Consider the following 72,089-nt stretch of genomic DNA (forward strand, 5'->3'; position numbering starts at 1 on the left):
CAGATATGTAAATACGGGGTTTCCATACCATTTCTTGCGCATTACGGTTCGAACACTCGAACACCTATAAGGATTCTCCCACAAAGTGGCAGATATGTAAATACGGGGTTTCCGTACCATTTCTTGCGCATTACGGTTCGAACACTCGAACACCTATACGGATTCTCCTACGCAGTGGCAGATAAGTAAATACGGGGTTTCCGTACCACTTCTGGCGCATTACGGTTCGAACACTCGAACACCTATACGGATTCTCCTGCACAGTGGCAGATATGTAAATACGGGGTTTCCGTACCATTTCTTGCGCATTACGGTTCGAACACTCGAACACCTATACGGATTCTCCTGCACAGTGGCAGATATGTAAATACGGGGTTTCCGTACCATTTCTTGCGCATTACGGTTCGAACACTAGAACACCAATACGGATTCTCTTGCACAGTGGCAGATATGTAAATACGGGGTTTCCGTACCATTTCTTGCGCATTACGGTTCGAACACTCGAACACCTATACGGATTCTCCTGCACAGTAGCAGATATGTAAATACGGGGTTTACATACCATTTCTTGCGCATTACGGTTCGAACACTCGAACACCTATACGGATTCTCCTGCACAGTGGCAGATATGTAAATACGGGGTTTCCGTACCATTTCTTGCGCATTACGGTTCGAACACTCGAACACCTATACGGATTCTCCTGCACAGTGGCAGATATGTAAATACGGGGTTTCCGTACCATTTCTTGCGCATTACGGTTCGAACACTAGAACACCAATACGGATTCTCTTGCACAGTGGCAGATATGTAAATACGGGGTTTCCGTACCATTTCTTGCGCATTACGGTTCGAACACTCGAACACCTATACGGATTCTCCTGCACAGTAGCAGATATGTAAATACGGGGTTTACATACCATTTCTTGCGCATTACGGTTCGAACACTCGAACACCTATACGGATTCTCCTGCACAGTGGCAGATATGTAAATACGGGGTTTCCGTACCATTTCTTGCGCATTACGGTTCGAACACTCGAACACCTTTACGGATTCTCCTGCACAGTGACAGATATGTAAATACGGGGTTTCGGGACCATTTCTTGCACAATACGGTTCGAACACTCGAACACCTATACGGATTCTCCTACACAGTGGCAGATATGTAAATACGGGGTTTACATACCATTTCTTGCGCATTACGGTTCGAACACTCGAAAACCTATACGGATTCTCCTGCACAGTGGCAGATATGTAAATACGGGGTTTCCATACCATTTCTTGCGCATTACGGTTCGAACACTCGAACACCTATAAGGATTCTCCCGCAAAGTGGCAGATATGTAAATACGGGGTTTCCGTACCAATTCTTGCGCATTACGGTTCGAACACTCGAACACCTATACGGATTCTCCTACGTAGTGGCAGATATGTAAATACGGGGTTCCCGTACCACTTCTTGCGCATTACGGTTCGAACACTCGAACACATATACGGATTCTCCTGCACAGTGGCAGATATGTAAATACGGGGTTTCCGTACCATTTCTTGCGCATTACGGTTCGAACACTCGAACACCTATACGGATTCTCCTGCACAGTGACAGATATGTAAATACGGGGTTTCCGTACCATTTCTTGCGCATTACGGTTCGAACACTAGAACACCAATACGGATTCTCTTGCACCGTGGCAGATATGTAAATACGGGGTTTACATACCATTTCTTGCGCATTACGGTTCGAACACTCGAACACCTATACGGATTCTCCTGCACAGTGGCAGATATGTAAATACGGGGTTTCCATACCATTTCTTGCGCATTACGGTTCGAACACTCGAACACCTATAAGGATTCTCCCACAAAGTGGCAGATATGTAAATACGGGGTTTCCGTACCATTTCTTGCGCATTACGGTTCGAACACTCGAACACCTATACGGATTCTCCTACGCAGTGGCAGATAAGTAAATACGGGGTTTCCGTACCACTTCTGGCGCATTACGGTTCGAACACTCGAACACCTATACGGATTCTCCTGCACCGTGGCAGATATGTAAATACGGGGTTTCCGTACCATTTCTTGCGCATTACGGTTCGAACACTCGAACACCTATACGGATTCTCCTGCACAGTGGCAGATATGTAAATACGGGGTTTCCGTACCATTTCTTGCGCATTACGGTTCGAACACTAGAACACCAATACGGATTCTCTTGCACAGTGGCAGATATGTAAATACGGGGTTTCCGTACCATTTCTTGCGCATTACGGTTCGAACACTCGAACACCTATACGGATTCTCCTGCACAGTGGCAGATATGTAAATACGGGGTTTACATACCATTTCTTGCGCATTACGGTTCGAACACTCGAACACCCATACGGATTCTCCTGCACAGTGGCAGATATGTAAATACGGGATTTCGGGACCATTTCTTGCACATTACGGTTCCAACACTCGAACACCTATACGGATTCTCCTACACAGTGGCAGATATGTAAATACGGGGTTTACATACCATTTCTTGCGCATTACGGTTCGAACACTCGAAAACCTATACGGATTCTCCTGCACAGTGGCAGATATGTAAATACGGGGTTTCCATACCATTTCTTGCGCATTACGGTTCGAACACTCGAACACCTATAAGGATTCTCCCGCAAAGTGGCAGATATGTAAATACGGGGTTTCCGTACCATTTCTTGCGCATTACGGTTCGAACACTCGAACACCTGTACGGATTCTCCTGCACAGTGGCAGATGTGTAAATACGGGATTTCGGGACCATTTCTTGCACATTACGGTTCGAACACTCGAACACCTATACGGATTCTCCTACACAGTGGCAGATATGTAAATACGGGGTTTACATACCATTTCTTGCGCATTACGGTTCGAACACTCGAAAACCTATACGGATTCTCCTGCACAGTGGCAGATATGTAAATACGGGGTTTCCGTACCATTTCTTGCGCATTACGGTTCGAACACTCGAACACCTATACGGATTCTCCTGCACAGTGACAGATATGTAAATACGGGGTTTCGGGACCATTTCTTGCACAATACGGTTCGAACACTCGAACACCTATACGGATTCTCCTACACAGTGGCAGATATGTAAATACGGGGTTTACATACCATTTCTTGCGGATTACGGTTCGAACACTCGAAAACCTATACGGATTCTCCTGCACAGTGGCAGATATGTAAATACGGGGTTTCCATACCATTTCTTGCGCATTACGGTTCGAACACTCGAACACCTATAAGGATTCTCCCGCAAAGTGGCAGATATGTAAATACGGGGTTTCCGTACCAATTCTTGCGCATTACGGTTCGAACACTCGAACACCTATACGGATTCTCCTACGTACTGGCAGATATGTAAATACGGGGTTTCCGTACCACTTCTTGCGCATTACGGTTCGAACACTCGAACACATATACGGATTCTCCTGCACAGTGGCAGATATGTAAATACGGGGTTTCCGTACCATTTCTTGCGCATTACGGTTCGAACACTCGAACACCTATACGGATTCTCCTGCACAGTGACAGATATGTAAATACGGGGTTTCCGTACCATTTCTTGCGCATTACGGTTCGAACACTAGAACACCAATACGGATTCTCTTGCACCGTGGCAGATATGTAAATACGGGGTTTACATACCATTTCTTGCGCATTACGGTTCGAACACTCGAACACCTATACGGATTCTCCTGCACAGTGGCAGATATGTAAATACGGGGTTTCCATACCATTTCTTGCGCATTACGGTTCGAACACTCGAACACCTATAAGGATTCTCCCACAAAGTGGCAGATATGTAAATACGGGGTTTCCGTACCATTTCTTGCGCATTACGGTTCGAACACTCGAACACCTATACGGATTCTCCTACGCAGTGGCAGATAAGTAAATACGGGGTTTCCGTACCACTTCTGGCGCATTACGGTTCGAACACTCGAACACCTATACGGATTCTCCTGCACAGTGGCAGATATGTAAATACGGGGTTTCCGTACCATTTCTTGCGCATTACGGTTCGAACACTCGAACACCTATACGGATTCTCCTGCACAGTGGCAGATATGTAAATACGGGGTTTCCGTACCATTTCTTGCGCATTACGGTTCGAACACTAGAACACCAATACGGATTCTCTTGCACAGTGGCAGATATGTAAATACGGGGTTTCCGTACCATTTCTTGCGCATTACGGTTCGAACACTCGAACACCTATACGGATTCTCCTGCACAGTAGCAGATATGTAAATACGGGGTTTACATACCATTTCTTGCGCATTACGGTTCGAACACTCGAACACCTATACGGATTCTCCTGCACAGTGGCAGATATGTAAATACGGGGTTTCCGTACCATTTCTTGCGCATTACGGTTCGAACACTCGAACACCTATACGGATTCTCCTGCACAGTGGCAGATATGTAAATACGGGGTTTCCGTACCATTTCTTGCGCATTACGGTTCGAACACTAGAACACCAATACGGATTCTCTTGCACAGTGGCAGATATGTAAATACGGGGTTTCCGTACCATTTCTTGCGCATTACGGTTCGAACACTCGAACACCTATACGGATTCTCCTGCACAGTGGCAGATATGTAAATACGGGGTTTACATACCATTTCTTGCGCATTACGGTTCGAACACTCGAACACCCATACGGATTCTCCTGCACAGTGGCAGATATGTAAATATGGGATTTCGGGACCATTTCTTGCACATTACGGTTCCAACACTCGAACACCTATACGGATTCTCCTACACAGTGGCAGATATGTAAATACGGGGTTTACATACCATTTCTTGCGCATTACGGTTCGAACACTCGAAAACCTATACGGATTCTCCTGCACAGTGGCAGATATGTAAATACGGGGTTTCCATACCGTTTCTTGCGCATTACGGTTCGAACACTCGAACACCTATAAGGATTCTCCCGCAAAGTGGCAGATATGTAAATACGGGGTTTCCGTACCATTTCTTGCGCATTACGGTTCGAACACTCGAACACCTGTACGGATTCTCCTGCACAGTGACAGATGTGTAAATACGGGATTTCGGGACCATTTCTTGCACATTACGGTTCGAACACTCGAACACCTATACGGATTCTCCTACACAGTGGCATATATGTAAATACGGGGTTTACATACCATTTCTTGCGCATTACGGTTCGAACACTCGAAAACCTATACGGATTCTCCTGCACAGTGGCAGATATGTAAATACGGGGTTTCCGTACCATTTCTTGCGCATTACGGTTCGAACACTCGAACACCTATACGGATTCTCCTGCAATGTGGCAGATATGTAAATACGGGGTTTCCGTACCATTTCTTGCGCATTACGGTTCGAACACTCGAACACCTATACGGATTCTCCTACACAGTGGCAGATATGTAAATACGGGGTTTCCGTACCATTTCTTGCGCATTACGGTTCGAACACTCGAACACATATACGGATTCTCCTGCACAGTGGCAGATATGTAAATACGGGGTTTCCGTACCATTTCTTGCGCATTACGGTTCGAACACTCGAACACCTATACGGATTCTCCTACGTAGTGGCAGATATGTAAATACGGGGTTTCCGTACCACTTCTTGCGCATTACGGTTCGAACACTCGAACACATATACGGATTCTCCTGCACAGTGGCAGATATGTAAATACGGGGTTTCCGTACCATTTCTTGCGCATTACGGTTCGAACACTAGAACACCAATACGGATTCTCTTGCACCGTGGCAGATATGTAAATACGGGGTTTACATACCATTTCTTGCGCATTACGGTTCGAACACTCGAACACCTATACGGATTCTCCTGCACAGTGGCAGATATGTAAATACGGGGTTTCCGTACCATTTCTTGCGCATTACGGTTCGAACACTCGAACACCTATACGGATTCTCCTGCACAGTGGCAGATATGTAAATACGGGGTTTACATACCATTTCTTGCGCATTACGGTTCGAACACTCGAACACCTATACGGATTCTCCTGCACAGTGGCAGATATGTAAATACGGGGTTTCCGTACCATTTCTTGCGCATTACGGTTCGAACACTCGAACACCTATACGGATTCTCCTGCACAGTGGCAGATATGTAAATACGGGGTTTACACACCATTTCTTGCGCATTACGGTTCGAACACTCGAACACCTATACGGATTCTCCTGCACAGTGGCAGATATGTAAATACGAGGTTTACATACCATTTCTTGCGCATTACGGTTCGAACACTCGAACACCTATACGGATTCTCCTGCACAGTGGCAGATATGTAAATACGGGGTTTCGGGACCATTTCTTGCACATTACGGTTCCAACACTCGAACACCTATACGGATTCTCCTACACAGTGGCAGATATGTAAATACGGGGTTTACATACCATTTCTTGCGCATTACGGTTCGAACACTCGAAAACCTATACGGATTCTCCTGCACAGTGGCAGATATGTAAATACGGGGTTTCCATACCATTTATTGCGCATTACGGTTCGAACACTCGAACACCTATAAGGATTCTCCCGCAAAGTGGCAGATATGTAAATACGGGGTTTCCGTACCATTTCTTGCGCATTACGGTTCGAACACTCGAACACCTATACGGATTCTCCTACGCAGTGGCAGATATGTAAATACGGGGTTTCCGTACCACTTCTGGCGCATTACGGTTCGAACACTCGAACACCTATACGGATTCTCCTGCACAGTGGCAGATATGTAAATACGGGGTTTCCGTACCATTTCTTGCGCATTACGGTTCGAACACTCGAACACCTATACGGATTCTCCTGCACAGTGGCAGATATGTAAATACGGGGTTTCCGTACCATTTCTTGCGCATTACGGTTCGAACACTAGAACACCAATACGGATTCTCTTGCACAGTGGCAGATATGTAAATACGGGGTTTCCGTACCATTTCTTGCGCATTACGGTTCGAACACTCGAACACCTATACGGATTCTCCTGCACAGTGGCAGATATGTAAATACGGGGTTTACATACCATTTCTTGCGCATTACGGTTCGAACACTCGAACGCCTATACGGATTCTCCTGCACAGTGGCAGATATGTAAATACGGGGTTTCCGTACCATTTCTTGCGCGTTACGGTTCGAACACTTGAACACCTATACGGATTCTCCTGCACAGTGGCAGATATGTAAATACGGGGTTTCCGTACCATTTCTTGCGCATTACGGTTCGAACACTAGAACACCAATACGGATTCTCTTGCACAGTGGCAGATATGTAAATACGGGGTTTCCGTACCATTTCTTGCGCATTACGGTTCGAACACTCGAACACCTATACGGATTCTCCTGCACAGTGGCAGATATGTAAATACGGGGTTTACATACCATTTCTTGCGCATTACGGTTCGAACACTCGAACACCCATACGGATTCTCCTGCACAGTGGCAGATATGTAAATACGGGATTTCGGGACCATTTCTTGCACATTACGGTTCCAACACTCGAACACCTATACGGATTCTCCTACACAGTGGCAGATATGTAAATACGGGGTTTACATACCATTTCTTGCGCATTACGGTTCGAACACTCGAAAACCTATACGGATTCTCCTGCACAGTGGCAGATATGTAAATACGGGGTTTCCATACCATTTCTTGCGCATTACGGTTCGAACACTCGAACACCTATAAGGATTCTCCCGCAAAGTGGCAGATATGTAAATACGGGGTTTCCGTACCATTTCTTGCGCATTACGGTTCGAACACTCGAACACCTGTACGGATTCTCCTGCACAGTGGCAGATGTGTAAATACGGGATTTCGGGACCATTTCTTGCACATTACGGTTCGAACACTCGAACACCTATACGGATTCTCCTACACAGTGGCAGATATGTAAATACGGGGTTTACATACCATTTCTTGCGCATTACGGTTCGAACACTCGAAAACCTATACGGATTCTCCTGCACAGTGGCAGATATGTAAATACGGGGTTTCCGTACCATTTCTTGCGCATTACGGTTCGAACACTCGAACACCTATACGGATTCTCCTGCACAGTGACAGATATGTAAATACGGGGTTTCGGGACCATTTCTTGCACAATACGGTTCGAACACTCGAACACCTATACGGATTCTCCTACACAGTGGCAGATATGTAAATACGGGGTTTACATACCATTTCTTGCGCATTACGGTTCGAACACTCGAAAACCTATACGGATTCTCCTGCACAGTGGCAGATATGTAAATACGGGGTTTCCATACCATTTCTTGCGCATTACGGTTCGAACACTCGAACACCTATAAGGATTCTCCCGCAAAGTGGCAGATATGTAAATACGGGGTTTCCGTACCAATTCTTGCGCATTACGGTTCGAACACTCGAACACCTATACGGATTCTCCTACGTAGTGGCAGATATGTAAATACGGGGTTTCCGTACCACTTCTTGCGCATTACGGTTCGAACACTCGAACACATATACGGATTCTCCTGCACAGTGGCAGATATGTAAATACGGGGTTTCCGTACTATTTCTTGCGCATTACGGTTCGAACACTCGAACACCTATACGGATTCTCCTGCACAGTGACAGATATGTAAATACGGGGTTTCCGTACCATTTCTTGCGCATTACGGTTCGAACACTAGAACACCAATACGGATTCTCTTGCACCGTGGCAGATATTTAAATACGGGGTTTACATACCATTTCTTGCGCATTACGGTTCGAACACTCGAACACCTATACGGATTCTCCTGCACAGTGGCAGATATGTAAATACGGGGTTTCCATACCATTTCTTGCGCATTACGGTTCGAACACTCGAACACCTATAAGGATTCTCCCACAAAGTGGCAGATATGTAAATACGGGGTTTCCGTACCATTTCTTGCGCATTACGGTTCGAACACTCGAACACCTATACGGATTCTCCTGCACAGTGGCAGATATGTAAATACGGGGTTTCCGTACCATTTCTTGCGCATTACGGTTCGAACACTAGAACACCAATACGTATTCTCTTGCACAGTGGCAGATATGTAAATACGGGGTTTCCGTACCATTTCTTGCGCATTACGGTTCGAACACTCGAACACCTATACGGATTATCCTGCACAGTGGCAGATATGTAAATACGGGGTTTACATACCATTTCTTGCGCATTACGGTTCGAACACTCGAACACCTATACGGATTCTCCTGCACAGTGGCAGATATGTAAATACGGGGTTTCCGTACCATTTCTTGCGCATTACGGTTCGAACACTCGAACACCTATACGGATTCTCCTGCACAGTGGCAGATATGTAAATACGGGGTTTCCGTACCATTTCTTGCGCATTACGGTTCGAACACTAGAACACCAATACGGATTCTCTTGCACAGTCGCAGATATGTAAATACGGGGTTTCCGTACCATTTCTTGCGCATTACGGTTCGAACACTCGAACACCTATACGGATTCTCCTGCACAGTGGCAGATATGTAAATACGGGGTTTACATACCATTTCTTGCGCATTACGGTTCGAACACTCGAACACCCATACGGATTCTCCTGCACAGTGGCAGATATGTAAATACGGGATTTCGGGACCATTTCTTGCACATTACGGTTCCAACACTCGAACACCTATACGGATTCTCCTACACAGTGACAGATATGTAAATACGGGGTGTACATACCATTTCTTGCGCATTACGGTTCGAACACTCGAAAACCTATACGGATTCTCCTGCACAGTGGCAGATATGTAAATACGGGGTTTCCATACCATTTCTTGCGCATTACGGTTCGAACACTCGAACACCTATAAGGATTCTCCCGCAAAGTGGCAGATATGTAAATACGGGGTTTCCGTACCATTTCTTGCGCATTACGGTTCGAACACTCGAACACCTGTACGGATTCTCCTGCACAGTGACAGATGTGTAAATACGGGATTTCGGGACCATTTCTTGCACATTACGGTTCGAACACTCGAACACCTATACGGATTCTCCTACACAGTGGCAGATATGTAAATACGGGGTTTACATACCATTTCTTGCGCATTACGGTTCGAACACTCGAAAACCTATACGGATTCTCCTGCACAGTGGCAGGTATGTAAATACGGGGTTTCCGTACCATTTCTTGCGCATTACGGTTCGAACACTCGAACACCTATACGGATTCTCTTGCAAAGTGGCAGATATGTAAATACGGGGTTTCCGTACCATTTCTTGCGCATTACGGTTCGAACACTCGAACACCTATACGGATTCTCCTACACAGTGGCAGATATGTAAATACGGGGTTTCCGTACCATTTCTTGCGCATTACGGTTCGAACACTCGAACACATATACGGATTCTCCTGCACAGTGGCAGATATGTAAATACGGGGTTTCCGTACCATTTCTTGCGCATTACGGTTCGAACACTCGAACACCTATAAGGATTCTCCTGCACAGTGACAGATATGTAAATACGGGGTTTCCGTACCATTTCTTGCGCATTACGGTTCGAACACTCGAACACCTATACGGATTCTCCTACGTAGTGGCAGATATGTAAATACGGGGTTTACATACCATTTCTTGCGCATTACGGTTCGAACACTCGAACACCTATACGGATTCTCCTGCACAGTGGCAGATATGTAAATACGGGGTTTCCGTGCCATTTCTTGCGCATTACGGTTCGAACACTCGAACACCTATACGGATTCTCCTGCACAGTGGCAGATATGTAAATACGGGGTTTACATACCATTTCTTGCGCATTACGGTTCGAACACTCGAACACCTATACGGATTCTCCTGCACAGTGGCAGATATGTAAATGCGGGGTTTCCGTACCATTTCTTGCGCATTACGGTTCGAACACTCGAACACCTATACGGATTCTCCTGCACAGTGGCAGATATGTAAATACGGGGTTTACACACCATTTCTTGCGCATTACGGTTCGAACACTCGAACACCTATACGGATTCTCCTGCACAGTGGCAGATATGTAAATACGGGGTTTACATACCATTTCTTGCGCATTACGGTTCGAACACTCGAACACCTATACGGATTCTCCTACGCAGTGGCAGATATGTAAATACGGGGTTTCCGTACCACTTCTGGCGCATTACGGTTCGAACACTCGAACACCTATACGGATTCTCCTGCACAGTGGCAGATATGTAAATACGGGGTTTCCGTACCATTTCTTGCGCATTACGGTTCGAACACTCGAACACCTATACGGATTCTCCTGCACAGTGGCAGATATGTAAATACGGGGTTTCCGTACCGTTTCTTGCGCATTACGGTTCGAACACTAGAACACCAATACGGATTCTCTTGCACAGTGGCAGATATGTAAATACGGGGTTTCCGTACCATTTCTTGCGCATTACGGTTCGAACACTCGAACACCTATACGGATTCTCCTACGCAGTGGCAGATATGTAAATACGGGGTTTCCGTACCACTTCTGGCGCATTACGGTTCGAACACTCGAACACCTATACGGATTCTCCTGCACAGTGGCAGATATGTAAATACGGGGTTTCCGTACCATTTCTTGCGCATTACGGTTCGAACACTCGAATACCTATACAGATTCTCCTGCACAGTGGCAGATATGTAAATACGGGGTTTCCGTACCATTTCTTGCGCATTACGGTTCGAACACTAGAACACCAATACGGATTCTCTTGCACAGTGGCAGATATGTAAATACGGGGTTTCCGTACCATTTCTTGCGCATTACGGTTCGAACACTCGAACACCTATACGGATTCTCCTGCACAGTGGCAGATATGTAAATACGGGGTTTACATACCATTTCTTGCGCATTACGGTTCGAACACTCGAACACCTATACGGATTCTCCTGCACAGTGGCAGATATGTAAATACGGGGTTTACATACCATTTCTTGCGCATTACGGTTCGAACACTCGAACACCTATACGGATTCTCCTGCACAGTGGCAGATATGTAAATACGGGGTTTACATACCATTTCTTGCGCATTACGGTTCGAACACTCGAACACCTATACGGATTCTCCTGCACAGTGGCAGATATGTAAATACGGGGTTTACATACCATTTCTTGCGCATTACGGTTCGAACACTAGAACACCAATACGGATTCTCTTGCACAGTGGCAGATATGTAAATACGGGGTTTCCGTACCATTTCTTGCGCATTACGGTTCGAACACTCGAACACCTATACGGATTCTCCTGCACAGTGGCAGATATGTAAATACGGGGTTTGCATACCATTTCTTGCGCATTATGGTTCGAACACTCGAACACCTATACGGATTCTCCTGCACAGTGGCAGATATGTAAATACGGGGTATACATACCACTTCTTGCGCATTACGGTTCGAACACTCGAACACCTATATGGATTCTCCTGCACAGTGGCAGATATGTAAATACGGGGTTTCCGTAACATTTCTTGCGCATTACGGTTCGAACACTCGAACACCTATACGGATTCTCCTGCACAGTGGCAGATATGTAAATACGGGGTTTACATACCATTTCTTGCGCATTACGGTTCGAACACTCGAACACCTATACGGATTCTCCTACGCAGTGGCAGATATGTAAATACGGGGTTTCCGTACCACTTCTGGCGCATTACGGTTCGAACACTCGAACACCTATACGGATTCTCCTGCACAGTGGCAGATATGTAAATACGGGGTTTCCGTACCATTTCTTGCGCATTACGGTTCGAACACTCGAACACCTATACGGATTCTCCTGCACAGTGGCAGATATGTAAATACAGGGTTTCCGTACCATTTCTTGCGCATTACGGTTCGAACACTAGAACACCAATACGGATTCTCTTGCACAGTGGCAGATATGTAAATACGGGGTTTCCGTACCATTTCTTGCGCATTACGGTTCGAACACTCGAACACCTATACGGATTCTCCTGCACAGTGGCAGATATGTAAATACGGGGTTTACATACCATTTCTTGCGCATTACGGTTCGAACACTCGAACACCTATACGGATTCTCCTGCACAGTGGCAGATATGTAAATACGGGGTTTACATACCATTTCTTGCGCATTACGGTTCGAACACTCGAACACCTATACGGATTCTCCTGCACAGTGGCAGATATGTAAATACGGGGTTTACATAACATTTCTTGCGCATTACGGTTCGAACACTCGAACACCTATACGGATTCTCCTGCACAGTGGCAGATATGTAAATACGGTGTTTCAGGACCATTTCTTGCACATTACGGTTCGAACACTCGAACACCTATACGGATTCTCCTACACAGTGGCAGATATGTAAATACGGGGTTTACATACCATTTCTTGCGCATTACGGTTCGAACACTCGAAAACCTATACGGATTCTCCTGCACAGTGGCAGATATGTAAATACGGGGTTTCCATACCATTTCTTGCGCATTACGGTTCGAACACTCGAACACCTATAAGGATTCTCCCGCAAAGTGGCAGATATGTAAATACGGGGTTTCCGTACCAATTCTTGCGCATTACGGTTCGAACACTAGAACACCTATACGGATTCTCCTACGTAGTGGCAGATATGTAAATACGGGGTTTCCGTACCACTTCTTGCACATTACGGTTCGAACACTCGAACACATATACGGATTCTCCTGCACAGTGGCAGATATGTAAATACGGGATTTCCGTACCATTTCTTGCGCATTACGGTTCGAACACTCGAACACCTATACGGATTCTCCTGCACAGTGACAGATATGTAAATACGGGGTTTCCGTACCATTTCTTGCGCATTACGGTTCGAACACTTGAACACCTATACGGATTCTCCTGCACAGTGGCAGATATGTAAATACGGGGTTTGCATACCATTTCTTGCGCATTACGGTTCGAACACTCGAACACCTATACGGATTCTCCTGCACAGTGGCAGATATGTAAATACGGGGTATACATACCATTTCTTGCGCATTACGGTTCGAACACTCGAACACCTATACGGATTCTCCTGCACAGTGGCAGATATGTAAATACGGGGTTTCCGTAACATTTCTTGCGCATTACGGTTCGAACACTCGAACACCTATACGGATTCTCCTGCACAGTGGCAGATATGTAAATACGGGGTTTACATACCATTTCTTGCGCATTACGGTTCGAACACTCGAACACCTATACGGATTCTCCTACGTAGTGGCAGATATGTAAATACGGGGTTTCCGTACCACTTCTTGCGCATTACGGTTCGAACACTCGAACACATATACGGATTCTCCTGCACAGTGGCAGATATGTAAATACGGGGTTTCCGTACCATTTCTTGCGCATTACGGTTCGAACACTCGAACACCTATACGGATTCTCCTGCACAGTGACAGATATGTAAATACGGGGTTTCCGTACCATTTCTTGCGCATTACGGTTCGAACACTAGAACACCAATACAGATTCTCTTGCACCGTGGCAGATATGTAAATACGGGGTTTCCGTACCATTTCTTGCGCATTACGGTTCGAACACTCGAACACCTATACGGATTCTCCTGCACAGTGGCAGATATGTAAATACGGGGTTTACATACCATTTCTTGCGCATTACGGTTCGAACACTCGAACACCTATACGGATTCTCCTACACAGTGGCAGATATGTAAATACGGGGTTTACATACCATTTCTTGCGCATTACGGTTCGAACACTCGAACACCTATACGGATTCTCCTGCACAGTGGCAGATATGTAAATACGGGGTTTCCGTACCATTTCTTGCGCATTACGGTTCGAACACTCGAACACCTATACGGATTCTCCTGCACAGTGGCAGATATGTAAATACGGGGTTTACACACCATTTCTTGCGCATTACGGTTCGAACACTCGAACATCTATACGGATTCTCCTGCACAGTGCCAGATATGTAAATACGGGGTTTCGGGACCATTTCTTGCACATTACGGTTCGAACACTCGAACACCTATACGGATTCTCCTGCACAGTGGCAGATATATAAATACGGGGTTTACATACCATTTCTTGTGCATTACGGTTCGAACACTCGAACACCTATACGGATTCTCCTGCACAGTGGCAGATATGTAAATACGGTGTTTCCGTACCATTTCTTGCGCATTACGGTTCGAACACTCGAACACCTGTACGGATTCTCCTGCACAGTGGCAGATATGTAAATACGGGGTTTCGGGACCATTTCTTGCACATTACGGTTCCAACACTCGAACACCTATACGGATTCTCCTACACAGTGGCAGATATGTAAATACGGGGTTTACATACCATTTCTTGCGCATTACGGTTCGAACACTCGAAAACCTATGCGGATTCTCCTGCACAGTGGCAGATATGTAAATACGGGATTTCCATACCATTTCTTGCGCATTACGGTTCGAACACTCGAACACCTATAAGGATTCTCCCGCAAAGTGGCAGATATGTAAATACGGGGTTTCCGTACCAATTCTTGCGCATTACGGTTCGAACACTCGAACACCTATACGGATTCTCCTACGTAGTGGCAGATATGTAAATACGGGGTTTCCGTACCACTTCTTGCGCATTACGGTTCGAACACTCGAACACATATACGGATTCTCCTGCACAGTGGCAGATATGTAAAAACGGGGTTTCCGTACCATTTCTTGCGCATTACGGTTCGAACACTCGAACACCTATACGGATTCCCCTGCACAGTGACAGATATGTAAATACGGGGTTTCCGTACCATTTCTTGCGCATTACGGTTCGAACACTAGAACACCAATACAGATTCTCTTGCACCGTGGCAGATATGTAAATACGGGGTTTCCGTACCATTTCTTGCGCATTACGGTTCGAACACTCGAACACCTATACGGATTCTCCTGCACAGTGGCAGATATGTAAATACGGGATTTACATACCATTTCTTGCGCATTACGGTTCGAACACTCGAACACCTATACGGATTCTCCTACACAGTGGCAGATATGTAAATACGGGGTTTACATACCATTTCTTGCGCATTACGGTTCGAACATTCGAACACCTATACGGATTCTCCTGCACAGTGACAGATATGTAAATACGGGGTTTCCGTACCATTTCTTGCGCATTACGGTTCGAACACTAGAACACCAATACAGATTCTCTTGCACCGTGGCAGATATGTAAATACGGGGTTTCCGTACCATTTCTTGCGCATTACGGTTCGAACACTCGAACACCTATACGGATTCTCCTGCACAGTGGCAGATATGTAAATACGGGGTTTACATACCATTTCTTGCGCATTACGGTTCGAACACTCGAACACCTATACGGATTCTCCTACACAGTGGCAGATATGTAAATACGGGGTTTACATACCATTTCTTGCGCATTACGGTTCGAACACTCGAACACCTATACGGATTCTCCTGCACAGTGGCAGATATGTAAATACGGGGTTTCCGTACCATTTCTTGCGCATTACGGTTCGAACACTCGAACACCTATACGGATTCTCCTGCACAGTGGCAGATATGTAAATACGGGGTTTACACACCATTTCTTGCGCATTACGGTTCGAACACTCGAACATCTATACGGATTCTCCTGCACAGTGCCAGATATGTAAATACGGGGTTTCGGGACCATTTCTTGCACATTACGGTTCGAACACTCGAACACCTATACGGATTCTCCTGCACAGTGGCAGATATATAAATACGGGGTTTACATACCATTTCTTGTGCATTACGGTTCGAACACTCGAACACCTATACGGATTCTCCTGCACAGTGGCAGATATGTAAATACGGTGTTTCCGTACCATTTCTTGCGCATTACGGTTCGAACACTCGAACACCTATACGGATTCTCCTGCACAGTGGCAGATATGTAAATACGGGGTTTCGGGACCATTTCTTGCACATTACGGTTCCAACACTCGAACACCTATACGGATTCTCCTACACAGTGGCAGATATGTAAATACGGGGTTTACATACCATTTCTTGCGCATTACGGTTCGAACACTCGAAAACCTATGCGGATTCTCCTGCACAGTGGCAGATATGTAAATACGGGGTTTCCATACCATTTCTTGCGCATTACGGTTCGAACACTCGAACACCTATAAGGATTCTCCCGCAAAGTGGCAGATATGTAAATACGGGGTTTCCGTACCAATTCTTGCGCATTACGGTTCGAACACTCGAACACCTATACGGATTCTCCTATGTAGTGGTAGATATGTAAATACGGGGTTTCCGTACCACTTCTTGCGCATTACGGTTCGAACACTCGAACACATATACGGATTCTCCTGCACAGTGGCAGATATGTAAATACGGGGTTTCCGTACCATTTCTTGCGCATTACGGTTCGAACACTCGAACACCTATACGGATTCCCCTGCACAGTGACAGATATGTAAATACGGGGTTTCCGTACCATTTCTTGCGCATTACGGTTCGAACACTAGAACACCAATACAGATTCTCTTGCACCGTGGCAGATATGTAAATACGGGGTTTCCGTACCATTTCTTGCGCATTACGGTTCGAACACTCGAACACCTATACGGATTCTCCTGCACAGTGGCAGATATGTAAATACGGGATTTACATACCATTTCTTGCGCATTACGGTTCGAACACTCGAACACCTATACGGATTCTCCTACACAGTGGCAGATATGTAAATACGGGGTTTACATACCATTTCTTGCGCATTACGGTTCGAACACTCGAACACCTATACGGATTCTCCTGCACAGTGGCAGATATGTAAATACGGGGTTTCCGTACCATTTCTTGCGCATTACGGTTCGAACACTCGAACACCTATACGGATTCTCCTGTACAGTGGCAGATATGTAAATACGGGGTTTACATACCATTTCTTGCGCATTACGGTTCGAACACTCGAACACCTATACGGATTCTCCTGCACAGTGGCAGATATGTAAATACGGGGTTTCCGTACCATTTCTTGCGCATTACGGTTCGAACACTCGAACACCTATACGGATTCTCCTGCACAGTGGCTGATATGTAAATACGGGGTTTACACACCATTTCTTGCGCATTACGGTTCGAACACTCGAACAGCTATACGGATTCTCCTGCACAGTGCCAGATATGTAAATACGGGGTTTCGGGACCATTTCTTGCACATTACGGTTCGAACACTCGAACACCTATACGGATTCTCCTGCACAGTGGCAGATATGTAAATACGGGGTTTACATACCATTTCTTGCGCATTACGGTTCGAACACTCGAACACTTATACGGATTCTCCTGCACAGTGGCAGATATGTAAATACGGTGTTTCCGTACCATTTCTTGCGCATTACGGTTCGAACACTCGAACACCTATACGGATTCTCCTGCACTGTGGCAGATATGTAAATACGGGGTTTCGGGACCATTTCTTGCACATTACGGTTCGAACACTCGAACACCTATACGGATTCTCCTACACAGTGGCAGATATGTAAATACGGGGTTTACATACCATTTCTTGCGCATTACGGTTCGAACACTCGAAAACCTATACGGATTGTCCTGCACAGTGGCAGATATGTAAATACGGGGTTTCCATACCATTTCTTGCGCATTACGGTTCGAACACTCGAACACCTATAAGGATTCTCCCGCAAAGTGGCAGATATGTAAATACGGGGTTTCCGTACCAATTCTTGCGCATTACGGTTCGAACACTCGAACACCTATACGGATTCTCCTACGTAGTGGCAGATATGTAAATACGGGGTTTCCGTACCACTTCTTGCGCATTACGGTTCGAACACTCGAACACATATACGGATTCTCCTGCACAGTGGCAGATATGTAAATACGGGGTTTCCGTACCATTACTTGCGCATTACGGTTCGAACACTCGAACACCTATACGGATTCTCCTACGTAGTGGCAGATATGTAAATACGGGGTTTCCGTACCACTTCTTGCGCATTACGGTTTGAACACTCGAACACATATACGGATTCTCCTGCACAGTGGCAGATATGTAAATACGGGGTTTTCGTACCATTTCTTGCGCATTACGGTTCGAACACTCGAACACCTATACGGATTCTCCTGCACAGTGGCAGATATGTAAATACGGGGTTTACACACCATTTCTTGCGCATTACGGTTCGAACACTCGAACACCTATACGGATTCTCCTACGTAGTGGCAGATATGTAAATACGGGGTTTCCGTACCACTTCTTGCGCATTACGGTTCGAACACTCGAACACATATACGGATTCTCCTACACAGTGGCAGATATGTAAATACGGGGTTTCCGTACCATTTCTTGCGCATTACGGTTCGAACACTCGAACAGCTATACGGATTCTCCTGCACAGTGACAGATATGTAAATACGGGGTTTCCCTACCATTTCTTGCGCATTACGGTTCGAACACTAGAACACCAATACGGATTCTCTTGCACAGTGGCAGATATGTAAATACGGGGTTTCCGTACCATTTCTTGCGCATTACGGTTCGAACACTCGAACACCTATACGGATTCTCCTGCACAGTGGCAGATATGTAAATACGGGGTTTACATACCATTTCTTGCGCATTACGGTTCGAACACTCGAACACCTGTACGGATTCTCCTGCACAGTGGCAGATGTGTAAATACGGGATTTCGGGACCATTTCTTGCACATTACGGTTCAAACACTCGAACACCTATATGGATTCTCCTGCACAGTGGCAGATATGTAAATACGGGGTTTACATACCATTTCTTGCGCATTACGGTTCGAGCACTCGAACACCTATACGGATTCTCCTGCACAGTGGCAGATATGTAAATACGGTGTTTCCGTACCATTTCTTGCGCATTACGGTTCGAACACTCGAACACTTATACGGATTCTCCTGCACAGTGGCAGATATGTAAATACGGGGTTTACATACCATTTCTTGCGCATTACGGTTCGAACACTCGAACACCTATACGGATTCTCCTGTACAGTGGCAGATATGTAAATACGGGGTTTCCGTACCATTTCTTGCGCATTACGGTTCGAACACTTGAACACCAATACGGATTCTCCTGCACAGTGGCAGATATGTAAATACGGGGTTTCCGTACCATTTCTTGCGCATTACGGTTCGAACACTCGAACACCTATACGGATTCTCCTGCACAGTGGCAGATATGTAAATACGGGGTTTCCGTACCATTTCTTGCGCATTACGGTTCGAACACTCGAACACCTATACGGATTCTCCTGCACAGTGGCAGATATGTAAATATGGGGTCTACATAACATTTCTTGCGCATTACGGTTCGAACACTCGAACACCTATACGGATTCTCCTACACAGTGGCAGATATGTAAATACGGGGTTTACATACCATTTCTTGCGCATTACGGTTCGAACACTCGAAAACCTATACGGATTCTCCTGCACAGTGGCAGATATGTAAATACGGGGTTTCCGTACCATTTCTTGCGCATTACGGTTCGAACACTCGAACACCTATACGGATTCTCCTGCACAGTGGCAGATATGTAAATACGGGGTTTCCGTACCATTTCTTGCGCATTACGGTTCGAACACTCGAACACCTATACGGATTCTCCTGCACAGTGGCAGATATGTAAATATGGGGTCTACATAACATTTCTTGCGCATTACGGTTCGAACACTCGAACACCTATACGGATTCTCCTACACAGTGGCAGATATGTAAATACGGGGTTTACATACCATTTCTTGCGCATTACGGTTCGAACACTCGAAAACCTATACGGATTCTCCTGCACAGTGGCAGATATGTAAATACGGGGTTTCCATACCATTTCTTGCGCATTACGGTTCGAACACTCGAACACCTATAAGGATTCTCCCGCAAAGTGGCAGATATGTAAATACGGGGTTTCCGTACCAATTCTTGCGCATTACGGTTCGAACACTCGAACACCTATACGGATTCTCCTACGTAGTGGCAGATATGTAAATACGGGGTTTCCGTACCACTTCTTGCGCATTACGGTTCGAACACTCGAACACATATACGGATTCTCCTGCACAGTGGCAGATATGTAAATACGGGATTTCCGTACCATTTCTTGCGCATTACGGTTCGAACACTCGAACACCTATACGGATTCTCCTGCACAGTGACAGATATGTAAATACGGGGTTTCCGTACCATTTCTTGCGCATTACGGTTCGAACACTAGAACACCAATACAGATTCTCTTGCACCGTGGCAGATATGTAAATACGGGGTTTCCGTACCATTTCTTGCGCATTACGGTTCGAACACTCGAACACCTATACGGATTCTCCTGCACAGTGGCAGATATGTAAATACGGGGTTTACATACCATTTCTTGCGCATTACGGTTCGAACACTCGAACACCTATACGGATTCTCCTGCACAGTGGCAGATATGTAAATACGGGGTTTACATACCATTTCTTGCGCATTACGGTTCGAACACTCGAACACCTATACGGATTCTCCTGCACAGCGGCAGATATGTAAATACGGGGTTTCCGTACCATTTCTTGCGCATTACGGTTCGAACACTCGAACACCTATACGGATTCTCCTGCACAGTGGCAGATATGTAAATACGGGGTTTACATACCATTTCTTGCGCATTACGGTTCGAACACTCGAACACCTATACGGATTCTCCTGCACAGTGGCAAATATGTAAATACGGGGTTTCCGTACCATTTCTTGCGCATTACGGTTCGAACACTCGAACACCTATACGGATTCTCCTGCACAGTGGCAGATATGTAAATACGGGGTTTACACACCATTTCTTGCGCGTTACGGTTCGAACACTCGAACACCTATACGGATTCTCCTGCACAGTGCCAGATATGTAAATACGGGGTTTCGGGACCATTTCTTGCACATTACGGTTCGAACACTCGAACACCTATACGGATTCTCCTGCACAGTGGCAGATATGTAAATACGGGGTTTACATACCATTTCTTGCGCATTACGGTTCGAACACTCGAACACCTATACGGATTCTCCTGCACAGTGGCAGATATGTAAATACGGTGTTTCCGTACCATTTCTTGCGCATTACGGTTCGAACACTCGAACACCTATACGGATTCTCCTGCACAGTGGCAGATATGTAAATACGGGGTTTCGGGACCATTTCTTGCACATTACGGTTCGAACACTCGAACACCTATACGGATTCTCCTACACAGTGGCAGATATGTAAATACGGGGTTTACATACCAATTCTTGCGCATTACGGTTCGAACACTCGAAAACCTATACGGATTCTCCTGCACAGTGGCAGATATGTAAATACGGGGTTTCCATACCATTTCTTGCGCATTACGGTTCGAACACTCGAACACCTATACGGATTCTTCCGCAAAGTGGCAGATATGTAAATACGGGGTTTCCGTACCAATTCTTGCGCATTACGGTTCGAACACTCGAACACCTATACGGATTCTCCTACGTAGTGGCAGATATGTAAATACGGGGTTTCCGTACCACTTCTTGCGCATTACGGTTCGAACACTCGAACACATATACGGATTCTCCTGCACAGTGGCAGATATGTAAATACGGGGTTTCCGTACCATTTCTTGCGCATTACGGTTCGAACACTCGAACACCTATACGGATTCTCCTGCACAGTGGCAGATATGTAAATATGGGGTCTACATATCATTTCTTGCGCATTACGGTTCGAACACTCGAACACCTATACGGATTCTCCTACACAGTGGCAGATATGTAAATACGGGGTTTACATACCATTTCTTGCGCATTACGGTTCGAACACTCGAAAACCTATACGGATTCTCCTGCACAGTGGCAGATATGTAAATACGGGGTTTCCATACCATTTCTTGCGCATTACGGTTCGAACACTCGAACACCTATAAGGATTCTCCCGCAAAGTGGCAGATATGTAAATACGGGGTTTCCGTACCAATTCTTGCGCATTACGGTTCGAACACTCGAACACCTATACGGATTCTCCTACGTAGTGGCAGATATGTAAATACGGGGTTTCCGTACCACTTCTTGCGCATTACGGTTCGAACACTCGAACACATATACGGATTCTCTTGCACAGTGGCAGATATGTAAATACGGGATTTCCGTACCATTTCTTGCGCATTACGGTTCGAACACTCGAACACCTATACGGATTCTCCTGCACAGTGACAGATATGTAAATACGGGGTTTCCGTACCATTTCTTGCGCATTACGGTTCGAACACTAGAACACCAATACAGATTCTCTTGCACCGTGGCAGATATGTAAATACGGGGTTTCCGTACCATTTCTTGCGCATTACGGTTCGAACACTCGAACACCTATACGGATTCTCCTGCACAGTGGCAGATATGTAAATACGGGGTTTACATACCATTTCTTGCGCATTACGGTTCGAACACTCGAACACCTATACGGATTCTCCTGCACAGTGGCAGATATGTAAATACGGGGTTTACATACCATTTCTTGCGCATTACGGTTCGAACACTCGAACACCTATACGGATTCTCCTGCACAGCGGCAGATATGTAAATACGGGGTTTCCGTACCATTTCTTGCGCATTACGGTTCGAACACTCGAACACCTATACGGATTCTCCTGCACAGTGGCAGATATGTAAATACGGGGTTTACATACCATTTCTTGCGCATTACGGTTCGAACACTCGAACACCTATACGGATTCTCCTGCACAGTGGCAAATATGTAAATACGGGGTTTCCGTACCATTTCTTGCGCATTACGGTTCGAACACTCGAACACCTATACGGATTCTCCTGCACAGTGGCAGATATGTAAATACGGGGTTTACACACCATTTCTTGCGCATTACGGTTCGAACACTCGAACACCTATACGGATTCTCCTGCACAGTGCCAGATATGTAAATACGGGGTTTCGGGACCATTTCTTGCACATTACGGTTCGAACACTCGAACACCTATACGGATTCTCCTGCACAGTGGCAGATATGTAAATACGGGGTTTACATACCATTTCTTGCGCATTACGGTTCGAACACTCGAACACCTATACGGATTCTCCTGCACAGTGGCAGATATGTAAATACGGTGTTTCCGTACCATTTCTTGCGCATTACGGTTCGAACACTCGAACACCTATACGGATTCTCCTGCACAGTGGCAGATATGTAAATACGGGGTTTCGGGACCATTTCTTGCACATTACGGTTCGAACACTCGAACACCTATACGGATTCTCCTACACAGTGGCAGATATGTAAATACGGGGTTTACATACCAATTCTTGCGCATTACGGTTCGAACACTCGAAAACCTATACGGATTCTCCTGCACAGTGGCAGATATGTAAATACGGGGTTTCCATACCATTTCTTGCGCATTACGGTTCGAACACTCGAACACCTATACGGATTCTTCCGCAAAGTGGCAGATATGTAAATACGGGGTTTCCGTACCAATTCTTGCGCATTACGGTTCGAACACTCGAACACCTATACGGATTCTCCTACGTAGTGGCAGATATGTAAATACGGGGTTTCCGTACCACTTCTTGCGCATTACGGTTCGAACACTCGAACACATATACGGATTCTCCTGCACAGTGGCAGATATGTAAATACGGGGTTTCCGTACCATTTCTTGCGCATTACGGTTCGAACACTCGAACACCTATACGGATTCTCCTGCACAGTGGCAGATATGTAAATATGGGGTCTACATATCATTTCTTGCGCATTACGGTTCGAACACTCGAACACCTATACGGATTCTCCTACACAGTGGCAGATATGTAAATACGGGGTTTACATACCATTTCTTGCGCATTACGGTTCGAACACTCGAAAACCTATACGGATTCTCCTGCACAGTGGCAGATATGTAAATACGGGGTTTCCATACCATTTCTTGCGCATTACGGTTCGAACACTCGAACACCTATAAGGATTCTCCCGCAAAGTGGCAGATATGTAAATACGGGGTTTCCGTACCAATTCTTGCGCATTACGGTTCGAACACTCGAACACCTATACGGATTCTCCTACGTAGTGGCAGATATGTAAATACGGGGTTTCCGTACCACTTCTTGCGCATTACGGTTCGAACACTCGAACACATATACGGATTCTCCTGTACAGTGGCAGATATGTAAATACGGGATTTCCGTACCATTTCTTGCGCATTACGGTTCGAACACTCGAACACCTATACGGATTCTCCTGCACAGTGACAGATATGTAAATACGGGGTTTCCGTACCATTTCTTGCGCATTACGGTTCGAACACTAGAACACCAATACAGATTCTCTTGCACCGTGGCAGATATGTAAATACGGGGTTTCCGTACCATTTCTTGCGCATTACGGTTCGAACACTCGAACACCTATACGGATTCTCCTGCACAGTGGCAGATATGTAAATACGGGGTTTACATACCATTTCTTGCGCATTACGGTTCGAACACTCGAACACCTATACGGATTCTCCTGCACAGAGGCAGATATGTAAATACGGGGTTTACATACCATTTCTTGCGCATTACGGTTCGAACACTCGAACACCTATACGGATTCTCCTGCACAGCGGCAGATATGTAAATACGGGGTTTCCGTACCATTTCTTGCGCATTACGGTTCGAACACTCGAACACCTATACGGATTCTCCTGCACAGTGGCAGATATGTAAATACGGGGTTTACATACCATTTCTTGCGCATTACGGTTCGAACACTCGAATACCTATACGGATTCTCCTGCACAGTGGCAAATATGTAAATACGGGGTTTCCGTACCATTTCTTGCGCATTACGGTTCAAACACTCGAACACCTATACGGATTCTCCTGCACAGTGGCAGATATGTAAATACGGGGTTTACACACCATTTCTTGCGCATTACGGTTCGAACACTCGAACACCTATACGGATTCTCCTGCACAGTGCCAGATATGTAAATACGGGGTTTCGGGACCATTTCTTGCACATTACGGTTCGAACACTCGAACACCTATACGGATTCTCCTGCACAGTGGCAGATATGTAAATACGGGGTTTACATACCATTTCTTGCGCATTACGGTTCGAACACTCGAACACCTATACGGATTCTCCTGCACAGTGGCAGATATGTAAATACGGTGTTTCCGTACCATTTCTTGCGCATTACGGTTCGAACACTCGAACACCTATACGGATTCTCCTGCACAGTGGCAGATATGTAAATACGGGGTTTCGGGACCATTTCTTGCACATTACGGTTCGAACACTCGAACACCTATACGGATTCTCCTACACAGTGGCAGATATGTAAATACGGGGTTTACATACCAATTCTTGCGCATTATGGTTCGAACACTCGAAAACCTATACGGATTCTCCTGCACAGTGGCAGATATGTAAATACGGGGTTTCCATACCATTTCTTGCGCATTACGGTTCGAACACTCGAACACCTATACGGATTCTTCCGCAAAGTGGCAGATATGTAAATACGGGGTTTCCGTACCAATTCTTGCGCATTACGGTTCGAACACTCGAACACCTATAGGATTCTCCTACGTAGTGGCAGATATGTAAATACGGGGTTTCCGTACCACTTCTTGCGCATTACGGTTCGAACACTCGAACACATATACGGATTCTCCTGCACAGTGGCAGATATGTAAATACGGGGTTTCCGTACCATTTCTTGCGCATTACGGTTCGAACACTCGAACACCTATACGGATTCTCCTGCACAGTGACAGATATGTAAATACGGGGTTTCCGTACCATTTCTTGCGCATTACGGTTCGAACACTAGAACACCAATACAGATTCTCTTGCACCGTGGCAGATATGTAAATACGGGGTTTCCGTACCATTTCTTGCGCATTACGGTTCGAGCACTCGAACACCTATACGGATTCTCCTGCACAGTGGCAGATATGTAAATACGGGGTTTACATACCATTTCTTGCGCATTACGGTTAGAACACTCGAACACCTATACGGATTCTCCTGCACAGTGGCAGATATGTAAATACGGGGTTTACATACCATTTCTTGCGCATTACGGTTCGAACACTCGAACACCTATACGGATTCTCCTGCACAGTGGCAGATATGTAAATACGGGGTTTCCGTACCATTTCTTGCGCATTACGGTTCGAACACTCGAACACCTATACGGATTCTCCTGCACAGTGGCAGATATGTAAATATGGGGTCTACATAACATTTCTTGCGCATTACGGTTCGAACACTCGAAAACCTATACGGATTCTCCTGCACAGTGGCAGATATGTAAATACGGGGTTTACACACCATTTCTTGCGCATTACGGTTCGAACACTCGAACACCTATAAGGATTCTCCCGCAAAGTGGCAGATATGTAAATACGGGGTTTCCGTACCAATTCTTGCGCATTACGGTTCGAACACTCGAACACCTATACGGATTCTCCTACGTAGTGACAGATATGTAAATACGGGGTGTCCGTACCACTTCTTGCGCATTACGGTTCGAACACTCGAACACATATACGGATTCTCCTGCACAGTGGCAGATATGTAAATACGGGATTTCCGTACCATTTCTTGCGCATTACGGTTCGAACACTCGAACACCTATACGGATTCTCCTGCACAGTGACAGATATGTAAATACGGGGTTTCCGTACCATTTCTTGCGCATTACGGTTCGAACACTAGAACACCAATACAGATTCTCTTGCACCGTGGCAGATATGTAAATACGGGGTTTCCGTACCATTTCTTGCGCATTACGGTTCGAACACTCGAACACCTATACGGATTCTCCTGCACAGTGGCAGATATGTAAATACGGGGTTTACATACCATTTCTTGCGCTTTACGGTTCGAACACTCGAACACCTATACGGATTCTCCTGCACAGTGGCAGATATGTAAATACGGGGTTTACATACCATTTCTTGCGCATTACGGTTCGAACACTCGAACACCTATACGGATTCTCCTGCACAGCGGCAGATATGTAAATACGGGGTTTCCGTACCATTTCTTGCGCATTACGGTTCGAACACTCGAACACCTATACGGATTCTCCTGCACAGTGGCAGATATGTAAATACGGGGTTTACATACCATTTCTTGCGCATTACGGTTCGAACACTCGAATACCTATACGGATTCTCCTGCACAGTGGCAAATATGTAAATACGGGGTTTCCGTACCATTTCTTGCGCATTACGGTTCGAACACTCGAACACCTATAAGGATTCTCCTGCACAGTGGCAGATATGTAAATACGGGGTTTACACACCATTTCTTGCGCATTACGGTTCGAACACTCGAACACCTATACGGATTCTCCTACACAGTGGCAGATATGTAAATACGGGGTTTACATACCATTTCTTGCGCATTACGGTTCGAACACTCGAAAACCTATACGGATTCTCCTGCACAGTGGCAGATATGTAAATACGGGGTTTCCATACCATTTCTTGCGCATTACGGTTCGAACACTCGAACACCTATAAGGATTCTCCCGCAAAGTGGCAGATATGTAAATACGGGGTTTCCGTACCAATTCTTGCGCATTACGGTTCGAACACTCGAACACCTATACGGATTCTCCTACGTAGTGGCAGATATGTAAATACGGGGTTTCCGTACCACTTCTTGCGCATTACGGTTCGAACACTCGAACACATATACGGATTCTCTTGCACAGTGGCAGATATGTAAATACGGGATTTCCGTACCATTTCTTGCGCATTACGGTTCGAACACTCGAACACCTATACGGATTCTCCTGCACAGTGACAGATATGTAAATACGGGGTTTCCGTACCATTTCTTGCGCATTACGGTTCGAACACTAGAACACCAATACAGATTCTCTTGCACCGTGGCAGATATGTAAATACGGGGTTTCCGTACCATTTCTTGCGCATTACGGTTCGAACACTCGAACACCTATACGGATTCTCCTGCACAGTGGCAGATATGTAAATACGGGGTTTACATACCATTTCTTGCGCATTACGGTTCGAACACTCGAACACCTATACGGATTCTCCTGCACAGTGGCAGATATGTAAATACGGGGTTTACATACCATTTCTTGCGCATTACGGTTCGAACACTCGAACACCTATACGGATTCTCCTGCACAGCGGCAGATATGTAAATACGGGGTTTCCGTACCATTTCTTGCGCATTACGGTTCGAACACTCGAACACCTATACGGATTCTCCTGCACAGTGGCAGATATGTAAATACGGGGTTTACATACCATTTCTTGCGCATTACGGTTCGAACACTCGAACACCTATACGGATTCTCCTGCACAGTGGCAAATATGTAAATACGGGGTTTCCGTACCATTTCTTGCGCATTACGGTTCGAACACTCGAACACCTATACGGATTCTCCTGCACAGTGGCAGATATGTAAATACGGGGTTTACACACCATTTCTTGCGCATTACGGTTCGAACACTCGAACACCTATACGGATTCTCCTGCACAGTGCCAGATATGTAAATACGGGGTTTCGGGACCATTTCTTGCACATTACGGTTCGAACACTCGAACACCTATACGGATTCTCCTGCACAGTGGCAGATATGTAAATACGGGGTTTACATACCATTTCTTGCGCATTACGGTTCGAACACTCGAACACCTATACGGATTCTCCTGCACAGTGGCAGATATGTAAATACGGTGTTTCCGTACCATTTCTTGCGCATTACGGTTCGAACACTCGAACACCTATACGGATTCTCCTGCACAGTGGCAGATATGTAAATACGGGGTTTCGGGACCATTTCTTGCACATTACGGTTCGAACACTCGAACACCTATACGGATTCTCCTACACAGTGGCAGATATGTAAATACGGGGTTTACATACCAATTCTTGCGCATTACGGTTCGAACACTCGAAAACCTATACGGATTCTCCTGCACAGTGGCAGATATGTAAATACGGGGTTTCCATACCATTTCTTGCGCATTACGGTTCGAACACTCGAACACCTATACGGATTCTTCCGCAAAGTGGCAGATATGTAAATACGGGGTTTCCGTACCAATTCTTGCGCATTACGGTTCGAACACTCGAACACCTATACGGATTCTCCTACGTAGTGGCAGATATGTAAATACGGGGTTTCCGTACCACTTCTTGCGCATTACGGTTCGAACACTCGAACACATATACGGATTCTCCTGCACAGTGGCAGATATGTAAATACGGGGTTTCCGTACCATTTCTTGCGCATTACGGTTCGAACACTCGAACACCTATACGGATTCTCCTGCACAGTGGCAGATATGTAAATATGGGGTCTACATATCATTTCTTGCGCATTACGGTTCGAACACTCGAACACCTATACGGATTCTCCTACACAGTGGCAGATATGTAAATACGGGGTTTACATACCATTTCTTGCGCATTACGGTTCGAACACTCGAAAACCTATACGGATTCTCCTGCACAGTGGCAGATATGTAAATACGGGGTTTCCATACCATTTCTTGCGCATTACGGTTCGAACACTCGAACACCTATAAGGATTCTCCCGCAAAGTGGCAGATATGTAAATACGGGGTTTCCGTACCAATTCTTGCGCATTACGGTTCGAACACTCGAACACCTATACGGATTCTCCTACGTAGTGGCAGATATGTAAATACGGGGTTTCCGTACCACTTCTTGCGCATTACGGTTCGAACACTCGAACACATATACGGATTCTCCTGTACAGTGGCAGATATGTAAATACGGGATTTCCGTACCATTTCTTGCGCATTACGGTTCGAACACTCGAACACCTATACGGATTCTCCTGCACAGTGACAGATATGTAAATACGGGGTTTCCGTACCATTTCTTGCGCATTACGGTTCGAACACTAGAACACCAATACAGATTCTCTTGCACCGTGGCAGATATGTAAATACGGGGTTTCCGTACCATTTCTTGCGCATTACGGTTCGAACACTCGAACACCTATACGGATTCTCCTGCACAGTGGCAGATATGTAAATACGGGGTTTACATACCATTTCTTGCGCATTACGGTTCGAACACTCGAACACCTATACGGATTCTCCTGCACAGAGGCAGATATGTAAATACGGGGTTTACATACCATTTCTTGCGCATTACGGTTCGAACACTCGAACACCTATACGGATTCTCCTGCACAGCGGCAGATATGTAAATACGGGGTTTCCGTACCATTTCTTGCGCATTACGGTTCGAACACTCGAACACCTATACGGATTCTCCTGCACAGTGGCAGATATGTAAATACGGGGTTTACATACCATTTCTTGCGCATTACGGTTCGAACACTCGAATACCTATACGGATTCTCCTGCACAGTGGCAAATATGTAAATACGGGGTTTCCGTACCATTTCTTGCGCATTACGGTTCAAACACTCGAACACCTATACGGATTCTCCTGCACAGTGGCAGATATGTAAATACGGGGTTTACACACCATTTCTTGCGCATTACGGTTCGAACACTCGAACACCTATACGGATTCTCCTGCACAGTGCCAGATATGTAAATACGGGGTTTCGGGACCATTTCTTGCACATTACGGTTCGAACACTCGAACACCTATACGGATTCTCCTGCACAGTGGCAGATATGTAAATACGGGGTTTACATACCATTTCTTGCGCATTACGGTTCGAACACTCGAACACCTATACGGATTCTCCTGCACAGTGGCAGATATGTAAATACGGTGTTTCCGTACCATTTCTTGCGCATTACGGTTCGAACACTCGAACACCTATACGGATTCTCCTGCACAGTGGCAGATATGTAAATACGGGGTTTCGGGACCATTTCTTGCACATTACGGTTCGAACACTCGAACACCTATACGGATTCTCCTACACAGTGGCAGATATGTAAATACGGGGTTTACATACCAATTCTTGCGCATTATGGTTCGAACACTCGAAAACCTATACGGATTCTCCTGCACAGTGGCAGATATGTAAATACGGGGTTTCCATACCATTTCTTGCGCATTACGGTTCGAACACTCGAACACCTATACGGATTCTTCCGCAAAGTGGCAGATATGTAAATACGGGGTTTCCGTACCAATTCTTGCGCATTACGGTTCGAACACTCGAACACCTATAGGATTCTCCTACGTAGTGGCAGATATGTAAATACGGGGTTTCCGTACCACTTCTTGCGCATTACGGTTCGAACACTCGAACACATATACGGATTCTCCTGCACAGTGGCAGATATGTAAATACGGGGTTTCCGTACCATTTCTTGCGCATTACGGTTCGAACACTCGAACACCTATACGGATTCTCCTGCACAGTGACAGATATGTAAATACGGGGTTTCCGTACCATTTCTTGCGCATTACGGTTCGAACACTAGAACACCAATACAGATTCTCTTGCACCGTGGCAGATATGTAAATACGGGGTTTCCGTACCATTTCTTGCGCATTACGGTTCGAGCACTCGAACACCTATACGGATTCTCCTGCACAGTGGCAGATATGTAAATACGGGGTTTACATACCATTTCTTGCGCATTACGGTTAGAACACTCGAACACCTATACGGATTCTCCTGCACAGTGGCAGATATGTAAATACGGGGTTTACATACCATTTCTTGCGCATTACGGTTCGAACACTCGAACACCTATACGGATTCTCCTGCACAGTGGCAGATATGTAAATACGGGGTTTCCGTACCATTTCTTGCGCATTACGGTTCGAACACTCGAACACCTATACGGATTCTCCTGCACAGTGGCAGATATGTAAATATGGGGTCTACATAACATTTCTTGCGCATTACGGTTCGAACACTCGAAAACCTATACGGATTCTCCTGCACAGTGGCAGATATGTAAATACGGGGTTTACACACCATTTCTTGCGCATTACGGTTCGAACACTCGAACACCTATAAGGATTCTCCCGCAAAGTGGCAGATATGTAAATACGGGGTTTCCGTACCAATTCTTGCGCATTACGGTTCGAACACTCGAACACCTATACGGATTCTCCTACGTAGTGGCAGATATGTAAATACGGGGTGTCCGTACCACTTCTTGCGCATTACGGTTCGAACACTCGAACACATATACGGATTCTCCTGCACAGTGGCAGATATGTAAATACGGGATTTCCGTACCATTTCTTGCGCATTACGGTTCGAACACTCGAACACCTATACGGATTCTCCTGCACAGTGGCAGATATGTAAATACGGGGTTTCGGGACCATTTCTTGCACATTACGGTTCGAACACTCGAACACCTATACGGATTCTCCTGCACAGTGGCAGATATGTAAATACGGGGTTTACATACCATTTCTTGCGCATTACGGTTAGAACACTCGAACACCTATACGGATTCTCCTGCACAGTGGCAGATATGTAAATACGGGGTTTACATACCATTTCTTGCGCATTACGGTTCGAACACTCGAACACCTATACGGATTCTCCTGCACAGTGGCAGATATGTAAATACGGGGTTTCCGTACCATTTCTTGCGCATTACGGTTCGAACACTCGAACACCTATACGGATTCTCCTGCACAGTGGCAGATATGTAAATATGGGGTCTACATAACATTTCTTGCGCATTACGGTTCGAACACTCGAAAACCTATACGGATTCTCCTGCACAGTGGCAGATATGTAAATACGGGGTTTACACACCATTTCTTGCGCATTACGGTTCGAACACTCGAACACCTATAAGGATTCTCCCGCAAAGTGGCAGATATGTAAATACGGGGTTTCCGTACCAATTCTTGCGCATTACGGTTCGAACACTCGAACACCTATACGGATTCTCCTACGTAGTGGCAGATATGTAAATACGGGGTTTCCGTACCACTTCTTGCGCATTACGGTTCGAACACTCGAACACATATACGGATTCTCCTGCACAGTGGCAGATATGTAAATACGGGGTTTCCGTACCATTTCTTGCGCATTACGGTTCGAACACTCGAACACCTATACGGATTCTCCTGCACAGTGGCAGATATGTAAATATGGGGTCTACATATCATTTCTTGCGCATTACGGTTCGAACACTCGAACACCTATACGGATTCTCCTACACAGTGGCAGATATGTAAATACGGGGTTTACATACCATTTCTTGCGCATTACGGTTCGAACACTCGAAAACCTATACGGATTCTCCTGCACAGTGGCAGATATGTAAATACGGGGTTTCCATACCATTTCTTGCGCATTACGGTTCGAACACTCGAACACCTATAAGGATTCTCCCGCAAAGTGGCAGATATGTAAATACGGGGTTTCCGTACCAATTCTTGCGCATTACGGTTCGAACACTCGAACACCTATACGGATTCTCCTACGTAGTGGCAGATATGTAAATACGGGGTTTCCGTACCACTTCTTGCGCATTACGGTTCGAACACTCGAACACATATACGGATTCTCCTGTACAGTGGCAGATATGTAAATACGGGATTTCCGTACCATTTCTTGCGCATTACGGTTCGAACACTCGAACACCTATACGGATTCTCCTGCACAGTGACAGATATGTAAATACGGGGTTTCCGTACCATTTCTTGCGCATTACGGTTCGAACACTAGAACACCAATACAGATTCTCTTGCACCGTGGCAGATATGTAAATACGGGGTTTCCGTACCATTTCTTGCGCATTACGGTTCGAACACTCGAACACCTATACGGATTCTCCTGCACAGTGGCAGATATGTAAATACGGGGTTTACATACCATTTCTTGCGCATTACGGTTCGAACACTCGAACACCTATACGGATTCTCCTGCACAGAGGCAGATATGTAAATACGGGGTTTACATACCATTTCTTGCGCATTACGGTTCGAACACTCGAACACCTATACGGATTCTCCTGCACAGCGGCAGATATGTAAATACGGGGTTTCCGTACCATTTCTTGCGCATTACGGTTCGAACACTCGAACACCTATACGGATTCTCCTGCACAGTGGCAGATATGTAAATACGGGGTTTACATACCATTTCTTGCGCATTACGGTTCGAACACTCGAATACCTATACGGATTCTCCTGCACAGTGGCAAATATGTAAATACGGGGTTTCCGTACCATTTCTTGCGCATTACGGTTCAAACACTCGAACACCTATACGGATTCTCCTGCACAGTGGCAGATATGTAAATACGGGGTTTACACACCATTTCTTGCGCATTACGGTTCGAACACTCGAACACCTATACGGATTCTCCTGCACAGTGCCAGATATGTAAATACGGGGTTTCGGGACCATTTCTTGCACATTACGGTTCGAACACTCGAACACCTATACGGATTCTCCTGCACAGTGGCAGATATGTAAATACGGGGTTTACATACCATTTCTTGCGCATTACGGTTCGAACACTCGAACACCTATACGGATTCTCCTGCACAGTGGCAGATATGTAAATACGGTGTTTCCGTACCATTTCTTGCGCATTACGGTTCGAACACTCGAACACCTATACGGATTCTCCTGCACAGTGGCAGATATGTAAATACGGGGTTTCGGGACCATTTCTTGCACATTACGGTTCGAACACTCGAACACCTATACGGATTCTCCTACACAGTGGCAGATATGTAAATACGGGGTTTACATACCAATTCTTGCGCATTATGGTTCGAACACTCGAAAACCTATACGGATTCTCCTGCACAGTGGCAGATATGTAAATACGGGGTTTCCATACCATTTCTTGCGCATTACGGTTCGAACACTCGAACACCTATACGGATTCTTCCGCAAAGTGGCAGATATGTAAATACGGGGTTTCCGTACCAATTCTTGCGCATTACGGTTCGAACACTCGAACACCTATAGGATTCTCCTACGTAGTGGCAGATATGTAAATACGGGGTTTCCGTACCACTTCTTGCGCATTACGGTTCGAACACTCGAACACATATACGGATTCTCCTGCACAGTGGCAGATATGTAAATACGGGGTTTCCGTACCATTTCTTGCGCATTACGGTTCGAACACTCGAACACCTATACGGATTCTCCTGCACAGTGACAGATATGTAAATACGGGGTTTCCGTACCATTTCTTGCGCATTACGGTTCGAACACTAGAACACCAATACAGATTCTCTTGCACCGTGGCAGATATGTAAATACGGGGTTTCCGTACCATTTCTTGCGCATTACGGTTCGAGCACTCGAACACCTATACGGATTCTCCTGCACAGTGGCAGATATGTAAATACGGGGTTTACATACCATTTCTTGCGCATTACGGTTAGAACACTCGAACACCTATACGGATTCTCCTGCACAGTGGCAGATATGTAAATACGGGGTTTACATACCATTTCTTGCGCATTACGGTTCGAACACTCGAACACCTATACGGATTCTCCTGCACAGTGGCAGATATGTAAATACGGGGTTTCCGTACCATTTCTTGCGCATTACGGTTCGAACACTCGAACACCTATACGGATTCTCCTGCACAGTGGCAGATATGTAAATATGGGGTCTACATAACATTTCTTGCGCATTACGGTTCGAACACTCGAAAACCTATACGGATTCTCCTGCACAGTGGCAGATATGTAAATACGGGGTTTACACACCATTTCTTGCGCATTACGGTTCGAACACTCGAACACCTATAAGGATTCTCCCGCAAAGTGGCAGATATGTAAATACGGGGTTTCCGTACCAATTCTTGCGCATTACGGTTCGAACACTCGAACACCTATACGGATTCTCCTACGTAGTGGCAGATATGTAAATACGGGGTGTCCGTACCACTTCTTGCGCATTACGGTTCGAACACTCGAACACATATACGGATTCTCCTGCACAGTGGCAGATATGTAAATACGGGATTTCCGTACCATTTCTTGCGCATTACGGTTCGAACACTCGAACACCTATACGGATTCTCCTGCACAGTGGCAGATATGTAAATACGGGGTTTCGGGACCATTTCTTGCACATTACGGTTCGAACACTCGAACACCTATACGGATTCTCCTACACAGTGGCAGATATGTAAATACGGGGTTTACATACCAATTCTTGCGCATTACGGTTCGAACACTCGAAAACCTATACGGATTCTCCTGCACAGTGGCAGATATGTAAATACGGGGTTTCCATACCATTTCTTGCGCATTACGGTTCGAACACTCGAACACCTATACGGGGTCTTCCGCAAAGTGGCAGATATGTAAATACGGGGTTTCCGTACCAATTCTTGCGCATTACGGTTCGAACACTCGAACACCTATACGGATTCTCCTACGTAGTGGCAGATATGTAAATACGGGGTTTCCGTACCACTTCTTGCGCATTACGGTTCGAACACTCGAACACATATACGGATTCTCCTGCACAGTGGCAGATATGTAAATACGGGGTTTCCGTACCATTTCTTGCGCATTACGGTTCGAACACTCGAATACCTATACGGATTCTCCTGCACAGTGGCAAATATGTAAATACGGGGTTTCCGTACCATTTCTTGCGCATTACGGTTCGAACACTCGAACACCAATAAGGATTCTCCTGCACAGTGGCAGATATGTAAATACGGGGTTTACACACCATTTCTTGCGCATTACGGTTCGAACAGTCGAACACCTATACGGATTCTCCTGCACAGTGCCAGATATGTAAATACGGGGTTTCGGGACCATTTCTTGCACATTACGGTTCGAACACTCGAACACCTATACGGATTCTCCTGCACAGTGGCAGATATGTAAATACGGGGTTTACATACCATTTCTTGCGCATTACGGTTCGAACACTCGAACACCTATACGGATTCTCCTGCACAGTGGCAGATTTGTAAATACGGTGCTTCCGTACCATTTCTTGCGCATTACGGTTCGAACACTCGAACACCTATACGGATTCTCCTGCACAGTGGCAGATATGTAAATACGGGGTTTCGGGACCATTTCTTGCACATTACGGTTCGAACACTCGAACACCTATACGGATTCTCCTACACAGTGGCATATATGTAAATACGGGGTTTACATAGCAATTCTTGCGCATTATGGTTCGAACACTCGAAAACCTATACGGATTCTCCTGCACAGTGGCAGATATGTAAATACGGGGTTTCCATACCATTTCTTGCGCATTACGGTTCGAACACTCGAACACCTATACGGATTCTTCCGCAAAGTGGCAGATATGTAAATACGGGGTTTCCGTACCAATTCTTGCGCATTACGGTTCGAACACTCGAACACCTATACGGATTCTCCTACGTAGTGGCAGATATGTAAATACGGGGTTTCCGTACGACTTCTTGCGCATTACGGTTCGAACACTCGAACACATATACGGATTCTCCTGCACAGTGGCAGATATGTAAATACGGGGTTTCCGTACCATTTCTTGCGCATTACGGTTCGAACACTCGAACACCTATACGGATTCTCCTGCACAGTGACAGATATGTAAATACGGGGTTTCCGTACCATTTCTTGCGCATTACGGTTCGAACACTAGAACACCAATACAGATTCTCTTGCACCGTGGCAGATATGTAAATACGGGGTTTCCGTACCATTTCTTGCGCATTACGGTTCGAACACTCGAACACCTATACGGATTCTCCTGCACAGTGGCAGATATGTAAATACGGGGTTTACATACCATTTCTTGCGCATTACGGTTAGAACACTCGAACACCTATACGGATTCTCCTGCACAGTGGCAGATATGTAAATACGGGGTTTACATACCATTTCTTGCGCATTACGGTTCGAACACTCGAACACCTATACGGATTCTCCTGCACAGTGGCAGATATGTAAATACGGGGTTTCCGTACCATTTCTTGCGCATTACGGTTCGAACACTCGAACACCTATACGGATTCTCCTGCACAGTGGCAGATATGTAAATACGGGGTTTACATACCATTTCTTGCGCATTACGGTTCGAACACTCGAACATCTATACGGATTCTCCTGCACAGTGCCAGATATGTAAATACGGGGTTTCGGGACCATTTCTTGCACATTACGGTTCGAACACTCGAACACCTATACGGATTCTCCTGCACAGTGGCAGATATGTAAATACGGGGTTTACATACCATTTCTTACGCATTACGGTTCGAACACTCGAACACCTATACGGATTCTCCTGCACAGTGGCAGATATGCAAATACGGGGTTTCGGGACCATTTCTTGCACATTACGGTTCGAACACTCGAACACCTATACGGATTCTCCTACACAGTGGCAGATATGTAAATACGGGGTTTACATACCATTTCTTGCGCATTACGGTTCGAACACCTGAAAACCTACACGGATTCTCCTGCACAGTGGCAGATATGTAAATACGGGGTTTCCATACCATTTCTTGCGCATTACGGTTCGAACACTCGAACACCTATAAGGATTCACCCGCAAAGTGGCAGATATGTAAATACGGGGTTTCCGTACCAATTCTTGCGCATTACGGTTCGAACACTCGAACACCTATACGGATTCTCCTACGTAGTGGCAGATATGTAAATACGGGGTTTCCGTACCACTTCTTGCGCATTACGGTTCGAACACGCGAACACATATACGGATTCTCCTGCACAGTGGCAGATATGTAAATACGGGGTTTCCGTACCATTTCTTGCGCATTACGGTTCGAACGAACACCTATACGGATTCTCCTGCACAGTGACAGATATGTAAATACGGGGTTTCCGTAGCATTTCTTGCGCATTACGGTTCGAACACTCGAACACCTATACGGATTCTCCTGCACAGTGGCAGATATGTAAATACGGGGTTTACACACCATTTCTTGCGCATTACGGTTCGAACACTCGAACATCTATACGGATTCTCCTGCACAGTGCCAGATATGTAAATACGGGGTTTCGGGACCATTTCTTGCACATTACGGTTCGAACACTCGAACACCTATACGGATTCTCCTGCACAGTGGCAGATATGCAAATACGGGGTTCACATACCATTTCTTGCGCATTACGGTTCGAACACTCGAACACCTATACGGATTCTCCTGCACAGTGGCAGATATGTAAATACGGTGTTTCCGTACCATTTCTTGCGCATTACGGTTCGAACACTCGAACACCTATACGGATTCTCCTGCACAGTTGCAGAGATGTAAATACGGGGTTTCGGGACCATTTCTTGCACATTACGGTTCGAACACTCGAACACCTATACGGATTCTCCTACACAGTGGCAGATATGTAAATACGGGGTTTACATACCATTTCTTGCGCATTACGGTTCGAACAGTCGAACACCTATAAGGATTCTCCCGCAAAGTGGCAGATATGTAAATACGGGGTTTCCATACCATTTCTTGCGCATTACGGTTCGAACACTCGAACACCTATAAGGATTCTCCCGCAAAGTGGCAGATATGTAAATACGGGGTTTCCGTACCAATTCTTGCGCATTACGGTTCGAACACTCGAACACCTATACGGATTCTCCTACGTAGTGGCAGATATGTAAATACGGGGTTTCCGTACCACTTCTTGCGCATTACGGTTTGAACACTTGAACACATATACGGATTCTCCTGCACAGTGGCAGATATGTAAATACGGGGTTTCCGTACAATTTCTTGCGCATTACGGTTCGAACACTCGAACACCTATACGGATTCTCCTACGTAGTGGCAGATATGTAAATACGGGGTTTCCGTACCACTTCTTGCGCATTACGGTTCGAACACTCGAACACATATACGGATTCTCCTGCACAGTGGCAGATATGTAAATACGGGGTTTCCGTACCATTTCTTGCGCATTACGGTTCGAACACTCGAACACCTATACGGATTCTCCTGCACAGTGGCAGATATGTAAATACGGGGTTTACACACCATTGCTTGCGCATTACGGTTCGAACACTCGAACACCTATACGGATTCTCCTACGTAGTGGCAGATATGTAAATACGGGGTTTCCGTACCACTTCTTGCGCATTACGGTTCGAACACTCGAACACATATCCGGATTCTCCTGCACAGTGGCAGATATGTAAATACGGGGTTTCCGTACCATTTCTTGCGCATTACGGTTCGAACACTCGAACAGCTATACGGATTCTCCTGCACAGTGACAGATATGTAAATACGGGGTTTCCGTACCATTTCTTGCGCATTACGGTTCGAACACTAGAACACCAATACGGATTCTCTTGCATAGTGGCAGATATGTAAATACGGGGTTTCCGTACCATTTCTTGCGCATTACGGTTCGAACACTCGAACACCTATACGGATTCTCCTGCACAGTGGCAGATATGTAAATACGGGGTTTACATACCATTTTTTGCGCATTACGGTTCGAACACTCGAACACCTATACGGATTCTCCTGCAGAGTGGCAGATATGTAAATACGTGGTTTCCGTACCATTTCTTGCGCATTACGGTTCTAACACTCGAACACCTATACGGATTCTCCTGCACAGTGGCAGATATGTAAATACGGGGTTTACATACCATTTCTTGCGCATTACGGTTCGAACACTCGAACACCTATACGGATTCTCCTGCACAGTGCCAGATATGTAAATACGGGGTTTCTGTACCATTTCTTGCGCATTACGGTTCGAACACTCGAACACCTATACGGATTCTCCTGCACAGTGGCAGATATGTAAATACGGGGTTTACATACCAGTTCTTGCGCATTACGGTTCGAACACTCGAACACCTATACGGATTCTCCTACGTAGTGGCAGATATGTAAATACGGGGTTTCCGTACCACTTCTTGCGCATTACGGTTCGAACACTCGAACACATATACGGATTCTCCTGCACAGTGGCAGATATGTAAATACGGGGTTTCCGTACCATTTCTTGCGCATTACGGTTCGAACACTCGAACAGCTATACGGATTCTCCTGCACAGTGACAGATATGTAAATACGGGGTTTCCGTACCATTTCTTGCGCATTACGGTTCGAACACTAGAACACCAATACGGATTCTCTTGCACAGTGGCAGATATGTAAATACGGGGTTTCCGTACCATTTCTTGCGCATTACGGTTCGAACACTCGAACACCTATACGGATTCTCCTGCACAGTGGCAGATATGTAAATACGGGGTTTACATACCATTTTTTGCGCATTACGGTTCGAACACTCGAACACCTATACGGATTCTCCTGCATAGTGGCAGATATGTAAATAGGTGGTTTCCGTACCATTTCTTGCGCATTACGGTTCGAACACTCGAACACCTATACGGATTCTCCTGCACAGTGGCAGATGTGTAAATACGGGGTTTCGGGACCATTTCTTGCACATTGCGGTTCGAACACTCGAACACCTATATGGATTCTCCTGCACAGTGGCAGATATGTAAATACGGGGTTTACATACCATTTCTTGCGCATTACGGTTCGAACACTCGAACACCTATACGGATTCTCCTGCACAGTGGCAGATATGTAAATACGGTGTTTCCGTACCATTTCTTGCGCATTACGGTTCGAACACTCGAACACTTATACGGATTCTCTTGCACAGTGGCAGATATGTAAATACGGGGTTTACATACCATTTCTTGCGCATTACGGTTCGAACACTCGAACACCTATACGGATTCTCCTGCACAGTGGCAGATATATAAATACGGGGTTTCGGTACCATTTCTTGCGCATTACGGTTCGAACACTCGAACACCTATACGGATTCTCCTGCACAGTGGCAGATATGTAAATACGGGGTTTCCGTACCATTTCTTGCGCATTACGGTTCGAACACTCGAACACCTATACGGATTCTCCTGCACAGTGGCAGATATGTAAATACGGGGTTTCCGTACCATTTCTTGCGCATTACGGTTCGAACACTCGAACACCTATACGGATTCTCCTGCACAGTGGCAGATATGTAAATACGGGGTTTATTTACCATTTCTTGCGCATTACAGTTCGAACACTCGAAAACCTATACGGATTCTCCTGCACAGTGGCAGATATGTAAATACGGGGTTTCCATACCATTTCTTGCGCATTACGGTTCGAACACTCGAACACCTATACGGATTCTCCTGCACAGTGGCAGATATGTAAATACGGGGTTTACATACCATTTCTTGCGCATTACGGTTCGAACACTCGAACACCTATACGGATTCTCCTGCACAGTGGCAGATATGTAAATACGGGGTTTACATACCATTTCTTGCGCATTACGGTTCGAACACTCGAACACCTATACGGATTCTCCTGCACAGTGGCAGATATGTAAATACGGGATTTACATACCATTTCTTGCGCATTACGGTTCGAACACTCGAACACCTATACGGATTCTCCTGCACAGTGGCAGATATGTAAATACGGGGTTTCGGGACCATTTCTTGCACATTACGGTTCGAACACTAGAAGACCTATATGGATTCTCCTGCACAGTGGCAGATATGTAAATACGGGGTTTACTTACTATTTCTTGCGCATTACGGTTCGAACACTCGAACACCTATACGGATTCCCCTGCACAGTGGCAGATATGTAAATACGGGGTTTCCGTACCATTTCTTGCGCATTACGGTTCGAACACTTGAACACCAATACGGATTCTCCTGCACAGTGGCAGATATGTAAATACGGGGTTTCCGTACCATTTCTTGCGCATTACGGTTCGAACACTCGAACACCTATACGGATTCTCCTGCACAGTGGCAGATATGTAAATATGGGGTTTCCGTACCATTTCTTGCGCATTACGGTTCGAACACTCGAACACCTATACGGATTCTCCTGCACAGTGGCAGATATGTAAATATGGGGTCTACATAACATTTCTTGCGCATTACGGTTCGAACACTCGAACACCTATACGGATTCTCCTGCACAGTGGCAGATATGTAAATACGGGGTTTACATACTATTTCTTGCGCAATACGGTTCTAACACTCGAACACCTATACGGATTCTCCGGCACAGTGGCAGATATGTAAATACGGGGTTTCCGTAAAATTTCTTGCGCATTACGGTTCGAACACTCGAACACCTATACGGATTCTCCTGCACAGTGGCAGATATGTAAATACGGGGTTTACATACCATTTCTTGCGCATTACGGTTCGAACACTCGAACACCTATACGGATTCTCCTTCACAGTGGCAGATATGTAAATACGGGGTTTCGGGACCATTTCTTGCACATTACGGTTCGAACACTAGAAGACCTATATGGATTCTCCTGCACAGTGGCAGATATGTAAATACGGGGTTTACTTACCATTTCTTGCGCATTACGGTTCGAACACTCGAACACCTATACGGATTCCCCTGCACAGTGGCAGATATGTAAATACGGGGTTTCCGTACCATTTCTTGCGCATGACGGTTCGAACACTTGAACACCAATACGGATTATCCTGCACGGTGGCAGGTATGTAAATAAGGGGTTTCCGTACCATCTCTTGCGCATTACGGTTCGAACACTCGAACACCTATGCGGATTCTCCTGCACAGTGGCAGATATGTAAATACGGGGTTTCCGTACCATTTCTTGCGCATTACGGTTCGAACACTCGAACACCTATACGGATTCTCCTGCACAGTGGCAAATATGTAAATACGGGGTTTACATACCATTTCTTGCGCATTACGGTTCGAACACTCGAACACCTATACGGATTCTCCTGCACAGTGGCAGATATGTAAATACGGGGTTTACATACCATTTCTTGCGCATTACGGTTCGAACACTCGAACACCTATACGGATTCTCCTGCACAGTGGCAGATATGTAAATACGGGGTTTCCGTACCATTTCTTGCGCATTACGGTTCGAACACTCGAACAGCTATACGGATTCTCCTGCACAGTGACAGATATGTAAATACGGGGTTTCCGTACCATTTCTTGCGCATTACGGTTCGAACACTAGAACACCAATACGGATTCTCATGCACAGTGGCAGATATGTAAATACGGGGTTTCCGTACCATTTCTTGCGCATTACGGTTCGAACACTCGAACACCTATACGGATTCTCCTGCACAGTGGCAGATATGTAAATACGGGGTTTACATACCATTTTTTGCGCATTACGGTTCGAACACTCGAACACCTATACGGATTCTCCTGCAGAGTGGCAGATATGTAAATACGTGGTTTCCGTACCATTTCTTGCGCATTACGGTTCGAACACTCGAACACCTATACGGATTCTCCTGCACAGTGGCAGATATGTAAATACGGGGTTTACATACCATTTCTTGCGCATTACGGTTCGAACACTCGAACACCTATACGGATTCTCCTGCACAGTGCCAGATATGTAAATACGGGGTTTCCGTACCATTTCTTGCGCATTACGGTTCGAACACTCGAACACCTATACGGATTCTCCTGCACAGTGGCAGATATGTAAATATGGGGTCTACATAACATTTCTTGCGCATTACGGTTCGAACACTCGAACACCTATACGGATTCTCCTGCACAGTGGCAGATATGTAAATACGGGGTTTACATACTATTTCTTGCGCAATACGGTTCTAACACTCGAACACCTATACGGATTCTCCGGCATAGTGGCAGATATGTAAATACGGGGTTTCCGTAAAATTTCTTGCGCATTACGGTTCGAACACTCGAACACCTATACGGATTCTCCTGCACAGTGGCAGATATGTAAATACGGGGTTTACATACCATTTCTTGCGCATTACGGTTCGAACACTCGAACACCTATACGGATTCTCCTTCACAGTGGCAGATATGTAAATACGGGGTTTCGGGACCATTTCTTGCACATTACGGTTCGAACACTAGAAGACCTATATGGATTCTCCTGCACAGTGGCAGATATGTAAATACGGGGTTTACTTACCATTTCTTGCGCATTACGGTTCGAACACTCGAACACCTATACGGATTCCCCTGCACAGTGGCAGATATGTAAATACGGGGTTTCCGTACCATTTCTTGCGCATGACGGTTCGAACACTTGAACACCAATACGGATTATCCTGCACAGTGGCAGGTATGTAAATACGGGGTTTCCGTACCATTTCTTGCGCATTACGGTTCGAACACTCGAACACCTATACGGATTCTCCTGCACAGTGGCAGATATGTAAATACGGGTTTTCCGTACCATTTCTTGCGCATTACGGTTCGAACACTCGAACACCTATACGGATTCTCCTGCACAGTGGCAAATATGTAAATACGGGGTTTACATACCATTTCTTGCGCATTACGGTTCGAACACTCGAACACCTATACGGATTCTCCTGCACAGTGGCAGATATGTAAATACGGGGTTTACATACCATTTCTTGCGCATTACGGTTCGAACACTCGAACACCTATACGGATTCTCCTGCACAGTGGCAGATATGTAAATACGGGGTTTCCGTACCATTTCTTGCGCATTACGGTTCGAACACTCGAACAGCTATACGGATTCTCCTGCACAGTGACAGATATGTAAATACGGGGTTTCCGTACCATTTCTTGCGCATTACGGTTCGAACACTAGAACACCAATACGGATTCTCTTGCACAGTGGCAGATATGTAAATACGGGGTTTCCGTACCATTTCTTGCGCATTACGGTTCGAACACTCCAACACCTATACGGATTCTCCTGCACAGTGGCAGATATGTAAATACGGGGTTTAAATACCATTTTTTGCGCATTACGGTTCGAACACTCGAACTCCTATACGGATTCTCCTGCAGAGTGGCAGATATGTAAATACGTGGTTTCCGTACCATTTCTTGCGCATTACGGTTCGAACACTCGAACACCTATACGGATTCTCCTGCACAGTGGCAGATATGTAAATACGGGGTTTACATACCATTTCTTGCGCATTACGGTTCGAACACTCGAACACCTATACGGATTCTCCTGCACAGTGCCAGATATGTAAATACGGGGTTTCCGTACCATTTCTTGCGCATTACGGTTCGAACACTCGAACACCTATACGGATTCTCCTGCACAGTGGCAGATATGTAAATATGGGGTCTACATAACATTTCTTGCGCATTACGGTTCGAACACTCGAACACCTATACGGATTCTCCTGCACAGTGGCAGATATGTAAATACGGGGTTTACATACTATTTCTTGCGCAATACGGTTCTAACACTCGAACACCTATACGGATTCTCCGGCACAGTGGCAGATATGTAAATACGGGGTTTCCGTAAAATTTCTTGCGCATTACGGTTCGAACACTCGAACACCTATACGGATTCTCCTGCACAGTGGCAGATATGTAAATACGGGGTTTACATACCATTTCTTGCGCATTACGGTTCGAACACTCGAACACCTATACGGATTCTCCTTCACAGTGGCAGATATGTAAATACGGGGTTTCGGGACCATTTCTTGCACATTACGGTTCGAACACTAGAAGACCTATATGGATTCTCCTGCACAGTGGCAGATATGTAAATACGGGGTTTACTTACCATTTCTTGCGCATTACGATTCGAACACTCGAACACCTATACGGATTCCCCTGCACAGTGGCAGATATGTAAATACGGGGTTTCCGTACCATTTCTTGCGCATGACGGTTCGAACACTTGAACACCAATACGGATTATCCTGCACAGTGGCAGGTATGTAAATACGGGGTTTCCGTACCATTTCTTGCGCATTACGGTTCGAACACTCGAACACCTATACGGATTCTCCTGCACAGTGGCAGATATGTAAATACGGGTTTTCCGTACCATTTCTTGCGCATTACGGTTCGAACACTCGAACACCTATACGGATTCTCCTGCACAGTGGCAAATATGTAAATACGGGGTTTACATACCATTTCTTGCGCATTACGGTTCGAACACTCGAACACCTATACGGATTCTCCTGCACAGTGGCAGATATGTAAATACGGGGTTTACATACCATTTCTTGCGCATTACGGTTCGAACACTCGAACAGCTATACGGATTCTCCTGCACAGTGGCAGATATGTAAATACGGGGTTTCCGTACCATTTCTTGCGCATTACGGTTCGAACACTCGAACAGCTATACGGATTCTCCTGCACAGTGACAGATATGTAAATACGGGGTTTCCGTACCATTTCTTGCGCATTACGGTTCGAACACTAGAACACCAATACGGATTCTCTTGCACAGTGGCAGATATGTAAATACGGGGTTTCCGTACCATTTCTTGCGCATTACGGTTCGAACACTCCAACACCTATACGGATTCTCCTGCACAGTGGCAGATATGTAAATACGGGGTTTACATACCATTTTTTGCGCATTACGGTTCGAACACTCGAACACCTATACGGATTCTCCTGCAGAGTGGCAGATATGTAAATACGTGGTTTCCGTACCATTTCTTGCGCATTACGGTTCGAACACTCGAACACCTATACGGATTCGCCTGCACAGTGGCAGATATGTAAATACGGGGTTTACATACCATTTCTTGCGCATTACGGTTCGAACACTCGAACACCTATACGGATTCTCCTGCACAGTGCCAGATATGTAAATACGGGGTTTCCGTACCATTTCTTGCGCATTACGGTTCGAACACTCGAACACCTATACGGATTCTCCTGCACAGTGGCAGATATGTAAATATGGGGTCTACATAACATTTCTTGCGCATTACGGTTCGAACACTCGAACACCTATACGGATTCTCCTGCACAGTGGCAGATATGTAAATACGGGGTTTACATACTATTTCTTGCGCAATACGGTTCTAACACTCGAACACCTATACGGATTCTCCGGCACAGTGGCAGATATGTAAATACGGGGTTTCCGTAAAATTTCTTGCGCATTACGGTTCGAACACTCGAACACCTATACGGATTCTCCTGCACAGTGGCAGATATGTAAATACGGGGTTTACATACCATTTCTTGCGCATCACGGTTCGAACACTCGAACACCTATACGGATTCTCCTTCGCAGTGGCAGATATGTAAATACGGGGTTTCGGGACCATTTCTTGCACATTACGGTTCGAACACTAGAAGACCTATATGGATTCTCCTGCACAGTGGCAGATATGTAAATACGGGGTTTACTTACCATTTCTTGCGCATTACGGTTCGAACACTCGAACACCTATACGGATTCCCCTGCACAGTGGCAGATATGTAAATACGGGGTTTCCGTACCATTTCTTGCGCATGACGGTTCGAACACTTGAACACCAATACGGATTATCCTGCACAGTGGCAGGTATGTAAATACGGGGTTTCCGTACCATTTCTTGCGCATTACGGTTCGAACACTCGAACACCTATACGGATTCTCCTGCACAGTGGCAGATATGTAAATACGGGTTTTCCGTACCATTTCTTGCGCATTACGGTTCGAACACTCGAACACCTATACGGATTCTCCTGCACAGTGGCAAATATGTAAATACGGGGTTTACATACCATTTCTTGCGCATTACGGTTCGAACACTCGAACACCTATACGGATTCTCCTGCACAGTGGCAGATATGTAAATACGGGGTTTACATACCATTTCTTGCGCATTACGGTTCGAACACTCGAACACCTATACGGATTCTCCTGCACAGTGGCAGATATGTAAATACGGGGTTTCCGTACCATTTCTTGCGCATTACGGTTCGAACACTCGAACAGCTATACGGATTCTCCTGCACAGTGACAGATATGTAAATACGGGGTTTCCGTACCATTTCTTGCGCATTACGGTTCGAACACTAGAACACCAATACGGATTCTCTTGCACAGTGGCAGATATGTAAATACGGGGTTTCCGTACCATTTCTTGCGCATTACGGTTCGAACACTCCAACACCTATACGGATTCTCCTGCACAGTGGCAGATATGTAAATACGGGGTTTACATACCATTTTTTGCGCATTACGGTTCGAACACTCGAACACCTATACGGATTCTCCTGCAGAGTGGCAGATATGTAAATACGTGGTTTCCGTACCATTTCTTGCGCATTACGGTTCGAACACTCGAACACCTATACGGATTCTCCTGCACAGTGGCAGATATGTAAATACGGGGTTTACATACCATTTCTTGCGCATTACGGTTCGAACACTCGAACACCTATACGGATTCTCCTGCACAGTGCCAGATATGTAAATACGGGGTTTCCGTACCATTTCTTGCGCATTACGGTTCGAACACTCGAACACCTATACGGATTCTCCTGCACAGTGGCAGATATGTAAATATGGGGTCTACATAACATTTCTTGCGCATTACGGTTCGAACACTCGAACACCTATACGGATTCTCCTGCACAGTGGCAGATATGTAAATACGGGGTTTACATACTATTTCTTGCGCAATACGGTTCTAACACTCGAACACCTATACGGATTCTCCGGCACAGTGGCAGATATGTAAATACGGGGTTTCCGTAAAATTTCTTGCGCATTACGGTTCGAACACTCGAACACCTATACGGATTCTCCTGCACAGTGGCAGATATGTAAATACGGGGTTTACATACCATTTCTTGCGCATTACGGTTCGAACACTCGAACACCTATACGGATTCTCCTTCGCAGTGGCAGATATGTAAATACGGGGTTTCGGGACCATTTCTTGCACATTACGGTTTGAACACTAGAAGACCTATATGGATTCTCCTGCACAGTGGCAGATATGTAAATACGGGGTTTACTTACCATTTCTTGCGCATTACGGTTCGAACACTCGAACACCTATACGGATTCCCCTGCACAGTGGCAGATATGTAAATAAGGGGTTTCCGTACCATTTCTTGCGCATGACGGTTCGAACACTTGAACACCAATACGGATTATCCTGCACAGTGGCAGGTATGTAAATACGGGGTTTCCGTACCATTTCTTGCGCATTACGGTTCGAACACTCGAACACCTATACGGATTCTCCTGCACAGTGGCAGATATGTAAATACGGGGTTTCCGTACCATTTCTTGCGCATTACGGTTCGAACACTCGAACACCTATACGGATTCTCCTGCACAGTGGCAAATATGTAAATACGGGGTTTACATACCATTTCTTGCGCATTACGGTTCGAACACTCGAACACCTATACGGATTCTCCTGCACAGTGGCAGATATGTAAATACGGGGTTTACATACCATTTCTTGCGCATTACGGTTCGAACACTCGAACACCTATACGGATTCTCCTGCACAGTGGCAGATATGTAAATACGGGGTTTCCGTACCATTTTTTTGCGCATTACGGTTCGAACACCCGAACAGCTATACGGATTCTCCTGCACAGTGACAGATATGTAAATACGGGGTTTCCGTACCATTTCTTGCGCATTACGGTTCGAACACTAGAACACCAATACGGATTCTCTTGCACAGTGGCAGATATGTAAATACGGGGTTTCCGTACCATTTCTTGCGCATTACGGTTCGAACACTCGAACACCTATACGGATTCTCCTGCACAGTGGCAGATATGTAAATACGGGGTTTACATACCATTTTTTGCGCATTACGGTTCGAACACTCGAACACCTATACGGATTCTCCTGCAGAGTGGCAGATATGTAAATACGTGGTTTCCGTACCATTTCTTGCGCATTACGGTTCGAACACTCGAACACCTATACGGATTCTCCTGCACAGTGGCAGATATGTAAATACGGGGTTTACATACCATTTCTTGCGCATTACGGTTCGAACACTCGAACACCTATACGGATTCTCCTGCACAGTGCCAGATATGTAAATACGGGGTTTCCGTACCATTTCTTGCGCATTACGGTTCGAACACTCGAACACCTATACGGATTCTCCTGCACAGTGGCAGATATGTAAATACGGGGTTTACATACCATTTCTTGCGCATTACGGTTCGAACACTCGAACACCTATACGGATTCTCCTACGTAGTGGCAGATATGTAAATACGGGGTTTCCGTACCACTTCTTGCGCATTACGGTTCGAACACTCGAACACATATACGGATTCTCCTGCACAGTGGCAGATATGTAAATACGGGGTTTCCGTACCATTTCTTGCGCATTACGGTTCGAACACTCGAACAGCTATACGGATTCTCCTGCACAGTGACAGATATGTAAATACGGGGTTTCCGTACCATTTCTTGCGCATTACGGTTCGAACACTAGAACACCAATACGGATTCTCTTGTACAGTGGCAGATATGTAAATACGGGGTTTCCGTACCATTTCTTGCGCATTACGGTTCGAACACTCGAACACCTATACGGATTCTCCTGCACAGTGGCAGATATGTAAATACGGGGTTTACATACCATTTTTTGCGCATTACGGTTCGAACACTCGAACACCTATACGGATTCTCCTGCAGAGTGGCAGATATGTAAATACGTGGTTTCCGTACCATTTCTTGCGCATTACGGTTCGAACACTCGAACACCTATACGGATTCTCCTGCACAGTGGCAGATATGTAAATACGGGGTTTACATACCATTTCTTGCGCATTACGGTTCGAACACTCGAACACCTATACGGATTCTCCTGCACAGTGCCAGATATGTAAATACGGGGTTTCCGTACCATTTCTTGCGCATTACGGTTCGAACACTCGAACACCTATACGGATTCTCCTGCACAGTGGCAGATATGTAAATACGGGGTTTACATACCATTTCTTGCGCATTACGGTTCGAACACTCGAACACCTATACGGATTCTCCTTCGCAGTGGCAGATATGTAAATACGGGGTTTCGGGACCATTTCTTGCACATTACGGTTCGAACACTAGAAGACCTATATGGATTCTCCTGCACAGTGGCAGATATGTAAATACGGGGTTTACTTACCATTTCTTGCGCATTACGGTTCGAACACTCGAACACCTATACGGATTCCCCTGCACAGTGGCAGATATGTAAATAAGGGGTTTCCGTACCATTTCTTGCGCATGACGGTTCGAACACTTGAACACCAATACGGATTATCCTGCACAGTGGCAGGTATGTAAATACGGGGTTTCCGTACCATTTCTTGCGCATTACGGTTCGAACACTCGAACACCTATACGGATTCTCCTGCACAGTGGCAGATATGTAAATACGGGGTTTCCGTACCATTTCTTGCGCATTACGGTTCGAACACTCGAACACCTATACGGATTCTCCTGCACAGTGGCAAATATGTAAATACGGGGTTTACATACCATTTCTTGCGCATTACGGTTCGAACACTCGAACACCTATACGGATTCTCCTGCACAGTGGCAGATATGTAAATACGGGGTTTACATACCATTTCTTGCGCATTACGGTTCGAACACTCGAACACCTATACGGATTCTCCTGCACAGTGGCAGATATGTAAATACGGGGTTTCCGTACCATTTCTTGCGCATTACGGTTCGAACACCCGAACAGCTATACGGATTCTCCTGCACAGTGACAGATATGTAAATACGGGGTTTCCGTACCATTTCTTGCGCATTACGGTTCGAACACTAGAACACCAATACGGATTCTCTTGCACAGTGGCAGATATGTAAATACGGGGTTTCCGTACCATTTCTTGCGCATTACGGTTCGAACACTCGAACACCTATACGGATTCTCCTGCACAGTGGCAGATATGTAAATACGGGGTTTACATACCATTTTTTGCGCATTACGGTTCGAACACTCGAACACCTATACGGATTCTCCTGCAGAGTGGCAGATATGTAAATACGTGGTTTCCGTACCATTTCTTGCGCATTACGGTTCGAACACTCGAACACCTATACGGATTCTCCTGCACAGTGGCAGATATGTAAATACGGGGTTTACATACCATTTCTTGCGCATTACGGTTCGAACACTCGAACACCTATACGGATTCTCCTGCACAGTGCCAGATATGTAAATACGGGGTTTCCGTACCATTTCTTGCGCATTACGGTTCGAACACTCGAACACCTATACGGATTCTCCTGCACAGTGGCAGATATGTAAATACGGGGTTTACATACCATTTCTTGCGCATTACGGTTCGAACACTCGAACACCTATACGGATTCTCCTACGTAGTGGCAGATATGTAAATACGGGGTTTCCGTACCACTTCTTGCGCATTACGGTTCGAACACTCGAACACATATACGGATTCTCCTGCACAGTGGCAGATATGTAAATACGGGGTTTCCGTACCATTTCTTGCGCATTACGGTTCGAACACTCGAACAGCTATACGGATTCTCCTGCACAGTGACAGATATGTAAATACGGGGTTTCCGTACCATTTCTTGCGCATTACGGTTCGAACACTAGAACACCAATACGGATTCTCTTGCACAGTGGCAGATATGTAAATACGGGGTTTCCGTACCATTTCTTGCGCATTACGGTTCGAACACTCGAACACCTATACGGATTCTCCTGCACAGTGGCAGATATGTAAATACGGGGTTTACATACCATTTTTTGCGCATTACGGTTCGAACACTCGAACACCTATACGGATTCTCCTGCAGAGTGGCAGATATGTAAATACGTGGTTTCCGTACCATTTCTTGCGCATTACGGTTCGAACACTCGAACACCTATACGGATTCTCCTGCACAGTGGCAGATATGTAAATACGGGGTTTACATACCATTTCTTGCGCATTACGGTTCGAACACTCGAACACCTATACGGATTCTCCTGCACAGTGCCAGATATGTAAATACGGGGTTTCCGTACCATTTCTTGCGCATTACGGTTCGAACACTCGAACACCTATACGGATTCTCCTGCACAGTGGCAGATATGTAAATACGGGGTTTACATACCATTTCTTGCGCATTACGGTTCGAACACTCGAACACCTATACGGATTCTCCTACGTAGTGGCAGATATGTAAATACGGGGTTTCCGTACCACTTCTTGCGCATTACGGTTCGAACACTCGAACACATATACGGATTCTCCTGCACAGTGGCAGATATGTAAATACGGGGTTTCCGTACCATTTCTTGCGCATTACGGTTAGAACACTCGAACAGCTATACGGATTCTCCTGCACAGTGACAGATATGTAAATACGGGGTTTCCGTACCATTTCTTGCGCATTACGGTTCGAACACTAGAACACCAATACGGATTCTCTTGCACAGTGGCAGATATGTAAATACGGGGTTTCCGTACCATTTCTTGCGCATTACGGTTCGAACACTCGAACACCTATACGGATTCTCCTGCACAGTGGCAGATATGTAAATACGGGGTTTACATACCATTTTTTGCGCATTACGGTTCGAACACTCGAACACCTATACGGATTCTCCTGCATAGTGGCAGATATGTAAATAGGTGGTTTCCGTACCATTTCTTGCGCATTACGGTTCGAACACTCGAACACCTATACGGATTCTCCTGCACAGTGGCAGATGTGTAAATACGGGGTTTCGGGACCATTTCTTGCACATTGCGGTTCGAACACTCGAACACCTATATGGATTCTCCTGCACAGTGGCAGATATGTAAATACGGGGTTTACATACCATTTCTTGCGCATTACGGTTCGAACACTCGAACACCTATACGGATTCTCCTGCACAGTGGCAGATATGTAAATACGGTGTTTCCGTACCATTTCTTGCGCATTACGGTTCGAACACTCGAACACTTATACGGATTCTCTTGCACAGTGGCAGATATGTAAATACGGGGTTTACATACCATTTCTTGCGCATTACGGTTCGAACACTCGAACACCTATACGGATTCTCCTGCACAGTGGCAGATATATAAATACGGGGTTTCGGTACCATTTCTTGCGCATTATGGTTCGAACACTCGAACACCTACACGGATTCTCCTGCACAGTGGCAGATATGTAAATACGGGGTTTCCGTACCATTTCTTGCGCATTACGGTTCGAACACTCGAACACCTATACGGATTCTCCTGCACAGTGGCAGATATGTAAATACGGGGTTTCCGTACCATTTCTTGCGCATTACGGTTCGAACACTCGAACACCTATACGGATTCTCCTGCACAGTGGCAGATATGTAAATACGGGGTTTATTTACCATTTCTTGCGCATTACGGTTCGAACACTCGAAAACCTATACGGATTCTCCTGCACAGTGGCAGATATGTAAATACGGGGTTTCCATACCATTTCTTGCGCATTACGGTTCGAACACTCGAACACCTATACGGATTCTCCTGCACAGTGGCAGATATGTAAATACGGGGTTTACATACCATTTCTTGCGCATTACGGTTCGAACACTCGAACACCTATACGGATTCTCCTGCACAGTGGCAGATATGTAAATACGGGGTTTACATACCATTTCTTGCGCATTACGGTTCGAACACTCGAACACCTATACGGATTCTCCTGCACAGTGGCAGATATGTAAATACGGGGTTTACATACCATTTCTTGCGCATTACGGTTCGAACACTCGAACACCTATACGGATTCTCCTGCACAGTGGCAGATATGTAAATACGGGGTTTCGGGACCATTTCTTGCACATTACGGTTCGAACACTAGAAGACCTATATGGATTCTCCTGCACAGTGGCAGATATGTAAATACGGGGTTTACTTACCATTTCTTGCGCATTACGGTTCGAACACTCGAACACCTATACGGATTCCCCTGCACAGTGGCAGATATGTAAATACGGGGTTTCCGTACCATTTCTTGCGCATTACGGTTCGAACACTTGAACACCAATACGGATTCTCCTGCACAGTGGCAGATATGTAAATACGGGGTTTCCGTACCATTTCTTGCGCATTACGGTTCGAACACTCGAACACCTATACGGATTCTCCTGCACAGTGGCAGATATGTAAATACGGGGTTTCCGTACCATTTCTTGCGCATTACGGTTCGAACACTCGAACACCTATACGGATTCTCCTGCACAGTGGCAGATATGTAAATATGGGGTCTACATAACATTTCTTGCGCATTACGGTTCGAACACTCGAACACCTATACGGATTCTCCTGCACAGTGGCAGATATGTAAATACGGGGTTTACATACTATTTCTTGCGCAATACGGTTCTAACACTCGAACACCTATACGGATTCTCCGGCACAGTGGCAGATATGTAAATACGGGGTTTCCGTAAAATTTCTTGCGCATTACGGTTCGAACACTCGAACACCTATACGGATTCTCCTGCACAGTGGCAGATATGTAAATACGGGGTTTACATACCATTTCTTGCGCATTACGGTTCGAACACTCGAACACCTATACGGATTCTCCTTCACAGTGGCAGATATGTAAATACGGGGTTTCGGGACCATTTCTTGCACATTACGGTTCGAACACTAGAAGACCTATATGGATTCTCCTGCACAGTGGCAGATATGTAAATACGGGGTTTACTTACCATTTCTTGCGCATTACGGTTCGAACACTCGAACACCTATACGGATTCCCCTACACAGTGGCAGATATGTAAATACGGGGTTTCCGTACCATTTCTTGCGCATGACGGTTCGAACACTTGAACACCAATACGGATTATCCTGCACAGTGGCAGGTATGTAAATACGGGGTTTCCGTACCATTTCTTGCGCATTACGGTTCGAACACTCGAACACCTATACGGATTCTCCTGCACAGTGGCAGATATGTAAATACGGGGTTTCCGTACCATTTCTTGCGCATTACGGTTCGAACACTCGAACACCTATACGGATTCTCCTGCACAGTGGCAAATATGTAAATACGGGGTTTACATACCATTTCTTGCGCATTACGGTTCGAACACTCGAACACCTATACGGATTCTCCTGCACAGTGGCAGATATGTAAATACGGGGTTTACACACCATTTCTTGCGCATTACGGTTCGAACACTCGAACACCTATACGGATTCTCCTGCACAGTGGCAAATATGTAAATACGGGGTTTACATACCATTTCTTGCGCATTACGGTTCGAACACTCGAACACCTATACGGATTCTCCTGCACAGTGGCAGATATGTAAATACGGGGTTTACATACCATTTCTTGCGCATTACGGTTCGAACACTCGAACACCTATACGGATTCTCCTGCACAGTGGCAGATATGTAAATACGGGGTTTCGGGACCATTTCTTGCACATTACGGTTCGAACACTAGAAGACCTATATGGATTCTCCTGCACAGTGGCAGATATGTAAATACGGGATTTACTTACCATTTCTTGCGCATTACGGTTCGAACACTCGAACACCTATACGGATTCCCCTGCACAGTGGCAGATATGTAAATACGGGGTTTCCGTACCATTTCTTGCGCATTACGGTTCGAACACTTGAACACCAATACGGATTCTCCTGCACAGTGGCAGATATGTAAATACGGGGTTTCCGTACCATTTCTTGCGCATTACGGTTCGAACACTCGAACACCTATACGGATTCTCCTGCACAGTGGCAGATATGTAAATACGGGGTTTCCGTACCATTTCTTGCGCATTACGGTTCGAACACTCGAACACCTATACGGATTCTCCTGCACAGTGGCAGATATGTAAATATGGGGTCTACATAACATTTCTTGCGCATTACGGTTCGAACACTCGAACACCTATACGGATTCTCCTGCACAGTGGCAGATATGTAAATACGGGGTTTACATACTATTTCTTGCGCAATACGGTTCTAACACTCGAACACCTATACGGATTCTCCGGCACAGTGGCAGATATGTAAATACGGGGTTTCCGTAAAATTTCTTGCGCATTACGGTTCGAACACTCGAACACCTATACGGATTCTCCTGCACAGTGGCAGATATGTAAATACGGGGTTTCCGTACCATTTCTTGCGCATTACGGTTCGAACACTCGAACACCTATACGGATTCTCCTGCACAGTGGCAGATTTGTAAATATGGGGTTTATTTACCATTTCTTGCGCATTACGGTTCGAACACTCGAAAACCTATACGGATTCTCCTGCACAGTGGCAGATATGTAAATACGGGGTTTCCATACCATTTCTTGCGCATTACGGTTCGAACACTCGAACACCTATACGGATTCTCCTGCACAGTGGCAGATATGTAAATACGGGGTTTACATACCATTTCTTGCGCATTACGGTTCGAACACTCGAACACCTATACGGATTCTCCTGCACAGTGGCAAATATGTAAATACGGGGTTTACATACCATTTCTTGCGCATTACGGTTCGAACACTCGAACACCTATACGGATTCTCCTGCACAGTGGCAGATATATAAATACGGGGTTTCGGTACCATTTCTTGCGCATTACGGTTCGAACACTCGAACACCTATACGGATTCTCCTGCACAGTGGCAGATATGTAAATATGGGGTCTACATAACATTTCTTGCGCATTACGGTTCGAACACTCGAACACCTATACGGATTCTCCTGCACAGTGGCAGATATGTAAATATGGGGTTTATTTACCATTTCTTGCGCATTACGGTTCGAACACTCGAACACCCATACGGATTCTCCTGCACAGTGGCAGATATGTAAATACGGGGTTTCCATACCATTTCTTACGCATTACGGTTCGAACACTCGAACACCTATACGGATTCTCCTGCACAGTGGCAGATATGTAAATACGGGGTTTACATACCATTTCTTGCGCATTACGGTTCGAACACTCGAACACCTATACGGATTCTCCTGCACAGTGGCAAATATGTAAATACGGGGTTTACATACCATTTCTTGCGCATTACGGTTCGAACACTCGAACACCTATACGGATTCTCCTGCACAGTGGCAAATTTGTAAATACGGGGTTTACATACCATTTCTTGCGCATTACGGTTCGAACACTCGAACACCTATACGGATTCTCCTGCACAGTGGCAGATATGTAAATACGGGGTTTACATACCATTTCTTGCGCATTACGGTTCGAACACTCGAACACCTATACGGATTCTCCTGCACAGTGGCAGATATGTAAATACGGGGTTTACATACCATTTCTTGCGCATTACGGTTCGAACACTCGAACACCTATACGGATTCTCCTGCACAGTGGCAGATATGTAAATACGGGGTTTCGGGACCATTTCTTGCACATTACGGTTCGAACACTAGAAGACCTATATGGATTCTCCTGCACAGTGGCAGATATGTAAATACGGGATTTACTTACCATTTCTTGCGCATTACGGTTCGAACACTCGAACACCTATACGGATTCCCCTGCACAGTGGCAGATATGTAAATACGGGGTTTCCGTACCATTTCTTGCGCATTACGGTTCGAACACTTGAACACCAATACGGATTCTACTGCACAGTGGCAGATATGTAAATACGGGGTTTCCGTACCATTTCTTGCGCATTACGGTTCGAACACTCGAACACCTATACGGATTCTCCTGCACAGTGGCAGATATGTAAATATGGGGTTTCCGTACCATTTCTTGCGCATTACGGTTCGAACACTCGAACACCTATACGGATTCTCCTGCACAGTGGCAGATATGTAAATATGGGGTCTACATAACATTTCTTGCGCATTACGGTTCGAACACTCGAACACCTATACGGATTCTCCTGCACAGTGGCAGATATGTAAATACGGGGTTTACATACTATTTCTTGCGCAATACGGTTCTAGCACTCCAACACCTATACGGATTCTCCGGCACAGTGGCAGATATGTAAATACGGGGTTTCCGTAAAATTTCTTGCGCATTACGGTTCGAACACTCGAACACCTATACGGATTCTCCTGCACAGTGGCAGATATGTAAATACGGGGTTTCCGTACCATTTCTTGCGCATTACGGTTCGAACACTCGAACACCTATACGGATTCTCCTGCACAGTGGCAGATATGTAAATATGGGGTTTATTTACCATTTCTTGCGCATTACGGTTCGAACACTCGAAAACCTATACGGATTCTCCTGCACAGTGGCAGATATGTAAATACGGGGTTTCCATACCATTTCTTGCGCATTACGGTTCGAACACTCGAACACCTATACGGATTCTCCTGCACAGTGGAAGATATGTAAATACGGGGTTTACATACCATTTCTTGCGCATTACGGTTCCAACACTCGAACACCTATACGGATTCTCCTGCACAGTGGCAAATATGTAAATACGGGGTTTACATACCATTTCTTGCGCATTACGGTTCGAACACTCGAACACCTATACGGATTCTCCTGCACAGTGGCAGATATATAAATACGGGGTTTCGGTACCATTTCTTGCGCATTACGGTTCGAACACTCGAACACCTATACAGATTCTCCTGCACAGTGGCAGATATGTAAATACGGGGTTTCCGTACCATTTCTTGCGCATTACGGTTCGAACACTCGAACACCTATACGGATTCTCCTGCACAGTGGCAGATATGTAAATACGGGGTTTTCGTACCATTTCTTGCGCATTACGGTTCGAACACTCGAACACCTATACGGATTCTCCTGCACAGTGGCAGATATGTAAATACGGGGTTTCCATACCATTTCTTGCGCATTACGGTTCGAACACTCGAACACCTATACGGATTCTCCTGCACAGTGGCAGATATGTAAATACGGGGTTTACATACCATTTCTTGCGCATTACGGTTCGAACACTCGAACACCTATACGGATTCTCCTGCACAGTGGCAAATATGTAAATACGGGGTTTACATACCATTTCTTGCGCATTACGGTTCGAACACTCGAACACCTATACGGATTCTCCTGCACAGTGGCAGATATATAAATACGGGGTTTCGGTACCATTTCTTGCGCATTACGGTTCGAACACTCGAACACCTATACAGATTCTCCTGCACAGTGGCAGATATGTAAATACGGGGTTTCCGTACCATTTCTTGCGCATTACGGTTCGAACACTCGAACACCTATACGGATTCTCCTGCACAGTGGCAGATATGTAAATATGGGGTTTATTTACCATTTCTTGCGCATTACGGTTCGAACACTCGAACACCCATACGGATTCTCCTGCACAGTGGCAGATATGTAAATACGGGGTTTCCATACCATTTCTTACGCATTACGGTTCGAACACTCGAACACCTATACGGATTCTCCTGCACAGTGGCAGATATGTAAATACGGGGTTTACATACCATTTCTTGCGCATTACGGTTCGAACACTCGAACACCTATACGGATTCTCCTGCACAGTGGCAAATATGTAAATACGGGGTTTACATACCATTTCTTGCGCATTACGGTTCGAACACTCGAACACCTATACGGATTCTCCTGCACAGTGGCAAATTTGTAAATACGGGGTTTACATACCATTTCTTGCGCATTACGGTTCGAATACTCGAACACCTATACGGATTCTCCTGCACAGTGGCAGATATGTAAATACGGGGTTTACATACCATTTCTTGCGCATTACGGTTCGAACACTCGAACACCTATACGGATTCTCCTGCACAGTGGCAGATATGTAAATACGGGGTTTACATACCATTTCTTGCGCATTACGGTTCGAACACTCGAACACCTATACGGATTCTCCTGCACAGTGGCAGATATGTAAATACGGGGTTTCGGGACCATTTCTTGCACATTACGGTTCGAACACTAGAAGACCTATATGGATTCTCCTGCACAGTGGCAGATATGTAAATACGGGATTTACTTACCATTTCTTGCGCATTACGGTTCGAACACTCGAACACCTATACGGATTCCCCTGCACAGTGGCAGATATGTAAATACGGGGTTTCCGTACCATTTCTTGCGCATTACGGTTCGAACACTTGAACACCAATACGGATTCTCCTGCACAGTGGCAGATATGTAAATACGGGGTTTCCGTACCATTTCTTGCGCATTACGGTTCGAACACTCGAACACCTATACAGATTCTCCTGCACAGTGGCAGATATGTAAATACGGGGTTTCCGTACCATTTCTTGCGCATTACGGTTCGAACACTCGAACACCTATACGGATTCTCCTGCACAGTGGCAGATATGTAAATACGGGGTTTTCGTACCATTTCTTGCGCATTACGGTTCGAACACTCGAACACCTATACGGATTCTCCTGCACAGTGGCAGATATGTAAATACGGGGTTTCCATACCATTTCTTGCGCATTACGGTTCGAACACTCGAACACCTATACGGATTCTCCTGCACAGTGGCAGATATGTAAATACGGGGTTTACATACCATTTCTTGCGCATTACGGTTCGAACACTCGAACACCTATACGGATTCTCCTGCACAGTGGCAAATATGTAAATACGGGGTTTACATACCATTTCTTGCGCATTACGGTTCGAACACTCGAACACCTATACGGATTCTCCTGCACAGTGGCAGATATATAAATACGGGGTTTCGGTACCATTTCTTGCGCATTACGGTTCGAACACTCGAACACCTATACAGATTCTCCTGCACAGTGGCAGATATGTAAATACGGGGTTTCCGTACCATTTCTTGCGCATTACGGTTCGAACACTCGAACACCTATACGGATTCTCCTGCACAGTGGCAGATATGTAAATATGGGGTTTATTTACCATTTCTTGCGCATTACGGTTCGAACACTCGAACACCCATACGGATTCTCCTGCACAGTGGCAGATATGTAAATACGGGGTTTCCATACCATTTCTTACGCATTACGGTTCGAACACTCGAACACCTATACGGATTCTCCTGCACAGTGGCAGATATGTAAATACGGGGTTTACATACCATTTCTTGCGCATTACGGTTCGAACACTCGAACACCTATACGGATTCTCCTGCACAGTGGCAAATATGTAAATACGGGGTTTACATACCATTTCTTGCGCATTACGGTTCGAACACTCGAACACCTATACGGATTCTCCTGCACAGTGGCAAATTTGTAAATACGGGGTTTACATACCATTTCTTGCGCATTACGGTTCGAATACTCGAACACCTATACGGATTCTCCTGCACAGTGGCAGATATGTAAATACGGGGTTTACATACCATTTCTTGCGCATTACGGTTCGAACACTCGAACACCTATACGGATTCTCCTGCACAGTGGCAGATATGTAAATACGGGGTTTACATACCATTTCTTGCGCATTACGGTTCGAACACTCGAACACCTATACGGATTCTCCTGCACAGTGGCAGATATGTAAATACGGGGTTTCGGGACCATTTCTTGCACATTACGGTTCGAACACTAGAAGACCTATATGGATTCTCCTGCACAGTGGCAGATATGTAAATACGGGATTTACTTACCATTTCTTGCGCATTACGGTTCGAACACTCGAACACCTATACGGATTCCCCTGCACAGTGGCAGATATGTAAATACGGGGTTTCCGTACCATTTCTTGCGCATTACGGTTCGAACACTTGAACACCAATACGGATTCTCCTGCACAGTGGCAGATATGTAAATACGGGGTTTCCGTACCATTTCTTGCGCATTACGGTTCGAACACTCGAACACCTATACGGATTCTCCTGCACAGTGGCAGATATGTAAATATGGGGTTTCCGTACCATTTCTTGCGCATTACGGTTCGAACACTCGAACACCTATACGGATTCTCCTGCACAGTGGCAGATATGTAAATATGGGGTCTACATAACATTTCTTGCGCATTACGGTTCGAACACTCGAACACCTATACGGATTCTCCTGCACAGTGGCAGATATGTAAATACGGGGTTTACATACTATTTCTTGCGCAATACGGTTCTAGCACTCCAACACCTATACGGATTCTCCGGCACAGTGGCAGATATGTAAATACGGGGTTTCCGTAAAATTTCTTGCGCATTACGGTTCGAACACTCGAACACCTATACGGATTCTCCTGCACAGTGGCAGATATGTAAATACGGGGTTTCCGTACCATTTCTTGCGCATTACGGTTCGAACACTTGAACACCAATACGGATTCTCCTGCACAGTGGCAGATATGTAAATACGGGGTTTCCGTACCATTTCTTGCGCATTACGGTTCGAACACTCGAACACCTATACAGATTCTCCTGCACAGTGGCAGATATGTAAATACGGGGTTTCCGTACCATTTCTTGCGCATTACGGTTCGAACACTCGAACACCTATACGGATTCTCCTGCACAGTGGCAGATATGTAAATACGGGGTTTTCGTACCATTTCTTGCGCATTACGGTTCGAACACTCGAACACCTATACGGATTCTCCTGCACAGTGGCAGATATGTAAATACGGGGTTTCCATACCATTTCTTGCGCATTACGGTTCGAACACTCGAACACCTATACGGATTCTCCTGCACAGTGGCAGATATGTAAATACGGGGTTTACATACCATTTCTTGCGCATTACGGTTCGAACACTCGAACACCTATACGGATTCTCCTGCACAGTGGCAAATATGTAAATACGGGGTTTACATACCATTTCTTGCGCATTACGGTTCGAACACTCGAACACCTATACGGATTCTCCTGCACAGTGGCAGATATATAAATACGGGGTTTCGGTACCATTTCTTGCGCATTACGGTTCGAACACTCGAACACCTATACAGATTCTCCTGCACAGTGGCAGATATGTAAATACGGGGTTTCCGTACCATTTCTTGCGCATTACGGTTCGAACACTCGAACACCTATACGGATTCTCCTGCACAGTGGCAGATATGTAAATATGGGGTTTATTTACCATTTCTTGCGCATTACGGTTCGAACACTCGAACACCCATACGGATTCTCCTGCACAGTGGCAGATATGTAAATACGGGGTTTCCATACCATTTCTTACGCATTACGGTTCGAACACTCGAACACCTATACGGATTCTCCTGCACAGTGGCAGATATGTAAATACGGGGTTTACATACCATTTCTTGCGCATTACGGTTCGAACACTCGAACACCTATACGGATTCTCCTGCACAGTGGCAAATATGTAAATACGGGGTTTACATACCATTTCTTGCGCATTACGGTTCGAACACTCGAACACCTATACGGATTCTCCTGCACAGTGGCAAATTTGTAAATACGGGGTTTACATACCATTTCTTGCGCATTACGGTTCGAATACTCGAACACCTATACGGATTCTCCTGCACAGTGGCAGATATGTAAATACGGGGTTTACATACCATTTCTTGCGCATTACGGTTCGAACACTCGAACACCTATACGGATTCTCCTGCACAGTGGCAGATATGTAAATACGGGGTTTACATACCATTTCTTGCGCATTACGGTTCGAACACTCGAACACCTATACGGATTCTCCTGCACAGTGGCAGATATGTAAATACGGGGTTTCGGGACCATTTCTTGCACATTACGGTTCGAACACTAGAAGACCTATATGGATTCTCCTGCACAGTGGCAGATATGTAAATACGGGATTTACTTACCATTTCTTGCGCATTACGGTTCGAACACTCGAACACCTATACGGATTCCCCTGCACAGTGGCAGATATGTAAATACGGGGTTTCCGTACCATTTCTTGCGCATTACGGTTCGAACACTTGAACACCAATACGGATTCTCCTGCACAGTGGCAGATATGTAAATACGGGGTTTCCGTACCATTTCTTGCGCATTACGGTTCGAACACTCGAACACCTATACGGATTCTCCTGCACAGTGGCAGATATGTAAATATGGGGTTTCCGTACCATTTCTTGCGCATTACGGTTCGAACACTCGAACACCTATACGGATTCTCCTGCACAGTGGCAGATATGTAAATATGGGGTCTACATAACATTTCTTGCGCATTACGGTTCGAACACTCGAACACCTATACGGATTCTCCTGCACAGTGGCAGATATGTAAATACGGGGTTTACATACTATTTCTTGCGCAATACGGTTCTAGCACTCCAACACCTATACGGATTCTCCGGCACAGTGGCAGATATGTAAATACGGGGTTTCCGTAAAATTTCTTGCGCATTACGGTTCGAACACTCGAACACCTATACGGATTCTCCTGCACAGTGGCAGATATGTAAATACGGGGTTTCCGTACCATTTCTTGCGCATTACGGTTCGAACACTCGAACACCTATACGGATTCTCCTGCACAGTGGCAGATATGTAAATATGGGGTTTATTTACCATTTCTTGCGCATTACGGTTCGAACACTCGAAAACCTATACGGATTCTCCTGCACAGTGGCAGATATGTAAATACGGGGTTTCCATACCATTTCTTGCGCATTACGGTTCGAACACTCGAACACCTATACGGATTCTCCTGCACAGTGGAAGATATGTAAATACGGGGTTTACATACCATTTCTTGCGCATTACGGTTCGAACACTCGAACACCTATACGGATTCTCCTGCACAGTGGCAAATATGTAAATACGGGGTTTACATACCATTTCTTGCGCATTACGGTTCGAACACTCGAACACCTATACGGATTCTCCTGCACAGTGGCAGATATATAAATACGGGGTTTCGGTACCATTTCTTGCGCATTACGGTTCGAACACTCGAACACCTATACAGATTCTCCTGCACAGTGGCAGATATGTAAATACGGGGTTTCCGTACCATTTCTTGCGCATTACGGTTCGAACACTCGAACACCTATACGGATTCTCCTGCACAGTGGCAGATATGTAAATACGGGGTTTTCGTACCATTTCTTGCGCATTACGGTTCGAACACTCGAACACCTATACGGATTCTCCTGCACAGTGGCAGATATGTAAATACGGGGTTTCCATACCATTTCTTGCGCATTACGGTTCGAACACTCGAACACCTATACGGATTCTCCTGCACAGTGGTAGATATGTAAATACGGGGTTTACATACCATTTCTTGCGCATTACGGTTCGAACACTCGAACACCTATACGGATTCTCCTGCACAGTGGCAAATATGTAAATACGGGGTTTACATACCATTTCTTGCGCATTACGGTTCGAACACTCGAACACCTATACGGATTCTCCTGCACAGTGGCAGATATATAAATACGGGGTTTCGGTACCATTTCTTGCGCATTACGGTTCGAACACTCGAACACCTATACAGATTCTCCTGCACAGTGGCAGATATGTAAATACGGGGTTTCCGTACCATTTCTTGCGCATTACGGTTCGAACACTCGAACACCTATACGGATTCTCCTGCACAGTGGCAGATATGTAAATATGGGGTTTACTTACCATTTCTTGCGCATTACGGTTCGAACACTCGAACACCCATACGGATTCTCCTGCACAGTGGCAGATATGTAAATACGGGGTTTCCATACCATTTCTTACGCATTACGGTTCGAACACTCGAACACCTATACGGATTCTCCTGCACAGTGGCAGATATGTAAATACGGGGTTTACATACCATTTCTTGCGCATTACGGTTCGAACACTCGAACACCTATACGGATTCTCCTGCACAGTGGCAAATATGTAAATACGGGGTTTACATACCATTTCTTGCGCATTACGGTTCGAACACTCGAACACCTATACGGATTCTCCTGCACAGTGGCAAATTTGTAAATACGGGGTTTACATACCATTTCTTGCGCATTACGGTTCGAATACTCGAACACCTATACGGATTCTCCTACACAGTGGCAGATATGTAAATACGGGGTTTACATACCATTTCTTGCGCATTACGGTTCGAACACTCGAACACCTATACGGATTCTCCTGCACAGTGGCAGATATGTAAATACGGGGTTTACATACCATTTCTTGCGCATTACGGTTCGAACACTCGAACACCTATACGGATTCTCCTGCACAGTGGCAGATATGTAAATACGGGGTTTCGGGACCATTTCTTGCACATTACGGTTCGAACACTAGAAGACCTATATGGATTCTCCTGCACAGTGGCAGATATGTAAATACGGGATTTACTTACCATTTCTTGCGCATTACGGTTCGAACACTCGAACACCTATACGGATTCCCCTGCACAGTGGCAGATATGTAAATACGGGGTTTCCGTACCATTTCTTGCGCATTACGGTTCGAACACTTGAACACCAATACGGATTCTCCTGCACAGTGGCAGATATGTAAATACGGGGTTTCCGTACCATTTCTTGCGCATTACGGTTCGAACACTCGAACACCTATACGGATTCTCCTGCACAGTGGCAGATATGTAAATATGGGGTTTCCGTACCATTTCTTGCGCATTACGGTTCGAACACTCGAACACCTATACGGATTCTCCTGCACAGTGGCAGATATGTAAATATGGGGTCTACATAACATTTCTTGCGCATTACGGTTCGAACACTCGAACACCTATACGGATTCTCCTGCACAGTGGCAGATATGTAAATACGGGGTTTACATACTATTTCTTGCGCAATACGGTTCTAGCACTCCAACACCTATACGGATTCTCCGGCACAGTGGCAGATATGTAAATACGGGGTTTCCGTAAAATTTCTTGCGCATTACGGTTCGAACACTCGAACACCTATACGGATTCTCCTGCACAGTGGCAGATATGTAAATACGGGGTTTCCGTACCATTTCTTGCGCATTACGGTTCGAACACTCGAACACCTATACGGATTCTCCTGCACAGTGGCAGATATGTAAATATGGGGTTTATTTACCATTTCTTGCGCATTACGGTTCGAACACTCGAAAACCTATACGGATTCTCCTGCACAGTGGCAGATATGTAAATACGGGGTTTCCATACCATTTCTTGCGCATTACGGTTCGAACACTCGAACACCTATACGGATTCTCCTGCACAGTGGAAGATATGTAAATACGGGGTTTACATACCATTTCTTGCGCATTACGGTTCGAACACTCGAACACCTATACGGATTCTCCTGCACAGTGGCAAATATGTAAATACGGGGTTTACATACCATTTCTTGCGCATTACGGTTCGAACACTCGAACACCTATACGGATTCTCCTGCACAGTGGCAGATATATAAATACGGGGTTTCGGTACCATTTCTTGCGCATTACGGTTCGAACACTCGAACACCTATACAGATTCTCCTGCACAGTGGCAGATATGTAAATACGGGGTTTCCGTACCATTTCTTGCGCATTACGGTTCGAACACTCGAACACCTATACGGATTCTCCTGCACAGTGGCAGATATGTAAATACGGGGTTTTCGTACCATTTCTTGCGAATTACGGTTCGAACACTCGAACACCTATACGGATTCTCCTGCACAGTGGCAGATATGTAAATACGGGGTTTCCATACCATTTCTTGCGCATTACGGTTCGAACACTCGAACACCTATACGGATTCTCCTGCACAGTGGCAGATATGTAAATACGGGGTTTACATACCATTTCTTGCGCATTACGGTTCGAACACTCGAACACCTATACGGATTCTCCTGCACAGTGGCAAATATGTAAATACGGGGTTTACATACCATTTCTTGCGCATTACGGTTCGAACACTCGAACACCTATACGGATTCTCCTGCACAGTGGCAGATATATAAATACGGGGTTTCGGTACCATTTCTTGCGCATTACGGTTCGAACACTCGAACACCTATACAGATTCTCCTGCACAGTGGCAGATATGTAAATACGGGGTTTCCGTACCATTTCTTGCGCATTACGGTTCGAACACTCGAACACCTATACGGATTCTCCTGCACAGTGGCAGATATGTAAATATGGGGTTTATTTACCATTTCTTGCGCATTACGGTTCGAACACTCGAACACCCATACGGATTCTCCTGCACAGTGGCAGATATGTAAATACGGGGTTTCCATACCATTTCTTACGCATTACGGTTCGAACACTCGAACACCTATACGGATTCTCCTGCACAGTGGCAGATATGTAAATACGGGGTTTACATACCATTTCTTGCGCATTACGGTTCGAACACTCGAACACCTATACGGATTCTCCTGCACAGTGGCAAATATGTAAATACGGGGTTTACATACCATTTCTTGCGCATTACGGTTCGAACACTCGAACACCTATACGGATTCTCCTGCACAGTGGCAAATTTGTAAATACGGGGTTTACATACCATTTCTTGCGCATTACGGTTCGAATACTCGAACACCTATACGGATTCTCCTGCACAGTGGCAGATATGTAAATACGGGGTTTACATACCATTTCTTGCGCATTACGGTTCGAACACTCGAACACCTATACGGATTCTCCTGCACAGTGGCAGATATGTAAATACGGGGTTTACATACCATTTCTTGCGCATTACGGTTCGAACACTCGAACACCTATACGGATTCTCCTGCACAGTGGCAGATATGTAAATACGGGGTTTCGGGACCATTTCTTGCACATTACGGTTCGAACACTAGAAGACCTATATGGATTCTCCTGCACAGTGGCAGATATGTAAATACGGGATTTACTTACCATTTCTTGCGCATTACGGTTCGAACACTCGAACACCTATACGGATTCCCCTGCACAGTGGCAGATATGTAAATACGGGGTTTCCGTACCATTTCTTGCGCATTACGGTTCGAACACTTGAACACCAATACGGATTCTCCTGCACAGTGGCAGATATGTAAATACGGGGTTTCCGTACCATTTCTTGCGCATTACGGTTCGAACACTCGAACACCTATACGGATTCTCCTGCACAGTGGCAGATATGTAAATATGGGGTTTCCGTACCATTTCTTGCGCATTACGGTTCGAACACTCGAACACCTATACGGATTCTCCTGCACAGTGGCAGATATGTAAATAAGGGGTCTACATAACATTTCTTGCGCATTACGGTTCGAACACTCGAACACCTATACGGATTCTCCTACACAGTGGCAGATATGTAAATACGGGGTTTACATACTATTTCTTGCGCAATACGGTTCTAGCACTCCAACACCTATACGGATTCTCCGGCACAGTGGCAGATATGTAAATACGGGGTTTCCGTAAAATTTCTTGCGCATTACGGTTCGAACACTCGAACACCTATACGGATTCTCCTGCACAGTGGCAGATATGTAAATACGGGGTTTCCGTACCATTTCTTGCGCATTACGGTTCGAACACTCGAACACCTATACGGATTCTCCTGCACAGTGGCAGAT

The sequence above is a fragment of the Camellia sinensis genome, chromosome 12 (genome assembly GCF_055761805.1).
Source record: "Camellia sinensis isolate YWXY chromosome 12, ASM5576180v1, whole genome shotgun sequence".
Classification (NCBI taxonomy): domain Eukaryota; kingdom Viridiplantae; phylum Streptophyta; class Magnoliopsida; order Ericales; family Theaceae; genus Camellia; species Camellia sinensis.